Source organism: Odontesthes bonariensis, chromosome 18 (assembly GCF_027942865.1).
Source record: "Odontesthes bonariensis isolate fOdoBon6 chromosome 18, fOdoBon6.hap1, whole genome shotgun sequence".
NCBI lineage: Eukaryota > Metazoa > Chordata > Actinopteri > Atheriniformes > Atherinopsidae > Odontesthes > Odontesthes bonariensis.
In genome coordinates this window covers 34,134,091-34,206,179 of record NC_134523.1, presented here as the reverse complement: position 1 = coordinate 34,206,179, position 72,089 = coordinate 34,134,091, and the positions used below count along the sequence as shown (strand labels likewise).

At 41.4% G+C, this 72,089-nt stretch overlaps 1 protein-coding gene across 1 annotated transcript; it reads left to right on the top strand.

The window, feature by feature from the left end:
* The first annotated feature begins 15,177 nt into the window (after positions 1–15,177).
* Positions 15,178–65,906, top strand: eepd1 (endonuclease/exonuclease/phosphatase family domain containing 1). Its single transcript, XM_075449505.1, has 7 exons — positions 15,178–16,320; positions 33,680–33,731; positions 54,869–54,979; positions 56,912–57,046; positions 60,601–60,739; positions 60,899–61,093; positions 65,448–65,906. The coding sequence occupies exons 1-7, from the start codon at positions 15,473–15,475 to the stop codon at positions 65,636–65,638; spliced, it is 1,671 nt and encodes a 556-aa protein (XP_075305620.1). The 5' UTR covers positions 15,178–15,472; the 3' UTR covers positions 65,639–65,906.
* The last annotated feature ends 6,183 nt before the right edge of the window (positions 65,907–72,089 follow it).

The window sequence follows — 72,089 nt, the reverse complement described above, 5'->3', positions numbered from 1 at the left end:
GAACCAGCCCAGGCAGACCAGAAGGTGTGGTGCCAGAAGACCCCCCTCATGGACCACCCCATCAAAGTGCCATCATGATGAGGCAACAGCTGATTGCACGGCTTTAGTTGCAGTCATCGAGTGCCTGGCGATACGTTTCTAAAAAAACAACAACTCGTAGTTGCTTCCCATTTCTTCGCTTTAGCAGGTCCCGTAATTCAACTGCTGACACTGCTAAAAATGACAGATTTTCCTTTTTGGATCTCTGAAAGCAGAACTTCAATCTCAGAGCCCGTAAAGTTGTTCTTTTTGCGCCTTAATGCCATTCTCATGACTCAACACTCAACTTCTCTGGCACAGGAGAGAGGAAGCACAGCCTTATATGGTAATATTTTGGGCATGGAGTATGCAAATCTACTATCCTCGTGCACGTGCACTTAAATACGCACAGGTGGCATTCATCATTTACGCAGGTCATTTACACACTTTTTCTTAGTCTAAGTTAAGAGCGTTTGTTGAATCTGACGTGGCGTGTTTGTACGAGACCTTCGTACGAAAAAAGTGAGAGAAATTTAGAATAAAAATACGAAAATGTTCTTGCATGAGGCCCATTGTGTGGTCTCAACATTGGGATGAACTTGCTGGGATGTTCATTCCTCGGAAAAAAATTGCCTACTGTCTTGAACGATTTCCACTTGTGAATCTTTATCACTGAAGAATGATGGACTTCAAATTGTTGAAAATTGCCAGATAAACATTCCCAGACTTATAGGCAGCAACAGTTGCCTCTCTAAGATCATTGCTGATGTCTTTCCTCCTTGGCTTTGTGTCAATCATCTTGCTGCAATATACCCTCTTAATTCCTGTGGAAGCAGTAAGGCTTGACTTTGCTTTTAACAGACTTACACTAACAGTCTGGACACACATTCTTATTTAACTTTTTTTTCTTTATTTTCATACTGTTTTCATATTGTTTACGTTGTAGATTCTCACTAAAGCATCAAACTATGAATGAACACATGAATTGTGTAGTAAACAAAAAAGTGTGAAATAACTCAAAACATATTTTATAGTTTAGATTCTTCAAAATAGCCACCCTTTGCTTTGGTTACTGCTTTGTTACCCTTGGCCTTCTCTCTGCTTTGGTTACCCTTGGCATTCTCTCAATGAGCATCATGATGTAGTCACCTGAAATGGTTTTCACTTCACAGGTGTGCCTTGTCAGGGTTCATATGTGGAATTTCTTAATAGGGTTGGGACCATCAGTTGTGTTGTGCAGAAATCAGGTTGGTACAAAGTTCACAATCCTAAATTACAACTGTTAGAATTCATATTATGGCAAGAACCAATCAGCTAAGTAAAGAGAAACAACAGTCCATAATTACTTTAGGAACTGAAGGTCAGTCAGTCTGGAAAATTGCAAAATCTGTGTCCTCAAGTGTAGTCGGAAAAACCATCAAGCGCTACGATGAAACTGGCTCACAGAAGAACCGCCCCAGGAAAGGAAGACTAAGAGTCACCTCTGCTGCTGAGGATAAGTTCGTCTGAGTCACCAGCCTCAGAAATTGTAAGTTAACAGTTAAAATAGTGAAGGAAATGTCAGATGAGGCAGTAAAGTCCAGTCAGTGGATTTGGATTAGAAGAAGCAATAGTAGCAGGGGGAGCACTTAGGGCAAACAGACTCTTGGAAGAAGCAAGGAAGAAATCTAGGATATATATTTAAGTGGAGGGTGTGGCCCATGTCAGCCTTTTGAAACCAGGCGGCCATTTTAGGCGAGTTGGCCTTCATGGCCTTGTTTTTGCTGGCATTGTTAGTGACTATAGGACTGTTTAGGTGAGTTTGTCTGCTGAATCTGCTCGTGTGTCTTGTCCTGCCTCCACCTCTGGCACCCTCTATACTTTCATTACCCCCTACCCAAACCAGGGTTTGAGTTCCCACCCTGCTATGACTGGTGTGCAGTTGGTGAGAGGCTGAGGTAGCTTGTGGTTGTGAAAAAAAAAGAAAAAAGATGGTTGTTGTGGTGTGAGGAGCAGTGATGGCTGGCATTGGGGGAGTGACTCCGGGACACCAGTGATCACTGTCTAGCCTCCTGGAGGAGTCGTGGGCCCAACTAGACGAAACACTGATGAAAGGAGGTTCCCACCTGATGACCCCAATGACATGTTGGTCAGCACTGCTCACTGATCTACATAGGGATCATAGGCAATTAGTCACTGAGTCTGGTCCATTTTTTCTTTAGCACAAGTTAATATTGATCATATAGGACAATAACATTTTGGTGGCTGGGGTTCCTTTTAATTCTTTGTGTTCGCCCTGTCATGGCTCTGTGTCAGAGAGGCCTACATAGATCTGATTACATGAACCCTGCTTTGTGTCTCCAGGAGTCCTTTAGCACAGATGGAGGAGGAGCGACGAGAGCACGTGGCAAAGATGAAGAAGATGGAATGGGAAATGGAGCAAGTGTTTGAAATGAAGGTGAAAGAGAAGCTTCAGAAGCTGAAAGACTCCGAGACTGAGGTATATTAATGCAGCAGGATTTTATTAAATGTTTTGTATCTTTGAACCTCCTCTGCTGACATTTAACTGTATTTCTGTCTTTGCAGCTCCAGAGGCGTCACAAGCAGATGAAAAAGAACCTGGAGGCTCAGCACAAAGAACTGGAAGAGAAATGCCGTCAGCACGAGGAGTAGAAGGCCAGCTGGGAAGTCCAGCAGAAGATTCTTGAGCTGCAGAAATTAGATACCTCTAAGTAAACACCAACACACCTGACAATCAGCAATACTTTACAAAGTTAAAGCAAAGGGTTTGAATGATTTGTAGAATGAAGAATCCTTATTTTCAGCTTGAGCCTAAAAGCTGACACAAACCATGTTTTGTTTTGTCTGTCGGTAAATCTAATTTTCAAAATTTAAAAAGGTATCCAAAGCGATTTAAAGAAGAGGCAGAGACATGTCGATTTAACAACATACATAAAGTTTTTTTTGATAACTATTATCACATTTCTTTTGTTTCCTGAATCACAGACAACTCTCTCCTCTTGTTTTTCTAGAACCTTGGAAAAGAACAAGAATTCAATTCAATTCAATTCATTTTTATTTATATAGTGCCAAATACAACAAATGTCATCTCAAGGCACTTAGATAGTAAGTCCAATTCAAGCCAATTGGAATTCAATTAATTAATAATAATCATAATTCATAAAATAATCCAATTCGTTCATATAGAGCCAATTCAAAAACAATTTCCTAGCTAAGAAAACCAACAGATTGCACTGAAAACTTTTTGTTTTTCGGTCCAATCTCCCGGCCTGAGCGTGCCTGAGGCGACTGTGGAGAGAAACGACTCCCTTTTAACAGGAAGAAACCTCTGGCTGAACCAGACTCAGGAAGGGTGGCCATCCGCCTCCACCAGCTGGGGTTTGAGAAGACAGAAAGGGGGGGAGGGGGCCGCGGCGGCGGCGGCACTGTAACACCATTCAAAGGATATCTGTTGGAACAGGGAAACACGAGTTAATGACCACAATAATATCACATATACATAAAGAGAGTAAAGTGAGGAAAGGTGTGACAGATGAGGCCCCCCAGCAGTCTAGGCCTATAGCAGCTTAACTATGGGATGTTTCAGGATTACCTGAGCCATCCCTATTCAAGGTAAACACAAGAAACTTGTGCTAACGAAAAAATAAATAATAAAATAAAGGACCAGACTCAGTGAGTAATTCCCTATGCTCCCTATATAGATCTGCTCCTCACACCACAACAACCATCTTTTTACAGCCACAAGCTACCTCAGCCTCTCACCAACTGCACACCAGTCACAGCGGGGTGGGGATGCAAACCCTGGTTCGGGTAGGGGGAGAAATAAAAGAGGTAAGATAAGCGGGAATGGGATTCAAACCCTGGTTCGGGTAGGGGGTAATGAAAGTATAGAAGGTGCCAGAGGTGGAGGCAGGACAAGACACACTAGCAGACACACTAGCAGATTCAACAGACCTAACTATAAGCTTTATAAAAAAGGAAAGTTTTAAGCCTGGTCTTAAAAGTGGAAAGGGTGTCTGCTTCCCGGACATTTACTGGCAGCTTATTCCACAAGAGAGGGGCCTGATAACTGAAGGCTCTGTCTCCCATTCTACTTTTAGAAACTCTGGGAACCTCAAGTAAACCTGCAGTTTGGGAACGAAGTGCTCTGTTAGGAAAATATCTTACAATGAGATCTTTAAGATATGATGGAGCTCGGTCATTAAGAGCTTTATATGTAAGGAGAAGAATCTTAAATTCTATTCTGAATTTAACAGGGAGCCAATGAAGAGAAGCTAAAACTGGAGAAATATGATCTCTCCTGTTAGTTCTCATCAGAACTCTGGCTGCAGCATTTTGGATCAACTGAAGGCTTTTCAGAGAATATGTGGGACAGCCCAATAATAAAGAATTACAGTAGTCCAATCTTGAAGTAACAAATGCATGAATTAGTTTTTCTGCATCACTCTGAGACAAGATGTTCCTGATTTTAACAATATTACGAAGGTGAAAGAAGGCAGTCCTAGAAACCTGTTTTATATGCGAGTCAAATGATAAGTTCTGGTCAAAAATAACTCCAAGGTTCCTCACTGTAGAACTAGAAGCCAAGGAAATACCATCTAGAGTAACTATATAGCTAGACAATTTCTCCCTGAAACGCTCAGGTCCAAAGATAACGACTTCAGTTTTGTCTGAATTTAGAAGCAGACAGTTCTGAGTCATCCAGGTCTTTATGTCTTTAAGACATGCTTGTAGTCTGACCAACCTATTGGGTTCATCTGGTTTTATAGATAAGTACAGCTGAGTATCATCAGCATAGCAATGGAAATTTATGCCATGCTGTCTAATAATGTTACCCAATGGAAGCATGTATAAAGTGAAAAGAATCGGTCCAAGCACAGAACCCTGGGGAACTCCATGACTTACTCTGGTGTGTGAGGAAGATTCTTCATTTACAAGAACAAACTGAAATCTATCAGATAAATATGACTTAAACCAGCCTAATGCAGTTCCTTTAATCCCAATAACATGTTCAAGTCTGTGTAATAAGATACTGTGATCGACCGTATCAAATGCAGCACTGAGATCCAACAGGACAAGCACAGATACAAGTCCGCTATCAGAGGCTAAGAGGAGATCATTGGTAACTTTCAGCAGTGCTGTTTCTGTGCTATGATGCACTCTGAATCCTGACTGAAACTCTTCAAACAGATTATTTCTGTGGAAATGATCACAAAGCTGAGCTGCAACTATTTTTTCAAGAACTTTAGACATAAAAGGGAGATTGGATATAGGTCTATAATGAGCCAACACTTCTGAATCAAGAGTAGGTTTTTTAAGTAAAGGTTTAATTACAGCAACCTTAAAAGTCTGAGGTACATATCCTGTCAACAAAGACAGATTGATCAAATCCAATATGGAAGTGTCAATTAATGGGAAAACCTCCTTGAACAGTCTGGTTGGGATTGGGTCTAAAACACAAGTTGATGGTTTAGAAGAGACTATTGCTGTTGTTAGCTCAGAGAGATCAACTGGGCAGAAGCCGTCTAAATACAAATCAGGTTCTAAAGATACTTCTAAAGCTGCTGTACTTGATGATACATCACTGATAATAGTGGGAAGGACTCCAGAAGAAGAAGATATTTTAATAACTCGAGGACCACGTCGACGTTACAGTGTATTATTTTCTGCTCACCTGCCAGCATTGATTATCAGGACATCTCTCAATCAACCAAATCCACTGTTTGACCATATTACTGTGTAATAACCAAGTGAAAGCCAGGGAGCAGAACTGTCTTGATTCTTATTTCTGCCTCCTCGGGTAACACCTATTGTTTCCATACTATCTCAGTGGGCCGCCCTATTTATGGGTGATTGCTAATCTAAAGAATTATGTTCTCAAAGTATCACAACTGGCATTCTTCTTTCTTGATAGAAATAAAAACAAAGTTCAGAGTTGAGTTGTTCTTTCCTCTTTTGTCCTTCTATTTTAGGAACGTTTGATGCTGCACTCCTCTGTTTTACATCATTTTAATGCCAAAAACAAACAAAGAGATCAGCCTTTTACTTCTTGTCCATTCACATAGGGTCTGAGGTTGATGCGCAAATCAGGCACAGTTTTATTATACTCTCCAATTCGTAATGTAAACTGTATAAGCAGAAACTGCAGTTTTAGTCCTCAGTTGTTATTAGTATTTTCTTCCTTTCTGTTCCTGTCTATTTGTTTCTTTTATATTGGCCTTGATATAGAAGTTGTATTCCCTTTTGTTTTGCATTGCCGGCATTTATTTTTATTTTTTTTCAGTACTGACTTCAGTCATTTAGAGTGTAACAAATCAAAAGAACTGATTGTGAAGTTATGACGTGTTTCTATGAGCATTTTGTCTTCCAACATAAACAGATATTTCAATGGATGATGCAGACACTAGTGTTGGTGGATGGGAAAGCTGGAGCTGAGATCCTTAAGTCAAACAGCTATCAATGCTGCTCCTTTTTTTGTAATGTCATGTTTTTAATCATACAAAGTCACATAATAAAATCGTGATGGGAAAAACAAATTATGTTGACTGTACATGACAATATTGCAACTTACTAGCTTGTGATAACCACTGGGATTAATCTACTGCAGTCAGTGACTGCTCTCTTGATGTCAGGCACCCTTTTAGACGTTTGAACCTGACTTGGAATTACTATTGCAGTATTATTTAAGTCAACATCTATAAAGCCGTCTGTGTTTCAGTTCATTTGAAATGTGCTCCATGGGGTTGAAGTTAGGGCTCTGTGTGTGCTAGTTGAGTAGCTGTAAAATTAACAAGGGCCTTTACAGAAACTTGGGATTCAAATACTCTATTCTAATGATAAGCTTGTAATGAGACCATATTGGAATAATTGCCAAAAGTATCTGCAAAGTACCCTTAAAGCTATTTGAATGATCTAAAATCTTTTATTTTTATAAGCCTTTGAACTCACTTAATGCTTAAAATGAATTAAACTCGTCGTTCACAAACTGAGAAAAAAAAAAAGTGGATGTTGGTGAGATGGCTTCAGAAACTAATCAACAACCCCAAAGTAATTGTTTTTTTGAATAACATATTACAGTCATCAGTTTTAACTGCTTCTTTCTTTTATGTCCAGTTTGAATGGCGTTTGGCAGTGCACAAGTTTTGCTAGATCAAATACATTTACTATTTTATTTATCTTTTTCTATACATAAGTTTTTTTTTATATTGAACAAGGATACATCATAACAAACAGCCCAATGCAGACGTATGTGAACTAGGCTGGCAGTATTCTTGTGGTCTTATCATTTTGTCTTAAGATTCCATAAATAACTAAATTAACAAGAAGTTTGTCAACATGAAACTGTGAGGGAATAGTTGGGCTTCAAAGCAAAGAATTCAGAATTTTGGACTGTAGCCTACAGATGACAGTGCAACATTGCAACTGCCTGTCTCCTGGAAGTAAAGGACTTTTCCATTCCTTCGATCACCCTTATCAGTTTAAACTTTAACCATAGACTTGCTGTTGTTGACTTGATGTACTTAAAAGCAAAAAGACACTGCATCATCTTCTGTTGTCATAGCCTTTGAACAGTTGAACAAAAAAAGAGGAAATCATTTTTGGTCAAAAGTGAATCATAAAGATTTCAAGATATCAAAAGAGGGAACTACATATGAAGTGCATTTATGAAGTCCTCTCCAAACATTGCTGTACATTTAAAAAAGGGTTGGATCTACAGATTGATGGTGTTCCGATTCTTTTAATGGGTTCTTACTATCAGGAGGATATGTTTATTCTACGGATTATAAAACACATGAAGAAAGAGTACCTTATACAGTCAGGGCAGCGTCCTATTGGAGCTTTAGGCCATGTTAGATTTGTATCCACCTCTTGATTTATCAAGTGGGGTGATCACCCATAATTACATGAACACATTTCTCTTTGGCTGAGTCTGTCTTCACTTGGTTGACCTGAGAGGGAGGCTGACCAATCAACAAGAGGAGATTCCAAAGTAGACTAAATGTCAATCTGATTAGGCTGTGGTATGATACTGCAGTACAGCAGTCTGTGAATGTTTTGCTTACAGCAGCTTTGAGTCCAAAGAGTCCAAATTGTGTGCAAACAAGCAAGAGGGAAATGTAAAGGTCCACCAAAAAATGCCTCCCACACATTTTTCTCTGAAGATCTGTTGTCTATATGTAATATGGATATGACATTGACATGGGATGCTCCAGTAGTATTCAGAGGAAAAATCATTTAAACCAGAATAGGACAATTATGTCCTCTGGCCTTGGCCCACGAGGTAACAGGAGTCAAGTGCAGCCAAGACATGTGCCTGACAAGACCCAAAGGATTAGTATTATCAGACGATACCATGAGATAACATGAATCCTAAGTGGTCATAATGTTCTTTGCAGTAAAGTCTAAATATCAATCTATCCATTTTAATCCAACTCAAGGTCACGGGTGGGGGGGAGGTCATATTCCAGCTGACGTTAGGCAAGAGGCCAGGTAAACCCTGGACAGGTCACAGGGCCACATAGAGACACATGAAAGTGTAAATATGCTTAACTGATTCAGATTACGCCCGATCATCCCTCCTTTTCATCCGTCCTTTTTAGATCCGTCCCTCATGAATTCTGTTTGTTACTATTTCATTGCATCTTACTTGCTATTAGGGTTTTTCTGCTTAATCCACATTGCGTAAGAGGCGAGGTCAGGCGAAGGTGTCTATGTGCAATATGTGTGCCATGGCCCATCCCTTCTGTAAATAGAGCTGTAACGTGAACACATCCTTTCACTACCAGAGAATTATGTTGCACAGCTGATTGACTGCACCAAATACCTGCGTTACTGTCACTGTCAGAGTTACTGCTTCAGAGTTGTACGTTGCACTCATTTGATGGAGTAAACAAAGTGCCATGCAGGGAAGTTTGCATTTTTCAGATTGACTATCATACATCACATAACTGTGGAATAGGAAATTATGTAAACCATGAAATCTTTAATAAAGGAATATCCTGTGATCAGTGGTGGGCACAGAGCTGGACTCTCTGGTGACAGTGGCAGAAAGAAGGACCCTGGACAAACTGCTGTCCATACTGGACTACGCCCACCACCCTCTGCACAACACCTCCACCAGGCAGAGGAGTGTGTTCAGTGGCAGGCTGCTGTCTCCATGCTGCTCCACCAACAGACTCAAAAACTCTTATGTCCCTCTGGCCATCAGGCTGTACAACAGCTCTCAGTGATGGCACTTCTGTATTTCCTTAATATCTGTGCGGTCATTTTATATTTTTTAATTGTTTATAATTGTATAAACATTTTTATTGCTTTATTATGTCTTGCTACTGGATGCTTGAATTTCCTTTGGCATCAATAAAGTATCTATCTATCCATCCATGAATGAATGAATGAATGAATGAATGATCCTTCCATTATGCACAAGACCTCATAGCCCTGGAAATGATGAAGCTTAACCTCTAAAGACCCCAGCAATCACTTTAAAGGCTCATGTCATATTCGGAGAAAAAAAAATCATATGCAAGGAACCCTGTCAGCAACCAAAGTATTTTTAAAAGATATCATACTGGCCAAAGGTGGGAAACTATTTTTAATCAAATTAAATAATTAATAAATAATTAATTAATAAATTAAAGCATATTATTGTTCAAAATTCACAAATTCCATTGCCCACTATACCATCTGTCATCATGGAAATTCATCTACAGTTTGATTTATTTGATTTTAGAATGACACTGTTGATAAGTAATGTCATTACACCATCTTCTTTCCCAGTTTTTTTGGAGATAACACCACCTGGTAATAAACCATACATTAATAATCTCATTACCACAGTAAGTGGAAACAGAAACATTTGCACTTTTTTTGCCAAATCTTTGAAATTCTTGTTACATTTGCAATATATTTGCTTGGAAACCAAATGCTAAACTTTTTTTACTCTGAAATTTTCCAGCAATGTTCTTGAGGGTTGGCATGTGAGAATGCAAATATTCGCAAAATTTGCTCTTGACTTCCTGCAGATGTTTTTCAACCAGTTGTCCTGACATATCACCATTGATATAAAAAACTGTCAAAATAGAGCCTCATCCACCTCTCAGCATGCTGGTAATAAAACAAAATAGTTTTCACAGTGTATTCTTTGCATTGTGTCCTGCCTCCTGGGTGCTCTAACCAAAATGCTCATTTGAAACATTTTCAGCTGTGAGAGTGCACCTCGAGCAGAGAATCTCCCGTTGTGAAATGAATCTGTAAACAGCCACTGTGGAGAAAGGTCGGATCAAACTGCAAAGTCTTTAAAAGTCTTTGAGAAATGCTGTTCATGTGTGAAAAAAAAAAACGCTTTAAAGTCTTTTCTAGGAATTATAGGCCTATTATACGGAGGGAATACCCCAAAATCTCAGGGACCCTTTCAAAGACTCTGGAATATTGTACTGGAATACACTCAAAAGGACTGCTGGATGACCTTCACATCTTAGATAGAATACATATTCTGAACCCTTCAGGGAAAAAAAAAGAAAAAAACGCCCGTGGATGCCTTTAATCTGTGCTTGGTTAACATCAAGCATAATACTAAAGAATTAGTGGGACCTAGAGGCAAACCCCACTAAACCTGTTCAGATTATCTGAACCTGTTGACACCCTGCAAACCCTCCAAAACCAAAGTGCTGAATCATTCAATCTTATCATGACCTTCAAGAGTTATGTCCAGTAGCTTGATGAGGATGAGCTTCTGGTGCACTTTCACACCATCTTGAGAAAATTATTTCCACATGACTACATCCTGTCAGGTATGGGTGGGGTGGCAGGACACGATGCGGACTCAGAGGATGTAGAAAAGCAAAACTGGGTTTATTAATAACTTCAGACGAAACAAAAGGCGCGGCTGAGCCAGATAACAAGACAAAACTGTGGAATAAATACATGAACAGGACAAAGAAAAAAACAAAGAACTTTACTTAACATGAAATACTAACATTGGCATGAAGGGTATTGGCGGGTAGGATCTGGCGATAACAATGAGGAAACCTGGAAACTAAATGCTCAAGGGCGTAACTTTGGGTCTACCATTGGGGGGGTTAAACTCGCAGCATATTTATGTATTTATTTAATCATTTTCTTGCTCGCTAATTTGCCATTCCTGTGTTAGAAATACATTGTGATACTTTTACTGATTTAGGCTACTTAACGTAAATGCAGCAGTTCACTTGACTATTTATGCCATAATGACACAGTAGTTAAATTCAGTGTTTAAGCACTAGCCAACAGTGGCAGATGACAAGAACTTAAAGATTAATCAATTTCATCACTGTATTGGCACCTACATGCAGCAAATGTATTATGCACAATGCAACTCTCGATACATCACACAATACAGGGTGGCACACTGGAGAGCAGCTTGCACCTTTATTAGGAACTGATTTCACATATTGCCCACTTACTATCACATTAAGATTGCTATAAATTAATAATAATATTATTAAAGGCAGGGCTCTCAAGTCTCACGCATTGAGCGTGAGACACACGCATTTCAACAAGTTCACACGCTCACACGCCACACATGCCATTTCTCACGCTGAGAAATGATCAACTTCGTCGCACAGAAATTCTAATGGCCGATACTATAAACGAGTCAATGGCAGGTTACTGTGCGCTCGAACAGCTCAGAACTATAGCTCTGGTACAGCTGTCTTGATTTAGCAACCCATCGGCAAATCACAAAATAGAATTTCTCAGCCAATCAGAAAAGAGAATTTCTTGTTGCCGGGTGAGGTCTGAAATAGCTTTCAGCTGCAAGCAGTACCGTGCTTGCAGCTGAAGCTCGTTGTAGACAAGCTGGAGGTGGAAGAGAACCGTCAGGATCATCAGCAGGATATCTTCATTTATTTTAATCTTTTATTAGTTACTATAGTTTTCCTACTCTCTTTAAAAGATCAAAGTGTTCGTTGGAGTAGTAGACCTAAATATTCAGTACACACACTTTGACATGAGCAACTTAATGAAAAATGAAAAATATGTAGGAGTGTAATTAGGCTTCCATGGTTAATTTTTTTCAAAGGTGACTGGTATGAGCAGATTCCCAATAAGGCTATCTACAATTGCCAAACTGGTATTAGTTCTGCCACACTGAAATGCTGATGCAGAGAGGGTTTTTTCCATGGTGGGGCTCAATAAAACCAAGACCAGGAACACTTTGTTTCTGAATGGAACTCTGTCATCCATCATGACTGTGAAAATGGCTGACATTGAGCCACAGTGCTTTAAATGGGAGCCCCCAATATCAGTCATCAAGCATCAAAATCTGCCATAAACACTTACAACAAGACATACATTTTTTTTTTTTTTTTTTTTGTTAAGACTTTGCATAGGCCTACCTAAAACAATTTATTTTCAAATATAGCAGAATTTAGTGTAAAAGTGAAGATTTGTGATTTTGGTATAAATAAAACAATTTCTTTGTTCTTTAAGTAGCTAGTTTATGGCGATGGGATACTGCAAGGGACCAGCCCCCTCCCCCCCCAAAAAAACCGAAAGAAACCCCGCCGCGCACACGGCCCGGCCCCTGCCCCACCCGAATCTCACTCCAAGCAAACTTGAAAACTTGAGAGCCCTGTTAAAGGAGTCAGACCTGTTACTGATGGTGAACTTGTCTTTAATGTCGGGTGTGTTTCCAGAGCCACTAAAAAAAAAGCTGTAATCAAACCTCTGCTGAAAAAGGACAATCTTGACAAGACACAAATGAACAACTACAAGCCTATCTCAAATCTCCCATTTTTAAGTAAGATCATTGAAAAAGCGGTTTTTCAACCACTTAATTACTTTTTAAAACAAAACAACTGCTATGACACCTTCCAGTCAACTTTTAGACAGAACCACAGCACTGAGACTGCTCTGACAAAGAGTTTAACAACATATGTCTGAATACAGACGGTGGAAAAATGCCAGTCTTAGTTTTACTAGATCTCAGTGCTGCATTTGATACAGTTGACCACAATATATTACTGAAACGACTGGAAAACTGGGCGGGTTGAACAAATTTCACGGAAAAACATATGTTTTGACTGTTAAGCCCGGTGAAGATTTAACACATTAGCAGTCATTCCAGTTGTCAACGCCGCTTAAAAAGGTGATTTTCTCCTCTTCTAGCATTATCGTGACAGGAGAACCATGCCAACTTTGGATGCAGTTATCTTAGCGATAGCAATAGCCTCAATATACATATCGTTGGAAAGCTTAGTTTATGGCCGTTCATGTGAGCACAATAACTTAGTTTTGTAAATTTTACCAAAGCGCCTGGTTTGCCTTGCAGGATCACATATAAGGAACACATGAGGTGAACGTCTTGGTATGTGCAAGACAACATTCAAGATTTTCGCGCTAGCTTTGTGAACTTTCTGAGCAGCCGTCACAGCCCTTTTCCATCCATTTAACTCTCGTTAATCCACCTCTTAGCACAACAAACCCCAAAAAAGTGTGACTGTTTTGGAGCAAACAGCAACTTAAGAGACAGTTCAGTGACATTGGTTCCACACAGTGATCCCTGGCACCCTCTGGCACCACTCACCAGGTCCAGCGGCTGCGCATAAACAAACTTTCGGTAGAGAAATTGGGTTGGGTAATACCAAGTAGTCGGTTTGGGGGGGGGGTTACATTACAGATTATTTAAAACATGATACTATCTTGAAATGAAATGAATGAATAAAGAAAACAAACAAAAGTTATTCATTCAGAATATTATGATATTTTTTGATGATTTGATTTGATGATATTGGGGGGGTTATATTAGCTGGATCTGATTTTTGAGGGGGTCATGACCCCCGTAACCCCCGTGCAAATTACGCGCATGTAAATACTGAATGAGTGATGGGTGAGTGAGTGCAGCTGAGAGGGAAAACAGGTGAAGTGAATGAAGGTGATGGCAAAGCAACAGAAACTGTGGGGGAAACATGGCTAAACTAAAAAAACTGGACTAGAAAACTAAGGCATGAGGGAAAACTAAAAGATGGCAAAAGTAAAAACTAAACATGGACTTAAAAACTAAGACATGATTAACACATAAAACACCAAACTAAAAACATGGGGAGAAATCCCATGGGCGTGACACATCCATTTTCTATCTGAAAGTCCATAAAACATCACACAAATCTTTGGTGTTGCCGGGGTAGACATGTAGGAGGCGGGACTCACTGATAAAATTCTCCACACCACTACCTGCTGTATTCACATATCGGCTCAATTGCTTATTTCCCAGATTCTGCACTTGGGAGCTGGCAGGAAAAAGTGTGTTCAGTCTCTGGAAACTGACATACAGTTCCATTCATCCATTTTCTACACCCTTAATCCAGCTCAGGGTCGCAGCTGTCATTGGACAGGTCGCCAGCCCATCACAGGGCACGTACAGTTCCTCTAAATAATAATTAGAAAAGTTAAATACTACGGTGCAGGCATGGAAGCTATACATGACGAGCCCTCAGGAGCCCTTTCAGAGCCTCTGGAATCCAATCCCTAAGATACTCTTGAGAAAAACCATCTCCATATACCTAGAATTATTACATACCATGCAATTTTACAAGATAGGAATTACACAGTTAGGACTCCTGAAAATAGAGAACTATTCCTCAATATTGCAATAAAGTCCGGCTGATGGGAAGCAGAAATGAAAGACACGACGAGCAGCTCAAGAATTTTGCACTTTAGGCTACTGTATGAAAACAGGCACCAATACAGAGTCATCGATTAGTGACCTAAACTAAAACCATCAAAAAAATTGGAATATGATCTAAAAATAAATGTACACGAGTGTTATTCCCCTGTCCTCATGAGAGAAGCTGTCAAGCCTGAAAGCATGCTCCCTCTTTTCCCTGTTAGAGGAAGCGGGCCAAATGGAAATCATTGTATTTCAAAATAAAATACCTCTTACATATGACATGCTTTTAATGCGCTGTAGCTTTACCTGTACACGCACAGATTCAAAGGCATTCAAATTGTTTTAAAAGAAAAGAGAAATAAATAACGAAGGGATCATATTTGTGTTCTATAACTCTCTCTATAACACCAGTTCTTACTGAGGCTGATCTTATTTTGAAGAGAAACACTAATGTCTCAGTGTGCTGGTGTGTGAACCTGTCAGTTTGACCACCTTTGGAATATATCTGTCAGTCAGATGGGTGTGTGTGGAGGCCGACCTGCGACCACTCACAGAGCGCGTTCCGGGAGGGCAAAGTGTACGGCCGAGTCCACATAGTCTTATCTTCCTGTCGCGCACGCGCTTCAGAGAGCAGGGAGACGCCGATCTGTATGCAGCTGGTGATGGCAGCCCCGCTTCACCTTTGATGAATCACTTTGGAACAACAGTAAGTGTTTGAATGAGCGTCATTTTTCTGCTCCATAGTTGCTGCTCGTGGCCCTCACCGCGCACTACGCTGACCCGAACCCCCGGTGACCCGCAGGTGCTATGGGTGGGAGTCTGGGCTGCCACCGCTCCATTCCCAAGGACCCCACCGACTTCAGCGGCAACAAGCGCAAATTTAGCGCCGCCTGCAACTTCGGCAACATCACGGTGAACCAGGAGCGGCTCAACATCAACACGGCCACCGAGGAGGAGCTCATGACCCTGCCGGGAGTCAGCCGCGCCGTTGCGCAACACATCGTGGAATACCGGGACTGCATCGGCGGGTTCAAAAAAGTGGAGGACCTCGCTCTGGTGAGCGGGATCGGAGCCACCAAACTGGAGGTGATCAAACTGGAAATCTGCGTCTTCAGCCGGACCAGCTCGTCCCAGCACTCCCCGTCCTCGCTGCGCAAAGATCCGGATCACCAGTCCTCCACCGGGATCAACATCAACACCGCCACCCCGGCGCAGCTTATGAGCATTCGAGGCATGACAGAGAAAATAGTCAAGAACATAGTGGCCTATAGGACGGAGCACGGCCCGTTTAAAAGCATCGAAGACCTGGTGAGGGTCAACTCCATCAACAGCTCCCTGCTGGACAAAATCCGCTTTCAGGTGTACGTTGAGCGCTCCAGGGCGCCCTCAACCAACACCAACGGAGGGCAGACCAGCACCACCAAGTCTCACCCGAGCCCCACTTCATTCAGTCTCAGAAGTGACGAGTTGGATCTTCCGCCGGGTGGGCCGACTCAGATCATCTCTCTGCGGCCGAGCGTGGAGCCCCCGCACGGGCTGCGGGACGGGAAGCCCGTGGTGCGCCTGGCCACCTGGAGCCTGCAGGGCTGCTCCTGTGATAAGGCCAACAACCCGGGGGTCAAGGAGGTGGTGTGCATGACCATGCTGGAGAATGGGTGAGTGCAACTTATCTCAGTTCACATAATTACAGAATCATATGGATTTCAGAAATGCACCTATGAATGGATAGTAGTTCAGATCTGGTTGGTGGGGCTGCATGGTGGTGTGGTGCTGCTCCTTTCTGCGTGGAGTTTGCGAGTTTTCCCCATGTATGCGTGGGTTCTCTACGGCTTCCTCCAAAAACATGTATGTTAGGCTAACTGGTGATTCTAAATAGTCCCTAGGAGTGAGTGTGCATGTTGGCTTGTGTCCTTTGTCTTTGTGTGGACCTGTGATGGACTGGCGACTAGTCTAGGCTGTACCCTACATCTCACCCAAAGGCAGCTTGGATTAAATGGGTATTGGTAGGGTCTTGTGGAAGTGGCTTCAACATCTATTGATCCATTTTGACAGTATGTTATGCTAGTGTATGACAAGCTGTGTCATAAAGAACCCAAATCTTTGTTTTTGGATCTTTGTGTCGCCGTTACATATTCATTTTAAGCTTATTTAAGAATTAGACCTTCTAATGAAGCTTTCATTATAACAAATGGACAAATATTCTGAAACCTGCACCAGTGAAAGTCAATATATTAATCAGATTGCACAAAAGCTAAGATAGGATGACATTAGGATCCAACAACAACAACTTTCCTTTTTGACCAGATGGCCAAAATATGCATTTATTCTGTTATCTGTCGTTATGAAATGAGTTGACGCGTCGCTCACGGCGTGGACAGAGCGTGACGCCATGAAAAGGCGGCGCGTTGTCGTGCACCAGTCGAAATTTGTAACTTGGCGCGCGCGGAGAATGACAAACCGGATGGACCAACTGGAAAACAGGCTCACGGCTGACGGTTGTGTCATATAAAATACTTTGTGCAATTATTTGTAAATAAAGGATGGGAATAAAATAGGAATTTGCTGTTGTTTCATTCACTGGTATTCACTGGAAGTGGCTTTCAGTATTAGCGCTATATAAAACCGATCTATTATTATTATTTTTACTGTTGCATCCTGAAAGGTAACGATAATTCCCAAGTGTGTCCATTGAAGCAGACTATTTCATACCAAACAAACAAAGAAATGTTAGCTTTTTACAAAGAAAAGCCATGTGTGTTCAACCAGACTTTGCGTAGAACGAGGGAGAGTTATTTTTCTGAAATCATCAGAAACTGCAGTAACGACTCTCGTGTCCTGTTTGCTACAGTAAACAGATGAACAAACCCTCCAGTTTCACTGCCTTTAGAACTCATTTCTACATCCAAGTGTAATGAGTTTGCAACATTCTTTTATTGCCTTCTTGTGATTTTATGTAGCACTTTGAATTACCTTGTGTATCTTGTGCTCTATAAATAAAATAGTCTTGCCTTGCCTTAACACAATACACTTAAAAGTCCTATAACAATATTCTAACTACTATCTCAGACTATAATGGTGAGAACACACCTATTGAAATTTCAACTTCTGCAGGCTCATCAGCTCATCGCCTTTTCGCCGGCAAGGTTCTAAGCAGCATTTCATCTTCCAGATACTGCAGCCGTATCATTGATGACATTGCTGCAGTGTCATTGTTTTCTTCTCCACTTTAGTTGTTGTAGAGTATTTAGCGGTAACCTTGACGTAGCAGCGACACCTCTGTGACGGAGAAAATTGCAACTGCTGGCGCATCGACTCGTGCCAATAGAAATGGCCGGCACGAAACCGTGACGTCCAACTGGATTGAATTGGACTTTATTATCTAAGTGCCATGAGATGACATTTGTTGTATTTGGCGCTATATAAATAAAAATGAATTGAATTGAATCAACACCACTCGCGCGAGCAGCAACCATGCTGGCCCCCTTTACTCTGGCCAGTTGAACACTTCCCAATTTTTGGGATCTGTCGCTTTGTAAGAGGTGGATTTGAACAACAGGAAAAGCTGCAAGGAATTGTGTGTGAAAACGGGTTAGTTTCCACAGGCATCTGTTGATCCATCAAAACTCAAGAAGACGGAACTAGTAGAATAATTACAAGAACATCAATACTTTTTAAAAACGAAATTGAAAAATATAAATTGGGTTGTTACATTTGTGTATAGTGCTGAGCGGTATGACCAAAAATACATATCACGGTATTTTTTCACGGTTTCACGGTATAGCACGGTATTTTTTGTTTTCATGCATAATTAGGTGTTCACAGCATTTTCTACAGATTGAGAACAGAATTAAAAATTAAAATATTCGTTAATAATTGGTCACACAGAACTTTATTGTATTAATATTCACATCTTCATTGTAAACAAATTAATAACATAGCTAATTACACTGGTCGGACTGTTCAGCTCTGTTGCAGACTGATACCTCCGGTTCAGGCTGGTCCTCATCATCAACACGCACGTCTCTTTTTCAATCGCGGAAAATATTTTTCAATACTCATCTGGATTGAAGCAGCAAACATTCAGTGTAAGAGTTTAAAAAACCTACTTTATTTGATTCACAGCTGCTAGTGTTTAGACCTCAACAAGCCAACTACATTTATTTTATTTTTTTTTGCGGCAAACTTGCGACTAGTTAACTTTATAAAGAAAGCGTAATCGCTTGTTTGCTATGGGTCGGGTCGGGACGGGACAACATTGTATTAAAAATATAAAATATTTTTATAGGACTTTTTAATGTGTGATTTTCTAAAGTTGCACGTGATGCCAACCTTTTGTGAATTTCGCCAGCCGTCTTCTTTCGGTTGAGCTAATCTAACGCGACGCTGAAGCTAGCAAGCTTCCACGCCTCCAGGCATGAGATCGCTGATGGAGACACACGCGGTGTGCACGGAGGGGAGGGGCTGTGTGGCTGTGTGTGTGTGTGTGTAGGCTATGTGAGAGAGACGCGTGACTGACAGAGACGGAGGGAGAGCAGGGAAAGGAAATGCAGCTTAACGAATACGAGTATTTTTTAAATAGCGTTAAAAATAGACAGTAAACATGCGTGTTTAGAAGCGCAACACTGAAAAGGGTCCCGTCTCAAACAATGTCGCGCGACACAGCGTTCCCCCCGTTGTGTAATCAAATACACCGGTATGGCGGTATATTAAAAATTCATATCACAATGAAATTATAAACCGGTATTCGGTGTGAACCGGTATACCGCCCAGCACTATTTGTGTATACATAATCTACTTCCTGTACGACTGCTTCCATTGCCTCAGTGTTGAGGGGTCTTACACTGAACAGTGACGCCTAGTGTTTAAAATGCTGAATGCAGGAGGTTGGAATTCTCTGTGGTGTTTGTTCTAAAAAGAGCATTTCCTTTCAGCATCACACTGTATACCTGTTCTGTCTTATATAACACATCTTTGATATGCTTTTGTGATGTTGTTGTAGTTTCAGTGGAACACTTTTGTATGTAACCATGATTTCTTATTCAACATGATGATTTAAGATACTTTTGATCCAACAAGCACTTTGTTTGAAGCATACAGGGCCCTCTAGCTGGGTTCAGTCTTGCCAACAATGTATGAATATCTGCTACTCCCATTGTAAACTGTGGGAGGTCTGCATTGCATGACAAATCAACATCTTCCTCTCCTTTCTTCCTAAATCCAAGACGATCACCTTGTTATAAAATTTCCTCCACTTTTTATACTATCTCCCTCATTTGGAACTGTCAGCAGCATGAAGAGAAGGATCCTGTAGGGCAGTGTTTTTCAATCCTGGTCCTCTGGGACCACTGCCCTGCATGTTTTAGAGGTTTCCTGCTCCAACACACCTGTTTCAAATGATCAGCTCGTCATCAAGCTCTGCAGTAGCCTACAGTGTATTTGCACAGTACTTGGGCTCTCCTCTGTGAGCAATCACAAGATCAAGGCAGGCTTTACACACTTCCTGGATTTCCTTCAGGCAAAAGCAGAGAGCTACTAGAGTTCAATGAACTCACGCTTTCCAAAGGTCGGACTGTAAACTGACTCAGCCACCAAAGTCTGCCAGGCCTGCTGATGTAAGTAATCAGTTGGATGTTAGTCATTTTCACATCCTGGGCAAGTGAAAAAAAGCCACCATTAGATCCTGGTAGCTAGTTTAAGATGGATCGAGTAGTAGATGTGAACTGACAGGGACTCAGCTAACTTGGAACAAATGTGGGCTTAGCTATACTGCTGTTGAATTCCCTCTGGAATTAATTTACATTCATTTTCAAAACATTAACATAACAACTTGTCGCGCAGCTGGGCAGAATGTACAGTACCTAATGTACCCCTCTACTTGATTCTTAATGAAGGGCGGCAAGAGAGAAAAACATCCCTGTTCTTACATCCCACCTTCAACTGATGTTCTCTAGCACACAGAAAGTCAAGAATTAAGATAGAATTGAGTTGGAGAACGGTAAAGAGGAAACGATTGGGGCAAAGAGCGTTGGGCTCACCATTACTGCTTTTGTCAAGTAAGCATAATTGTGGATGAACCAGGCTGGGACAGAGTTTGTAGTTTACAGACTTGTATTATACCCCAAAAATGTATGTCTCCCTAATAATGGATGAAAAAAATAAAAATGTATTTTAGAAATGAAACGGCATCTTGGCTCAGCTTGAAGACTGGTAGCAGGGGATACAGGCCTTCTGTGTGTTTGTTCTGTGGGTTTAAAGGAGGTGCAAGTTGTTTTACGCTTTCTTTTATCAATTTCAATGATAGATTTTTTTAATTTTTTTTTTATTTAAAAGAAAAGAATAGTTTAAGGGACCCCTTAGTGGAACCAGTTGATGTTACATGTACATTTCATCATGAAGTATCTTTATTGAAAATGTCATTGGACTGTTAAATTGCAGCCCCTCAAAGTCAAATGCTCACTAGTACCAAATTAGATAAGACACACTTTTGGTGATTTGACAACTAGCATCTCTACAATCAGTACAGTGGCTATCCTTTGTTAATCGCTGGAACTCTCTCTAAGACATGATCGCAGCAAAAAATAACATTTATGATTTTCGATTTAAACTCATTGTGGGGTATTTTGACAAGTTAAGAGGTACGTTCACATGCATGGCAATATTCCAGCATTAACTCAAATTAAGAAACTGTCATGGAGACAGCATTTTCTGACCTTTACCAAAATATGGTCATATTCAGTGAAAAATACATTCAACTTGAGCTATGTTTAGTCTCAGTATGGACTCGTCAACAATATAGTCTTATTTAGAACAAGTTTATTCGTATGAATGTAGCAAAAAAGAATTGAGCTTTGTATTTGGTTCATGAAGTGTATCTGGAATAGTTTCACTTTTGTGTCCTCAGCATGTTGAACTATACACAGTTCTACTATACCTGCTGCCATCGCTCTATTAGTGATCATAGAGCAGACATACAACACAAGACATTCAACATCAAATAAAATAAGAATAATTAAGATAAAATAAGTAGTAAGGAATGTGCAATAACAAGGTGCAAATGGGCAATAAGGTAGGTAAGTCCGTCAGTGGGGTTATATGGCACTGACGGAATCGGATTAATGGTTAAGTTCCAAGATGACTGAGTTATGAAGTGCACGTATACACTTTAGTTTGACTAAAAATTGGACCAGATCGGGTTACTCACAGTCGGATTAAGACCCCGAGATAACGCGGTTGAAAGTCACACTAAACCTGCTTGTAGACGCTGAAGCACGTGGTGAATTGGACTTTGCGTTCTGCGCATGCTCGAGACTTTTTCCCGGGGTCGTGACTTGGAAGTCAAAGGAGACGATATTCCTGTTGTTGTCGCCGTCGGAAAGAAACAAACAACGCGATGGAGAATGATCCGTTGGGCATCGTTTGTGCAACAAGCAACTCATCACAGACCAAATGTAGAGGGACGTAGCTTCATCTTGCTCTGCGTTCTCCATCTTTCTACAATGCCTGAGTTTGTTGTTGTTGTTGTTGGTGAAGAGGTCAACAGAAAGTGGCTCTATTAGCAGTAGTTGAAATGGATACAGCGCCACCTATCGTACTGGGGTATGACATGCTTTGTGCCTATGATTCCATTTACTCACCGCCATATATACTTGGATAATTGCCCTTGCTCAAATAAGGAGCATAATCCAACAATAGCTATAATGAAATTAATCTCATCATGTCGACCCACTGACTATGTGCAAATAAAAGTCATGTTATGGAGAAGGTGATGATGCTCTCGATGAAGGAGTAGTAAAATGTCCGGAGAACGATCTTAATTACTCCAAAGGAGTTGAGCTTCCTAAGGAGATACTGCCACTGGTGACATTTTCTAAGGATCTCCTCCGTGTTGGTGGAGAATTTCAACAGACTGTCAAAGATAATACTTATATATTTGTACTCCTCCACAAGCTCAACAGGCTTTCCATGGATAATGGAGACAATTTCTTCTACAGAAGTGGAAATTGAACTAAATAGAACTGTTTTGTTGAAAAACACACAGGCCCTCATTTATCAAACTTGCGTAAGACGAAAAACGTGCGTAGGTCGTGTGTACGTTCTTTTCTGCGCAAAGGTTGGCATTTATCAAATCCATCGTGAGCGCAGGAAAGATGAAATCGCCACGACAGGTCTGAGGCCGTGTAGGCTATACGCATACATACGCATACATAAACAGCAGCGTCACTAGTGCGTGCCTCATGAGTCGCAACAAATCCCTTGGTTAAAATTACAGACTTATCACTTCAAAGAAGGCCCATGTTTTATTTGACTTCAACATAAATATAAACATAAACGCAAATTAAATAAATTAAACAAGTACAACTCCGTAATTGGAAGAGTGATGGCTCATTATTCAACCGCGCACCCTCACACCGAACGCATACGCGCACGCGTGCCACTGTGGAGAGGTTAGGGCTCCTAAAGGGCAGGTGGATCTGTCTCTCGGCTGCGGGGGGAACCCTTCTATATAGCCCGAAAAGGTATGCAATATTATTATTGCATGCGGGGTTCTCCATACATTGCCCAAAAAAAGGGAGTGCCATTTCCAGATGTACATCCAGAGGACCCCGTACCCAGAGATCCCTACCACCAGCCTGCACAGCCAAGAGCGCTCAGGAGGAGAGAGGAACTTATTCAGCGATTCTGACTTTTGGTAAGCATTCTGTTATTCAAGGAAAAAAGACGTAGCTCCGATCAGGCCAGCCACCCTCTCCTCCAAGGCACTCAAATCCAAACCTGGATCGGAGCTCCCCCCCCCCCCCCCCGCTGTTGACAGCCGTCCCAGCTGTCAACAGCGTTGACAGCGTTTCTTTGCCGCCTTTCGTCTATCCATGTCGCAAATTCTAGAGGTGCAGCCTTTTTTAGAAGGCGTGGTTAGGATCATTACGATGGATTTCAGCCGCCGGATTTATCAACAGCCGCTCGGTCTTACGATGGGATTGGTGTGGTACGCATGTTCTGTAAATCTCACTTGAGCCTCTGCGTACGACGAGTTCTCCGCTCATATCAACGATGCTTTCTACGACGGCTTGATAAATGAGGGCCACAGTGTCTACCGTAATTTTGTATCACTAAATGAGTATGTTTAAAGTGAAACTGGTAACTAGTGTGACTGGGTTATCTTCCTGTCTCCCCCTGGGAAAATGGCAGGTGACCGGGTTCTATTCGGGCATGGTGCTTGAAAGATGCAGAAATTGCTTCATCGAATCAGCCATTGGGTGTGGCCCCCTCCCTGACATGGTCGATTATCGACTATCTGACAGTCAGACCACAGTATGTCAGGATGGGAGATGTTTTTCTGGAACACTGGAATGCAGTACTGGGGCTCCGCAGGGTACTATTTTGGCTCCTTTTCTTTTCACCCTGTACACATCGGACTTCAGGTACAACTGGACAGGAGAGGGAGTACAGGGACCTTGTGGTGTCCTACAATGGCTGGACCAAAAATAACTGTCTGCTCTTGAACACTACCAAGACCAAAGCGCTGGTGGTGGACTTCAGGAGATCTAAAACTCCATACCAGTCAGTCTGCATTGATAGAGGGGAGATAGAGACTGTTCAGACCTGCAAATACCTGGGGGTGATGCTGGATAATATTTATGTTTATGAATTTAGCAGACGCTTTTATCCAAGGCAACTTACAAATGAGGATATAACATTACAGATAACATCAAGCTAACAATAACCTACATGGAAGGAAACCACTAGTCAGACTCTGTCACAGGTGACAGTGTTTGTAACTGGATTGTCTTAAAGGGATATGCCACCCCCAGGCCAAATTAAGTGTATCCCCGCATTCCCGAGACATAAATAAGTGTGTGGGAGCGTTTTCCTGGCGACCCAGGCATTGTCCGAATCTCACAGCACTGACCACTGCTTGGTTGCGTGTAATACATACATGCTAGCGTCGCCAGCGTCGCCAATCAAAATATTTCGCCCAACGTGAATTAATTTACTTGATTTACCTTCTAATTACTGTGTGAGTGGTGTACTTTCACATCGAGTGCAAATGACTGTGTAAATCTGCACGGAAGGCTTGGTTTGCTCATGTCGGTTTGGGAACTAGTTTCCAGTGCGGAAAACACAGCCGAAGCACACTCCCCGCTACGTCATTGGGAATCCCCCCCCCCTGGCTGCTTCACGCTGGTTTGTTTGAGGAAGTCGGGGGTGGGGACGTGGGGACAAACCGACATGAGCAAACAAAGCCTTCCGTGTAGATTTACACAGTCATTTGCACTCGATGTGAAAGTACACCACTCACACAGTAATTAGAAGGTAAATCAAGTAAATTAATTCACGTTGGGCGAAATATTTCGACTGGCGACGCTAGCATGTATGTATTATGCGCAACCAAGCAGTGGTCAGTGCTGTGAGATTCGGACAATGCCTGGGTCACCAGGAAAACGCTCCCACACACTTATTTATGTTTCGGGAATGCGGGGATACACTTAATTTGGCCTGGGGGTGGCATATCCCTTTAAGCGTATGTGTGTGTGTATATATATATATTCTAAGCCCAAAATGAAAACCTGAATACCAATTAAATATGTCCATAGCTTGTTCATTACAGTAACAGTACAAATGTGTGTCAATATGAGTCCTAACTAGGGCTAAAGCCACTGTCATTCATTGATGGACTCAGAAGCTGCTAAATTCCCAAAGAACTTGAATCCTAAAAATATTTTTACTGACTGTGAAGTCATACAAACTACATCATGGAGATTTTGCAGTAAGGCTTCTGTGATACCAGTCAGTGCTGATCAGGACTTTCAGAAATAAAAAGCTGTTGGTTTGTGAATCATAAAGCCATAAAAGACGGGAGTGTAGGTGCAGCTGCAAAAACAAAAGATAGCATGCCAATAACATTTGTACAAGGCACATACTGTTCTCTTGTTCTTTTGCACAGTTAAGTGTTTTATTTTAATGCATACTTCATAAATGATTAAAATGTGATTTTAATCAAGTGTCCTAACTATGTTGTGACTAAGCTGAAAACACATGAGATTAATATTGATATTCTCCTGTAACTATTATTATTTATTTATTTAGTGCTTAATCTTAGCAGGTATTTGTTAAAAATGTCATGATTTGTTTTCAGTAATTACCAGTACATGATTTGCCATTTCCAGCCTTGGTACATGCCAGATTGTGTACATCTATGCTGATATGCATGGAGAAGCAGACCTGCCTGTTGATTACTGCAAACACAAGTCTGCTGTAGCTGAGACGACGCGTCTAATATCTGCGTTGGAGACGGAGGGCCTAGATTTTGAGATAGGCAGGCACAGCATTTGATAGCAACAACACTCATTTCTTTAATCCTTTCACAGACTTACTGGGCTATCAAAAACCCACAGAGTGTGCATCAACATTTTCAGTGATCTCACTGCTTGGAAATCACTGATGTTCATGAGAATCTGGAGAGGTTATGGCCAGCTAGTTGTTAAAGTCAGGAGGACGGGTTGCTGCTGATATTGAGTGTTGGGTGCTCATGTGGAAATTTCCATTGGCGCAGCATTTCATTGTCAGTGATGAGTTGGGTGCATTACCCAGCAAGCTCTGCCAGCCGACAGTCACTCGGGCCAATAAAAAGTGCTCCCAGCCACTTTTTTTTCCTGCCAAACAAAGCTAATGTGCACTTCTGCACAAGAACTTTAACATTAAGGGGCAACTGACTTACAATGATCAGTGTTCTTAAAGAAACTCTTTTACAGATCACCGCAGCTGGACAGTTAATGACATCCAATAACTTGTGTTTTCTTTGAAAGGCTCAGAGTAATTGCTTACTTGCTGCTTTGGATTAAAGCAGACTTTAATAGGATCTTATGGAGATTTTGACGTAAAAAATTCCCGCTTGAAGATAGGGGTGCAACGGATCAAAAATCTCACGGTTCGGATCGTTCCTCGGATCAGAGTCACGGATCGGATCATTTTTCGGATCAGCAAAAAAAAAAAAAAAAAAAAAGACAAATAAACATGTTTTGTCTTTTTGTTTATTAACACTTTTAAATTATTAAATTGAAATATATAAAATCAACTTAAAGTGCACAATTAACATCTTCTTTTCAACATAATCAAAGAAAAACAACTTAAAGTGCAGCATAAAAACACACCGATAGCGTTTGTGATCGCTTTAGCCCTGTCAGATTGTGAAGGAAGGGGCTGCCTAAATGCCGCGGTGATGAGCGGTTGTTCACCCGCTTTCGGTTTCACTCCTGTCAGTGAAACACCGGGGTGATGTTGCTGCAAAGTCTGCACCGAAGTCTAGCCTACTTTTATTTTCCATGCCCACTGTTCTACATGTTTTACGCTGAGGACAATAAATCACAAACGAGCCATAGGACTGTTTGCTTATTGAAGAGGGAACTGTTGCAGACTTTTACCCAGAGCGTGGAAAGTAGCTCTGTCCCTGGAAACTAGCAGGAATGGTAACGGCTGTGTGAGGACTGAACATGCGCACAATTTTTTTTTTTCATAAAGCAATCCGCGGATCATGTGTGTGCCGAACCGAAATAATTGATCCGAACGGATCACGGATCAATGATGATCCGTTGCACCACTACTTGAAGAACATGGTTCCTATGTTATTCACATTTCAACGTGACAAAAAGACAAATCTCAAGTTTGTTAGTTGCATATTTAGTTTTGAGCATTAGTAACCAATGGAATCATCACAGTCACATTTTTATCTAAATTAGTCTTTGTCATTCAAAACTACATGGCCTTAATAAAAAATAACCTTATGGTTAAAGCTATTGATGTTTTTCTGACCTATTGATGAGGCAAACAGAAAATAGATGCCAAGTACTAGCATGACAATATGACTAACTGTGATATAGCTTGCGATCATGCTGGATGTAATATTTCTAAGTGAACTAGATGTATAAATTTTAAGCATATGTATTAATGGGTTTTTACTTGCCAAAGTGTGATGGGATAAAACTTAAAAAACATTTGAGCCTCCCAGACTTTCTTGGTTGCCTTTAACAGCCAGCAGACTAATTTTTTTAGCCATGTTAGATAATATTACTGTGGAAATCTGTTGTCTGTTAATGTCAAGAAATGACAAAAATCCCAGCCATCCATAACCATGAGAGAAAAAAAAATTGCCAAGTGAAATCTGTCTGGCCATACAGGAATGTTAACATTACTGGGGTAAAACTAGGGCTAGCAGTGATAGGGAATTTGATTCATGGAAAAACTACTTTTATTTCAGGGTTCAAAACCGACAACAAGCTCAAAAGTCAAAGATAGATTTTAGTCTCAAATATAGTTTATGGTCAAAGTATAATAACAGTTTCATGTATCAACAATAATTGTTATTTGTAATATCAGTGTCATAAAACAAAGCACACCCTCTTTGAATTTTGAAGTTTTTTGTCTCGATATGAGAAAAGATTATCTGGTCTTTGCCAGGTCTTGAAAATATGGTAAATATCACCTTAAATGAACAACACCTCATGACATATCATATCATGTCATTATCTATTTGGAAAAAAGCAGCCAGGTGCTGCTAATCAAATGCAGCAAGTGTGAGCACCTTCGTAAAGGCAGAAGTTTTAGAAGTTTGCTAGTCTGGAGAACTCAAGAGGAAACACATCAGCAAGGATCCTAAAGAGGCAAATTTTTCCATTTTCCAGGATGCTCTTTTGGGCTTTGTTACAAAGTGTGAGTACTCGAGAGTTCCAGCAAAAGAATTCTAGTTGCAGTTCAGTCACCAATTTCAGGTGTTTTAGACATCTCTACTGGATCTTATAAATGGAATTGAAGTCATCATCCTATGAAAATTGTGAAAATAATTATTAAATAAATGCAAATGTGTTTGGTTACAACTTCTTTGCAACTAATTTCAAGGTGTTTTGTCTGTCTGTCTGTGTGTGTGGTATCTCCTTAAATCCTGAAATTTTTCACAGTGTTTCAGATCCTCGAGGATCTACAAAATGGGGATATTCTTTTTTTATCAAGCTGAAGGTTAAAACAGGAAACCTCTCAACATAACAGTGATGCGTGCTGTGAAATGTACTGGGATTATTAACACTGCCAGCACCTCATCAGACAGTGTGGTTTCTGAATGCATATTGTGCAGAAAGGCGGCTTGGAGTTCCTCTTCTCATTCAGGGCTAGAAAATGAGAATAGGTGTTATTAATAGTTAAGTTTATCTCCACTGCTGCTGCTCATCTCCTCTGATCTCCATCTCCTCAGCCTTCCGTTTGACCTCGGATTAACTTTAATCTGTCGAATGTTGAAGCAGAGCTTTTCTTTTTCCTTATTGCACTGTGTTTATGTCTGCATAGCACCACTAGATATGTGGCCTTGCTTGACATTAACAATGGTCTCTTTTGTTACCGTGGCAATGAAGCTGTAGACTTGTTGCCTGAGTTGCTATGCAACCATTTTTATTAATTTATTTCTTTATTTTGTGTGTGTATGTACATTTTGTGCTCATGTTAAATTTACTCAAGTATTTCTGTATTCTGTTGACAGTTATTGCTCTGAAAGTATGAAGGTACAACTAAAGCACTAACTGGATCATGGACTCAATGAAATTGCTCCCAGGTCAGCTCAGGGTGTGCTGGATTTGTTTCCATGCCAGTGGTAATGGGAAGATCTTAACCAGCAGGAGTGCAGCAGGGTCATAGACTGATCAGAGCCACAGGGGAGGATGGGGTTATTGTCTGTGGAAATCCAGGCCTGTTTGCTCTGATAACATAATCTGTGAAGTTACACAATACTGAAGCTTTTCAGCAGTCCTGGGTGAGCACAATGGCTGTGCAGGGGGATTTATACTGATTTGATTTTCAGTATAATTAAAATGGGGATTATTGATGATGATGGTAAGTTTTGTTACAGTCATGTGAAAAAGCAGGTAGACCATCTTTAAATTATAAGGTTTCAGAACATAATACAAAAAAAAATATTTGGTCCCTACAAGATCTTAGAAAGAGGTAAATACAACCTCAGACAAACAATAATACATGTCATGACCAAAACCTACGCCAAAACGCAGAAGCAGTGTTTGGAAAAAGACAGTTGCCAATATTTCCAGGAGTGAATGTCCCAGCAAGTTAGCACCAAGGTCAGACTGTGCAATGGTCAGAGAAACGTAAAGAAACGCAAGAGTTCCATCTTAGGGCCTCAGTTGGCATGTTAAAGTTCACAGCATCACAATTAGAAAAAGACTGAACAAGGATGGCTAGTGTAGAAGTGTTGCAGGAGAAAAAACTCTTCTCTGGAACAGAAACATGGCAGCACAGCGTAGGTTTGTAAAGTTGCATCTGAACAATCTACAAGACTTCTTAGCATGTATGAGCTCTAGAATTGGAACAGTTATCCAAGGAATGGTAGAGTGATCAAAGGAACCATAAGTGATTTAATCAGATCAGATTTGAATAATATTTTTTTATAACGAGTATGACAACAATTAAATAAAAAACTTTGGGATATATTTCAATGTTTCTCTTGTGTGCCAGCCACTGTGAAGTACTGTCAGACTGTCTCTAAAAATGATTACATAACAAAGATTTGAAGCCCTTAGTTAGTTTTATGCTGGTAACAGCAAAAGCTCTGTGCTGCGTCCCTATGTTCAGCTGCTCGTGAGTGAAAAGGCTGTGTGCCTGTCTGCAACAGTGCTATGGAATAAGTTGTCTGTCCTAGGAGTTTGCAAAGGCGGTGAAACTGGTAATAATGCCGCTGCAAATGAATGTCTATTTATATACAAAATTTTAGTATTGACCTTTGTCTAAACATAACCGCATGGACCAATATTTTTGCACTAACAAAGCAATTCCCAAAGCGGTATTAGTCAAAAGTTGGCATGTACAGCATGGTGTGCAGTATGTCCTCAAAAACTGTGAGGAAACTAGACAAGTGGAGGACAAAAGTAGCTGAAAAGTGACGTTCTAAAGACAAATCCTGACCCAGCAACTGAGAGATGCATATGGACCTCCAGTTGATCCATCAACTGTTCATTGAGGCCTAATCAGAAATGGTCTCCATGGTGGATTTTAAGAAGCCATGTCAAGAAGAAAGAACAGGGAGAAATTCAAAGAAACACAAGAAACTGTGCTACAAAAGAAAATGTGATTTACAAGGAACAGTCGGCTCTATGAAATAAACGCTCATTCTTTTTCAAGACCACGACTATACCAGGCCTTAGATTTGTAGAGGCTATTTCCTGGGGAACAACAAGCTTTCCTTCTAAATCTACCTTCAACTCCCAATCACAAGCATCCTCTGAACTGCCTTGCCTTCTTATTGTCTTATTAACTTTCTCCCCCTCTCGAACAAACTGAATTGCCACTCTCTTCACCTTAGACCCTCCTAGGTTTACCTGCCTTCGTTTATCTTGAATACCTGCAACTAAGCTTCTTAATAAATGGCTATGTTGCCTTGTGACAGACTAACCTTACACCTGACAAAATATGCCCTAGAGTTGCAGTACCTGAACATAACGAACATAACGGGTCTCCATTTACCCAGAGTTCTAGGTTCTGGGGAGTTGGCAATACATCATATGTTGCCCCTATCAAAAATCTAATACTCCTTTCCTCCATATTCCACGGCTCTTTTCAACTAAGCTTTTTCTTCTCTACATCTTCCCAATTCAACCACTGTCCCTGCTTAGTGTGGAATCATCTTGACAGAGAACGGAACAAAATTTCCATAGAAGCGCTTTGGAATGTCCTTCAAGAAGCCTTGAAAAGACTACTGAAAGAAATGACAAGAAAGCTTGTTTAAGTGGGTTCAGACTCTGTTGAAGAATAAAGGTGGTCATACTAAATATTGACTTTCAAGCTCATTATAATTGGACAAACTCTGTTTTGTTTACCGTACATTTTCATTTAAAGCCCCGTTATTCATTTCCATTGGCATGATACTGACTATTTTTAGACTCTCACAGTAATACGGGACAAAGTGCGTCCCTTTTCAGCTCAATATGGGATGGGTGCTGTTGTTTCTAAATACAGGACGATTCCGTTTTTCAAGGAACGGTTGGCAACCCTAATTACAGCTAACATCAAAGCTAACAATAAGCTACATAGAAGGAAACCACTAGTCAGACTCTGTCAGAGGTGACAGGGGTGACAGTGTAGTCTAGAGTGCAGAAAGATAAAGTGCAGTAGAGAGGGGGGGGGGGGGGGGAGTACAGGGTAAGTGCTAGAATAGGGGATGCTCTCTGAAGAGCTGGGTCTTCAAGAGTTTCTTGAAGATATTCAGGGACGCTCCTGTTCTGGTAGCGCTCGGTAGGTCATTCCACCATCGTGGAACGACACATGAAAAGAGTCTGGATTGTCTTAAGCGTGGTGTAGGCACTGCTAGACGACAATCCTGTGACGACCGGAGTGACCGAGTTGTGACATAAGCCTTTGGAAGAGCATTCAAGTAGATGGGAGCCGTTCCATTAAGGACTCTGTAGGCTAACATCAGTGACTTGAATTTGATGCGGGCGGCTAAGGGTAGCCAGTGGAGTTCAATGAACAGAGGGGTGACGTGTGCTTTTTTCGGCTGATAGAAGACTGGACCATCTGCAGAGGTTTCACGGCACAGGCTGGGAGACCAGTTAGGAGACCAGTTAGGAGAGCGTTGCAGTAGTCAAGGCGGGAGATGACCATAGCCTGTACCAGGACCTGGGTGGCGTGTTGGGTTAGGTATGGCCTGATCTTACTTATGTTTAGCAATGCAAAGCGGCATGATCGAGCAACAGACGCAACAGGATATTTAAAGGTTAGTTGGTCATCAATCATGACACTTATTTCTTGCTTGCCTTCAAGTAAAAATAGGGGATGGTGTTGAGAGCTTCTTCCACTCGCCCAGTTCTCGACTGTTCCTGATGACCTGCAACAGTACAGATGTGTCTGCTCAGTCTGACCACACTCCACAATGCAATAAAGTATGCAAACGTTGGGGTTTTGATGTGAAACGCACAATATGGCATTGACCAGGACAGCGGCCTCTTACAGTTTCCTAACAGCTGCCTTAGCTACCAGCAACCACCGATGCTTTGAGCTGAAGGTCGCCATTTAATGTTGACGCAGGTTCTGTAACACTGGCTGTCCCACAATGATATACGGACGTGTTCAGATTATGAGCCACTTCTTCCAAACTTTGGAACACCAAATGGTCAACTTCTGTGTCTGTGTGCAGCTAACACAATCATTCTGTCAGTCACAGTATTAACAATACAATACTACAAACAATATATAGTCATCACTGACATATTATTATTCTGAGCCAAGTCAGCAATTTGCCTTCGTTTACCAGCAATCTCCTGACGGAAAGCCATTACCTCAGTCAGGCAGAATCAGTTGATTTCCTGTGAATTTATTGAGAGCTGATTGGTTGACACTGCTTCTCTTAGATGACCATTTATGGTTTAAACCATTGAACTGCTGTGCAATACAATGTACAGCAGCTCATCGTCACAGCCAGATGAAGGCAGAGGAAAGGTGCTGGTGCTTCTCAGATATATACTGCTTTTTATTGTGCTGACTGTTGGTCTAGCTTTTTTTTTCTTTTTCTGAAAAATAGATAAAGGTTTATTGGGAAGCAAAGGCCCCTCCTTGGCAGTGTAATAAAGTGTTTGCACATAAGATTCAAAACGACGATCCAAAGTGCCTCAGTAAGAGTTTGACAGATTTTATCAGCACTGTGCCACTTTGCCTGAGAAAACTTGTTGTTTATGATATTGAGAATCCAGTTTGAATACTTACTACCTGATACTTAGTGCTATGTAATATAGTACATCATTGGTGTGCCCGATGAAACAATAAACATTTACAAAAGTATGTAGATTTTACACCTTCTAACGGTCACATCAACCAAAAAACTGGGCCTGTGAGCCATGGGTGACTTTATATGTGCCTTAAAGCAATTTCTGAAGCAAAGCTTGTGGATCTCAGGTGTCTGGTGTTGATATGATGGTACACGTAAAGTCATAATGTCAATGTAAAACTCATCTCTTCTCTCTCTGATTGCAGCATCAAGTTATTGGCAGTACAGGACCTCCTGGAGCGGGAAGCTCTTGATAAGGTAGAGTAAAGCCCACCTCATACTGATCGACTGGGAGAAACTACTGCTGATGCTGATAGTTGCTTTGATTTACAGCAATATACTGTAAATACAATTACTCGTCACTCAGGGAAATACACTCAGAAATGTCCTATTCATTTATTGCGTGTGTGCGTGTGTCTCACATGTGTAAATGTCTTTTATTTCCTGACCCACATTTTGGTTTTAACTGTCCTCTTCTGTACTTTCACTCTATAAATGTATCAGTACCAGCTGTAGGTGGATGGTGGGAAGTACTGGGGAACCTTTTAGGAATCTTACCTTGTATAAAATATTGTATATAATGTACATACATATTTGATTCAGTTTTCTTTTAAATGTAATATTATTGTATTTGAATTCTACAACTTTTGTAAACTTTACAAATGTTATTGAGCTGAATGGTTGTTGACTCTCAGACCTGACTATTCTTTTTGGCTTACACTTACACTTTGTGCACAGTCTAATGCTAGGGCTGATCAGCCACAATGAAATTGCTTTTAAAAGTGCCATTTATTCTCTTTAGATCTTCATTTCAATCACTATACAGAATTCAAATTCAATTCAATTCAATTCAATTCAAAAATACTTTATTTATCCCAGAGGGAAATTAAATGTTGATGTAGCTCAATTAAATCAAGGAGTTATTATAGATGCTGATGGCTGTGGGCAGGAAAGATTTCCTGTAGCGGTCCGTTTTGCATCCAAACTGAAGAAGCCTTTGACTGAAGAGACTCTGTTTTCCGATAACAGTCTCATGGAGAGGATGTTCAGGGTTGTCCATAATTCTCTTGATTTTATGCAAAATCCTTCTTTGCATTATTGTCTCCAGAGGTTCCACAGTCGTCCCCAGAACAGAACCAGCCTTCCTTATCAGGTTGTTGAGTCTTTTTAGGTCCCTGGTTCTGATGCTGCTGCCCCAACAGATGACGCAAGAGGAAATGACGCTCTCAGCAACAGACTTGTAGAAGATCTGCAACATCTTGTTGCAAACCTTGAAGGACCTTAGCTTCCTCAAGAAGTACAGTCTGCTCTGTCCTTTCTTGTAGATTGCTTCACTGTTGTGTCTCCAGTCCAGTCTGTTGTCCACATGAACACCAAGGTATTTATATTCCTCAACCAGCTCCACTTCTTCTCCCATGATGGAAACAGGGTTTGATCTGACCCTGTTTCTCCTGAAATCTACAATCATCTCCTTTGTTTTGTTAACATTCAAGATGAGATGATTGTTCCCACACCATGCCACAAAGCGGTCCACCAGCTCTCTGTACTCAGCTTCTTGTCCATCTCTGATACACCCGACAACTGCAGAGTCATCTGAATATTTCTGTAGATGACAGGAGTCTGACTTGTACTGGAAGTCTGAAGTGTACAGAGTGAAAAGGAATGGTGAGAGTACAGTCCCCTGTGGTGCTCCTGTGCTGCTGATCACCTGGTTAGACACACAATTCTTCAGTCTGACAAACTTTGGTCTGTTTGTCAGGTAGTCATTAATCCAGGTGATTGTTGAGGCCTCCACCTGAGTCTTCTGGAGTTTCAGACGAAGCAGATCAGGCTGGATTGTGTTAAATGCACTGGATAAATCAAAGAACATGATCCTCACAGTGCTGCCTGCTTTGTCCAGATGACAGTGGGTTTGTTGAAGCAGGTGTATGATAGCGTCTTCAACTCCAACTCCATGGCGATGAGCAAACTGCAGGGGTCCTGATATGTGCTGGTTTGCTTACACAGGTGGGTCAACAGGAGTCTCTCCAGGACCTTCATGATGTGGGATGTCAGGGCAACAGGTCTGTAGTCATTGATGTCTGAAGGGTGAGTTTTCTTTGGTACCGGAACCAGACAGGATGTCTTCCACAACAGTGGTACCTTCTCTTGGGTCAAGCTAAGGTTGAAAAGGTGTTGCAGAATCCCACAGAGCTGCTCTGCACAGGCCTTCAGGACTCGGGGGCTGACACCATCTGGACCTGCAGCCTTGTTCCGGTTCAGTCTCTCCAACTGCCTCTTCACCTGACTTCTAGAAACAGAAAAGTGGGAGGGGGAGGCAAAGGGGACAGCAGCATCTCCTGATTGGGTTGAAGACAAACTAGTGGAAGCAGAAGAATCCATGACTGAGGTGGAGGTGGAGATGTTACAGGAAAGCTGTGGGTCAGAGGAGAGTGGGATGTCTCTTTGGCTGGGAACAGGAGGGGAGGATGGTGAGCTTGTTCCTGAACTGAACCTGTTGAAGAATGTGTTCAGCTCATTTGCTCTGTCCAGACTTCCATCCATCCGATCCTCCCTCTTCTTGAGGCCTGTGATCTTCTTCATTCCTGACCACACATCTCTGATATTGTTCCTCTGCAGTTTACTCTCAAGCTTCTTTCTATACACCTCCTTGCTCTCTCTGATCTTGACTTTGAGCTGCTTCTGTATACTCCTCAGTAACTCCCTGTCTCGCTCCCTAAAGGCTCTTTTTTTCTTGTTCAATAGTTCCTTTAGCTCACTGGTGATCCAGGGTTTGTTATTAGGGAAGCATCTCACTGTTCTGGTGGGGATGGTGTTGTCCACACAGAAGTTTATATAGTCAGTCACACACTCAGTCATGGCATTAATGTCCTCTCCATGTGGCTTACAAAGAGAAATCCAATCGGTTGCATCAAAACAACACTGTAAGGCTTCTTCAGCTTCATGTGACCACTTTCTAACAGTCTTTTTTGTGACAGGTAGTCTCTGGACAAGGGGTTTATATGCTGAACAGAGAAAAACAAGGTTGTGATCTGATTTACCCAGGGGAGGTCTTGATTTGGAAATGTATGAATCCTTGACATTTGTGTAAAACAAATCCAATGTCTTGTTTTCTCTGGTAGAGCAGCTGACAAACTGTTGAAAAGTTGGCAGTGTAGCAGAGAGTGAGGCATGATTAAAATCACCAGATATTGCCACAAAAGAATTGGGGTGTTGTGTCTGTATCTTAGCAACAACGGAACTGATGACATCACATGCAGTGTCGGCAACAGCTGAGGGTGGAATGTAAACAGCCACCAAAACAACACTGGTGAACTCTCTTGGCAAATAATATGGACAAAAACTTACTGCCAATAGTTCAATGTCAGGACTGCAGAGACGACTCTTCACAGTAACATGTCCTGGGTGACACCATCTGTTGTTGACAAGCACGGCCAATCCACCTCCTTTCCTTTTCCTGCTACTCTTTAAATCTCGATCTGCTCGTACAGTCAGGAAGCCCGGCAGAGAGACGCTGGAGTCGGGGATATGATCCTGTAGCCATGTCTCAGTAAAACACATAATGCTACATTCCCGATATTCTTGCTGAGTCCTTGTCAAGGCTAGAAGTTCATCCAACTTGTTAGCTAATGATCTTACATTGCCCATGATGACGGATGGCAGAGATGGTTTGAACTTCTTCTTTCTTTCTCTCCTCTTTGCTCCTGCTCTGCATCCACGACGCCTCCTTTTCAATTCCAGTGAGATTTCTGGCTTCAGTTGTCGAATTATTTCTGCTTTTCCAATGTTAATCAGCTGCTCCCTGTTGTAAACCACCTTGTTGCTATGGTTATGCATCATAACAAAAGAGCAAAATATACAAAAGTATTGGGAAAAATTAATCCAGCTGCACAGCATCCAAGGCAGGAAGGAACAGTTGTCCAAAAAATGCAATTTATTCCAAGAAATAACAGGACTGAAATTTAGAAAAAAAGAAAAATCTCAATGTGAGGTACAGAGCTACTCCAACGTGCTGCCACCCTCAGCAGCGCATTCTAGAACAGCACTAAGACCACTGAGAAGCTATTAGAGACCATATATTTGCCATAGATGGCTGACAATGACAAGCCACTGCTGATAACTGATAGGCAGGCCCTGGTAAATTAAATTAAAGAAATATTTTATTCATCCCAAAGGGAGATTATTTTGTTATTTTTGTATGTATTATTTTTGCATCAATCCCACCAATCCACTGCATTAACTAACACATTATGCAGATAATATACTTGCTTCTTTTGGGGATTTATTTGTTTTTATTATTTATTATCTTTTTTTTAAGCGGGGTTGTCTGAAGTACGTAGGATTAGTGGTACATGTCTAAGCTTCTATAGACGGCAGTCAGTGCACTGTCAGTGTGGAGAATTAGGGAAGACTTCTTTCAGTGGAAAAAAGCGAGTTGGAGCGGTGCCACAAAGGTGTGAATTCTCACCATCTAAAAGCTCAACTCAAAGCTGAAAAATGTCATAGTGGTTCAAGACAAGTGAATGCTATATGTAATGAATTATACACTTGATTACTGTTGCATTAAACACTTTTCTTTTTTCAAATTGTTTCTCGACCGAGCAAGGTCCATGTTGTGACATGTGATGACACGCATGGTGGCCGTTGGATGTATCCAGCAACATCCCTCCTCTTGTCTTCGGGTCAGTTTGACCCGTTTTCAAAAGTTAATCTGTCAAAACTTCCATGTAATTGCCTTAAAATTATATGGATGGTTCCATACTATGCTCTTTGCAAGTACAATTACAAGTACAATCATGACTTTTTTTTTTCTTTTTTTTAATTATGTCTGTTTTATTCAAATAACATCTGTGGTCTTCCCGGGTCAGTTGGACCTGGCCACATTTAATGGTGCAGGGGTTCACACTATTGAGCTTTCCAGTTCCTGACTAAACTTTGACATATACCAGACTGTGGTATTCCATCTACTTGTGTGCCTCTGATCATAACCATAGTGAAAATGATTTAGAATTTCTGCTTCTTTTTAACTAAAACAAATTAGGTATAATTTTATGTAAATTAGGTATATCACAACATGTAGTATATTACAGAAAATAAGTGTAAAATAGATGTTAATATGTTGGAAATAAGTTCACTAAAAGGGTGAAACAAAAACATTTGATTATTTTATGCCTCATACTTTATAAGCAGTCAAAACAGACCGGGTCATTTTGACTCGGGAGAACAAATCAAATCGCTATAAAATGTTTTGGTTTGAGTTGTTTTTGATGGTGAAAATTGACATCTGTGACCCTACTCTGAGTAACTGCTATCTTAATGAGGATCCTCTGTCAGAATTCCTGCCTGATTCTCCAAACTGAGACCACCTGCTGCAGGAAAGACAACTTAAGCTCCGTTTCCACTATGCAGTCCGGTACGGGTCAGTTCAGAACGGTTCGCTTATTACCGGTACCGGCCCAATGGAACCCGTTACCATGTCTGTAACCCTTCTGCTTGGGGTACCTGGCACACAGGACCGGTTCCAGGCTCTACTCTCCGGTGTTGGTGAGGAGGCTGTGCAGCGGGAGCTCGATGGCGCTGTGCCAAACCAAAAAGCTTTCCAGCCAATTGCCGCAAAAATGTCAGAGAGTGGTTTCAACCGGACCGCAAGCCAGTGTGGCATTAAGCTGAAGAAGCTTGGAGGTGGTTCCAAATTATGGATGTTATTTGCTATTTACGCTTCGGCACGCACTCCGCCCACCCCTGAGGGTCCCCTGTGTACAGTGGGAACGCAAAGCTGACCCCAAAGCGACCCGACCCGAACCGTACTGACAGTGGAAACGAGGCTTTAAGTACTTTACACAATTTCACTTGAAGACCATAGATTTTAAAAATGCATTGTCCTTAAATACTGATGCAGTTGAGCTTGAAGACATGGAATTTTGGGACTTTGGTCTCTCAATATGGTTGAACAGTCAGTAGTAAGCAAACAATAAGCAAACAAATAGAATCCCTCATATTTGAAGAATGCAGTACACTCAGATCATCCTCTTACTGAGGATAAATGTAGGGCAACTCCTTTAATGCAAACATGCTGGCATAATTAGGGATGGGAATTGAAAACCGGTTCTTGTTGAGAACCGGTTCCCAGTGTTTCAATTCCTTGGAATCGTTTGGCGATTTTGCAAACAATTCCCTTATCGATTCCAGTGGGCACGAATGATGTCACCACACAACGTTGCGTGGCGAGTCCAGTGCAGTCAACAGTAAACATGGCGCCCAAGCGGTACAAACGCTCGAAAGTTTGGTTAAACATCCCTAAAAAAGACGACAACAGGGCAACTTGCAAAGTGAATATTTCACCAAAGGGAGGAAATACTACCAACATGCAATAACTATGAATGAATGATTAACGTTGGTGAATCTGAACCCAGCAACGTTAGCAACGTTAGCATGTCCTCCGCTAACACTGCAGGTAACTAACTAACTAACAAACACTGCCTATTATGTTAGCACCATTTGCCTCATTGTAAAACCTGCTGTTAGTAACGGTTAAGGTTAAATGAATGCCTTCTCAGGCATTACATTTAGATGAAATCATGAGAGACAGAGCCTGACTGGCTCAGAGCCAGAGGCTGGTGGTACTACCCCCAGTTCACGTCTACCTCCAGCTTCTCCTTTCACCAGAGCAGGGAAGAGTTCAATTACCCAGGCCATGATAGACCAATGTGGACCTCACCGTTGTTGGGTTTGTGAGGTCATGACTCGTGTTACTTCTAAACTAAACAAAGTTGATGCTAATCGACCGGTTTGTTGTCCTTTTTCTCCAAATGAGAATCGATAAGGGAACCGACAAAGAACCGAATCGTTAAGCAGAACCGAAAATGGAATTGTAATCGTAAAAATCTTATCAATTCCCATCCCTAGGCATAATGCATAAAATCTCAGAGTTGAAAAGGCCAGCTTTATCAGTATTGTGTGCTCCTGCTCTGCCTCCATACATCTTGTATCTTACATCTTGCATGCTGGTAATGTCACTTTCTGTATTGTCTGCCAGTTGGATTCATGGAGGAGAAATGAGAGCTCAGTGGAAAGAGAAATAGGTTAGCAGCAGTGTATTTTGGACTGAGAGGGGGAAGTGGTGAAAGCACGAGTTACCTCTGAACAAGTGGAAGCCCACATTGAAGCTTTTTTCTGCCTGTTTTCCATCTCCTCTGCCTTGTTATTAGCACCCTTTCTTTTCTTCCTCTACCCCTGCAGTGCTTCTTCCCACAGTGTGAATGAAAAAGTTTTTTTTTCTCTCCGTTTCTCTACTTCACACAATGCCAGACAGAAAATATTTTCTGCAAAACTCAGAAGATTTATCTTTAGGCTGAAAAAGTACATTACAGCCTATCCAAGCTGTCATTGGGCGAGAGGCGGGGTACACCCTGGACAGGTTGCCAGTCCATCACAGGGTCACACAGAGCCAAACGCTCACACTCACTCCTAGGGTCAATTTAAAGACGCCAATTAACATAAAATGCATGTTTTTGGGCGGTGGGAGGAAGCTGGAGTACCCAGAGAGAACCCACACATACATGGGGAGAACGCAGTGAGGCCCCAGCCGGCATTCTGGACACTCACTCCTAGGGACAATTTAGAGTCACCAATTGACCCCTGGAGGGTATGGGGATCAACACCCAACCTTTTGATTGGTGGATGACCACTTCAACACCTGACCTATGGTCACCCTCATTGAGCAGTCTTTTTGAATAAAGTTCCTATCCCAGCAACAAAACTTGGTGCTCTGACAGTTGAGCCAACTGACAGAGCAGCAGCTCTACTCTGTTCGTATGTCATTTCCCTCTGTTGTCTTGACCTCTTTAAAAAAAGGATTTCAAACTTACTCCGTGTTTGGATCAAAAATTAGTTCTTAAAAGCCAATCCAGAGCAGAGACACTCAGGTGGTAGTGTTTGTCTTTTGATTGGAGGGTCAATGGTTCGATTCCCAACTGTGTTGTCCTGCCATGTCCTGCACCTCGTCTTCAAGTCCAATACTTTCAGATCTAACCTGACACTGAGGCCCTTTGGCTGGCATTTGACCCAGTGCCAATACCTGTTCCTATACCTAGGACCTTGCTAAGCCCACATTGCTTCCATGTCACTTGTTTGGGTTGTGCTCATTTGGACCCATGTTTCAAGGCGTGTCCAGCAGATGTTGCAGATACTTATCACTCACGGGACTGACTCTAGGTCAGGGCCCCAATCTCAAATCCAGGCATGGTAGTGCATGTCCACTGAGTGGCTTTTGTAACTGTTAGATAAATTACAAAGTTTGACCTTTACATTATACCATTGCCTTTGTTTTACTATCGTCTAAAAGGCTAAAGAGTCATCTTAAGGAACTTTCTTCCATCTATTGAAAAAAAAAAACTCTCTGACAAACCTTCACTTTGACTCTTGGGGAGTCAGTGTGTTTTAAAGCTTTGAAATTAGCCTCACCTAGCTGTTACTAGCAATGATGTGAAAAAGCTATACCCCTATCAAACTATGAGGTTTGACACAGAAGTAAAAGTTATTAAAGTTTTAATTTTTACTTAATTATGCTGATGTACATTGTGATGTCTACTTTTGTTGGTTCTCTGAAGCAGGTGTTGCCTTTACAGTAGCTGACCACAATGACTTGGGTCTAGTAGCTGGCTTATGCCACATGCATCGCTTTGACAAAATATTCATCATGTTTTATGTCATCTTAAAAATGCTGTTTAACTACGTTGAATGGATATGTTTTCCTCCCAGTCAGTTAGGGAAATGTCCATTTGAGATACATTTCTCAATGTTTTAGACTGTTTTTAGACTGCATTTAGCCCCAACTCTGTTTTGTTTCTCGGGAACCCTCCATCTGTGGTTAGGTTTCATTGTCATTAGTTCTCATACTGTTAAATGTGTCAGAGATCACTGTTGTAATAGCCTTTGTCAAGGCATAATAATCAATTTAACAACAGGACAAACAGGCTTTCTGCTTTATAAATAGTAAATTGAATGTACTTGTACTTTTTCACACAGCACGTATAAGTTTAAAGTCCTACACAGTACTTTCTTCTTCTATGCATTCACACACATTCATACAGCTGCCAATAAGTTAAGGGAGAAGTTACGTTTGAAACAGCTAAAACAGAAACATCTATTTTTTTTATCATTCTCTACATAGCTGTAGAACTCCAATTGGAGTTCAATTCAATGTAATCATAATCCAATCAAATCCAATTAATTCATTTCAAATGAATGAAAGAAAGGGGAGAGACCCAAAATCTCAATAACAAAGTACAACAATGACATGTTTAGTTTCTACTAAATCCCCATAAATCCTTTTATCAGATAATTACATTGTTGGCGGTAAGAAATGAGACTGGGCTTCAGTGTTGTGTCCTGTACCTGGTTTTGTCCACGTTGGCCAGTAAAACTCTGCCAAGTGATTCCTGGGCTTTCTGCCAGGACCTTGACTGTGTGCTGTGCCTGCAGTTTGGTCCTCACAGGCTGAATTATGAGGGTGTTTTGGCCTAGTAATAATTGTTATCAATTCATCCTTGTATGCACACACTCTATAGACTATGGTGATTATGACTATGAGGGGGTTTCTGACCACATGACAGTTTAAAATTGCTTTATCATTAATGCTGTAACTTCCTCTGTGATGGCTGAGTGAATGCAGAGAGCAGCTCACTGTGGCTGTAGTATTGTGTGTCTTACTGTTGTTTGACAGAGCTGTGGTAGTGATGTGCGATGACTTTGTAACAAGGCCTCAGTGGTAGTTATATTGTAGCTGTTAGTCCCATGTTGTTACTTTGTGGATGTCAGAAATTTTTAAAAGATCTATTATTTCATGATGCCATAAAGAAATTTGTCAACTCTACCAGTCAGACAATCAAGTCTACAAAATGGTGAAAAATAACGCTGAAACATGACATTTTGTCACTTTCATCCAATTGTTTTCAAAAAATCGAAAGAAGACAATTCAATTGAATTCAGTTTTATTTTATATCAAATCAAAATCAAATCAAATTTATTTGTATAGCACATTTCATGTACAAAACAATTCAAAGTGCTTCACATCAAATAAAAGCATTGCAGCAGGGACTGGAAGAAGCATTAAAAATACATAAAAGAATATAAAGAGAAACAAATAAAATGAATTTAAAAACAAGCAACCATCTAGATAAGTTCAAAGATACTGTGCAGATTTCATGCATAGACACATGAGAAAAGAAATGTTTTTAACCTGGATTTAAAAATGTCTACATTTGGTGAAAGTTTAATCTCCACTGGCAGTTTGTTCCACTTATTTGCAGCATAACAGCTAAATGCTGCTTCTCCATGTTTAGTCTGGACTCTGGACTGGACCAGCTGACCTGAGTCCTTGGATCTAAGAGCTCTGCTGGCTTTATATTCTCTGAACATATCACAGATGTATTTTGGGCCTAAACCGTTCTGGGATTTGTAAACCATCAGCAGGCTTTTAAAATCTATTCTGTGACTGACTGGAAGCCAGAGTAAAGATTTTAAAACTGCTGTGATGTGTTCAGATCTCTTAGTCCGGGTTAAAACTCCAGCAGCAGCGTTCTGGATGAGCTGCAGATGTTTAATGCTCTTTTTGGGAAGTCCAGTTTAAACGACATTAGGTTGAATACTGATTCTGGTAATGTTTCAGTCCTGGTTCTGTTGGACCTCAGCGCTGCGTTTGATACTGTAGATCACAGAATCCTGTTGCACAGGCTGGAAACCTGGGTTGGACTTTCTGGAGCGGTCCTTAACTGGTTCAGGTCCTACTTAGAAGGCCGGAGTTATTTTGTCACAATTGGCAGCTATGAATCTGAGCGAGTGGCCATGACTTGTGGAGTCCCCCAGGGGTCAATTCTTGGACCTCTTCTGTTTAACTTGTATATGCTCCCTTTGGGTCAGATATTACAGAACTTTAACATCAATTATCACAGTTATGCAGACGATACACAACTTTATGTGTCTCTGTCACCAGACGACTGCAGCCCAGCAGACGGACTGTGTCAGTGTCTGGAGGAAATACCTGGATGAGAGAGAATTTTCTACAATTAAATGAAGACAAAACTGAGATCATTCTGTTTGGTAGCAAAGAGAAGAGGGTCAGCGTTGGTAAATATCTTGAGACTAGGGACCTTACAATCACTGACCAAGTTGGTGACCTGAGTGTTGATAGACTCAGATCTGACTTTCAGCAGCGACATCAAAGCTGTCACCAAGGCAGCTTTTTACCACCTCAGAAACATCAACAGAATTAAAGGTTTCCTCTCCCAAAAAGACCAGGAGAAACTCATCCATGCATTCATCTCCAGTAGACTCCATTACTGTAATGCTCTTTAACACTTTGACCAGAGCTGTTTCAGTGCTGTGATGACGTCTGAAGCCTGATTGAAAGTTATCAAGACTTCCACTTTCATTCAGAAAGTCGTTGAGCTGGTTAAATACAACTTTCTCAATAATCTTAGATATAAAAGAGAGATTAGAGACAGGTCTGTAGTTGTTCATCATAGAGGCGTCTAGAGTTCTCTTCTTTAGGAGGGGCTTAATGGCAGCTGTCTTTAGTGACTTGGGAAAAATGCCTGATGCCAGTGAGCTGTTAACTATTTGTAGGAGATCACTTTCTACTGAGGTAAAAACAGTTTTTAAAAAGTTGGATGGTATTATGTCCAGAGAACAAGTTGTTGATTTCAGATTTCAGATGCCGAACTGTTTCCTCTAGGATTTTTAAAGCAACAATATTAAATTGTGACATAACGTCAGAGTTATATCTAGGTTTTAGACACAGATTAGTTTTCTTGTTTGTCTGTGTTACGTGAATGTTTTGTCTAATTGTTTTGATTTTTTTATAGGCTAAAAAAGTTGGCAAATTTGTTGCATTTATCTGTGGAGAGGAGGTCTGGGTTTGACTGTTTAGGAGGATTTGTGAGTTTTTCAACCATAGCAAACAGAGTTCAAGAATTGTTGACAAAATAAATCAAAACAAATGTCATCTCAAGGCACTTCAATTATACAATCCTATTCAAGGCAATTGTAGTTCAATTCATTGTAATCACAATCCAATCAAATCCAGTTAATTACATTCAAAATTTGTTCAATTCATACATACAGAGCCATTTAAAAAACAATTTCCTAGATAAGGAAACCAATGGATTGCACCGAAACTTCCCTTCAGTCCAATTTCCCGTCCTGAGCTTGCCTGAGGCGACTGTGGAGAGAAACGACTCCCTTTGAACAGGAAGAAACCTCTGGCAGAACCAGACTCAGGAAGGGTGGCCATCCGCCTCCACCAGCTGGGGTTTGAGAGGACAGAAAAGAGGGGACAACAAACACTGTAACACCATTCAAAGGATACCTGTTGGAACAGGGAATAAATACAACAGTAATGCCAAATGTACATAATTTCATATGAGAAATTATATATAATCATCCTCCTCAGTACTTAGTCTCCAAGTCTGTTCATACCTATTGTCAGATCCTCACTGTCACTTATGTGGAAAGTCAAGTTTGTGCTTGTTGTCGTGTCCATGTCAGGTTTTTCACCGTCACCGTCATAGTCAGGTTTTGTTTTCTTAATTTCATAGCCATAGTTAGGTTTTTGTATACCGGCTCAGCCACACCTTTTGTTGGTTTGAATTTAAATAAATCAAGTTTTTTCATTGGGAATATATGCATCCTGGTCCTCCTACACCACCATGCCACACACCACCATTCTGACAACAAATGCATGGACTAGTTTTTCTGCATCACTCTGAGACAAGATGTTCCTGATTTTAACAATATTACGAAGGTGAAAGAAGGCAGTCCTAGAAACCTGTTTTATATGTGCGTCAAATGATCAATTCTGGTCAAAAATAACTCCAAGGTTCCTCACTGTAGTACTAGAAGCCAAGGAAATACCATCTAGAGTAATTGTATAGCTAGACAATTTCTTCCAGAAGCGCTCGGGTCCAAAGATAACTTCAGTTTTGTCTGAATTTGTCTAAAGCAGTCTGACCAACCTATTGGTTTCATCTGGTTTCATAGATAAGTACAGCTGACTATCATCAGCATAGCAATGGAAATGTATGCCATGCTGTCTAAATGGTGATTATCTCATTACGGTCATTTTGCAGACGCTTTTATCCAAAGCGCACACACACACACACACACACACACATATATGTGTGTGTGTGTGTGTGTGTGCTGCCAAACATTGGGGTTGGATCTGCTTTGAGGAAGCATAACTCTGTGTTGTAAGGTTTAATGTACAGAATGTCTTTCTCCACACTATTTTGTCATTTTGGAGGCTGCTGATCTTCTTGGGATGTTTGAAAACAAATTCTTACGTGTTATCTTGCCACATATTTGTAAGTGCATTCCAGCTTCAAACAGCTGTTAGCACTATTCTTCAATAGGACTTCTGTATGTTTCCATCCCAGACCCCCCAGATGTTAATTCAGCAATGAACGGCAATGAGTTGTTTTCTAAGAAAGAAACCTTCTTAATGCACACATTACATCAGGCTGAAGATCGTAATTCAATATAGAAACAAACAGTGTCTGTTTCAAGACAGATCATGTCTGTTTTCTATTTTGCATATTTAGGTATTTGTAATAATATAAATAATGTAAAAACTTGAGCTGTACTGTAGTATACATTTATTATTAAAATTCCTCAATTTGAATATTAATTGATGTCATTTCAGCTTGGATCTCTCACAGGTCATACATGTATATATGCACATGTAAGTGGGGTCTTTCTGAATTTTCTGCTGCACTACCAGGAACCTGTCAGGTTACATTTAGAGTTAAAATTAGCCTCACATGTCAATCAAACCTGGGATGTAAGACTTTTTTAGAGAATATTCTTCTTTGCTGCTATTTTCTTTTCCTTGAAAATCCTTAGTTTATTCTCCAGAGTATTACACTGGTTAAATCCGCTTTAGTGATGTCGACATAAGAGGCTTCCTCTTTCTCAAGCAAAAAGAGGCTATTTGAGTTCACTGAACTCGTTTTTTTTCACATCTGCCGAACAGTTACTAAGAAAAAACATGCTTATGACCAGTTAATCTGCCCTCAATTGTTAAAATGAAGTACCACATTCCCTGTGATCTGCACATTGCTAGTCTGGAAACCAATCAAAAGCAGACATAAAGTGGTGATGTCAAATAATTGTCAGAATTGCCAAACATTGATCTAGATTAACCTGCATGCATTTCAAATACTAGTTGTAGCTGTGCTGAAGGATCCCTAGCTTTTTGTTTTTTGTTGTTTTTTAACCCTCTGGAGTCTAAGGCCTTTTCAGAGACTTTGAGGCAGTTGTCACCACCTTGACATTTTCAAGTATTTCAACTAACTGTAAACATCTATGCAAAAGTGACACATATGGTTGTATTCGGAAAAGCCTAACAAAAACAATATGAGAGTGAAGTGAATGTAATACAAACAAGTTTTATTTAAATTGAGGGGAAACACAACTGTACAAAAAAAAAAAAACAGGTTTTAGAGGTCTTCAAACAGTGCAAGAAAACACACTATAAATATATCTAGCCAAGACTTTTGAAGGTTGAACCTTGTAAACAAAGGTTTTGGCTGCATAAAAGTAAAAAGTGCAGTCAGAAATGTTTTTTTGTTTTAATACAAACTGTAAAAAAGTAATTGTAACTCCAGTCAGTGTCTCTGAGCGTTGAATACTAATTAGATGGGTGTGTAACACCCCTGATTCCCCCCACCCCCCTGTCACTCTCCATGTGATAATTGTCTGTCACTGGCAGGACATTGCTGCCTCTCCCCACATGCTGGCTGAATGGGGCGTGTTCTCACCTGTGAATAGCCACTCAATCACCTGGTACTTTACATGTGAATAGCGATAGGTGTGGCCTAGGAGGCTGCTGCAGTCTGAGACTACAGAAAATCCAAAGATTTCTGTTCACTCTCTTTAAAAAGGGCCAGCTATATAATTTATTTTAAAATATATATATTTGAAAACTAGAAGTTTCAAGGTTTTTAATGGTGTCACTTATATGTTTGAATGACAAAAACTCAGAGTTACAGATGTGTTTTTGGAGATGTGTCAAAAATGCCCACCGGTGGGCATTAGATCTTTTTGTCAGAACAGTAGTCAATTTAAGATTTTAGTAACATGTTGCTGACTAATTTATCATAAGTGTAGCTCCATGTTACATTTCAGGCATTTATGCATCTAAAATTTTGTTTTTGTGTGTTTACTGTATTATACCACATAACACCAACACCTGGCATTGAGTTGATGATTCATTGTTTTTTAATGCATAGGTCTAAGTTTAGTTGTAAGGCTAATAACTGTGTATTAAAAGTGTATCTATCTGAAAACATTAACTTACAATAACTATCTTAGATTTACAGTTGTTGGACTTTTTGCAGTGATCAGGGCTGTTACATGTTTTTTGATAAAGAATTTCACCTACTAGCTACTGTTTGGTATGTTTGGGATGTTTTTTTCACCATATACATTTACACTGTAGTGTAACTTGATAAAATGTAAGGATTTACAAGAAGTTCCCACTATCTGAATTAACCTGGTTTGACCGACACAACGTAAAGATAACATACAACACAACCTGTTAATTATATATATGTATATATATATATATGAACTATTTATGAAAATGATATGACCAAAGACATGAACCTTAAAACAAACAGGAGAAATGCGTTGAATATGGGTGATTATATAGGACACACTTAGTGGTTTAAAATACTACGGGGAATGGTGAGATATTTACTCCATATTATATATTTGCTATTATATTTGATTTACTCAAATAGTCGAGGCTCTTTTTTTTACTATTTGCAGTTAAAGACTAACATCTTGAAGTCATTTATCATTTTAACAGTGAATTCTGTCGACACCCATCGTAACCGTCTGAAATGTAAAAGAGGGCAGACCTTACTTGGGTTGACACTTATGCTCTGAACACACCAGGTGATAGCCAGCTGGGTCCAAGTGGGTTTCTCTCGGTTCCGCGTCCCAAGGCCTTCCTTAGTTATGGGTGACTTTCGTGGACTTTGCCTGGAGTTGAAGTTGCCTGGACAGGTTGCCCTTCTGAACCGGAGGGGCGGGGGGCTTCTGCCCAGGAGACGTAACTGGATGGCACCGAGGACTTGACCGTAAAGAATGACAAAATTGTCCAAGTGTTGGAGTTGGTTTGGTTGCTGACCAACTCTGATGAGGTGAACTTAAATTCACAAAATATTAACAAAAAGTTGATGAGCTTTTTTTTTTTTTTTTCACATATTTTTTTTTTTTATATATACCCCTTGTCCTGTCCAGCATCATGGCAGCAGAATTGTAATATGAATACCGTTTATGCCAAACACATTTGCTATGCCAAGGGAAGCTTTATTAATGTAAAGCTCCCCTTGATACCCATCAATTGCTTATTTCTTTATTTTTGTTACAATACTTAACATGTGATAGTGCAGAACCGAATCGGGGGACAGGGAAAGAGGGAGAGCAAAGAAAAAGAAATGGAACAGAAATGGGAAGAAACAATCAGAGAAAACAATGAAAAACCAGACAACCAGCTGCTACACCTGTAAAAACAAAACGGAAGACAATCCACGGTCTTTGTGGGGAATCCAGCCTTAGAGCCACCAGGAGCACCTGGAAGCAGACAAGCAGAGAACAAACACACAAATGAACGAACAAAAAAGCAAAAGTAGCAGCAATCACATATAACACAACTGTGGATACAGATGACCTCAAACCACAGGACAGTGGTATCCCAACGGTCATCAGGCAAGTGGCAGGGTACACCCTGGACAGGCCGCCAGTCCATCACAGGGCCACACAGAGACAAACCAGACAAACAACCACACACACACGCTCACACTCACTCCTAAGGACAATTTTAGAGACACCAATGAACCTAACATGCATGTTTTTGGACAGTGGGAGGAAGCCAGAGTACCCAGAGAGAACCCACGCATACACAGGGAGAACATGCAAACTCCACACAGAAAGGCTCCAGCTGGGAGTTGAACCTGGAACTCTCTTGCTGTGAGGCAACGGTGCTAACCACCACACCACCGTGCAGCCCAATAATGAACCAAACAATGTTATTTTCCTGTGTTAACCGTGGAATACAAAAAGAAACAGCAGGAAACATAGGTTCATAGTTGCATTACTTCATATAAATGTCCAGTTTACTGACTTCATTTGGAATCAACTATTCAATACTACAGACCACTAGGGGGTCAGTGTGGTTCCATGGGCAGGTTAGTCATTTTCCAAAATAATGTTTTCTTCGTTATTCTTCCAAGTATGATCGTGAAAAGGGTCTTAAAATGCAGCTTGTGATTTCACTGAGAACCTGAAAGAACCTGTACAAAGATATGAGGCACATTTAATATAGTTTCAAGATTCGACTGAAAGTGAATCTGAGTAAAGTCATTTTGAGAGTTCCATGAGGTTCAAGATAAGGTAGGAAGTGGGTTAGTCTCCAATGTTCTCCTAAGAGGGTCCTTTGTTCAGCTTAGTTGGCATTAAGTTGTTAATGCATCCCATGTAAGTTTATGGCGCAGGTCTCTGACAGAGGCAGTCCCAAATACTTTCAGGGCAAAGGTTTTTGTAGATATTAGACGATCTCAGTCTCTTCCTTTGTGTAGGACTCCCCATCTGGTTCCTACACAGAAAAATTTGTCTTCCAAAGGTTTAAGTTTGTATTAATTCCACACTTGAGTTCACTGCAACACCATATTCACTACTACATTTACTCTTCATAGAACCCCACAAAAACTGTGGTTCTTCTTTCCTTTCAGTTTGCAGAACTATACCATTATTACCAAAATGTAAAGTGTATCAATACTTGAACGCTGGCGCGATTTGCTGCCGCTGCTCGCCGGTAGGCCTACTTGCTGCCCTACTGCCGCTGCTCGCCGGTAACTTTTAAAGTTTTAAAACTCACCTGGAGCCTTTTTTCTGGCCATCTACGCTACCCGAGCCCTCGTCAATAATGTGGACCGGTAGGACATACATCCTGCTTGTCTGCGTCTGGCTCCTTCTACTGCCTGTTAACCTGCAAGTGGCTGGTTTGCTACAGTACTCGGCCACTGAGCTGCTCCAGCTGCGCTGTCACTCGCCTGGACCCGCGCCAGAGGCACTCCACCTTCACCCAATCATCATCTTCCAGCCTCGCCGGAGATACATCCACCAAGGGTCCCGCCGGGATTTCCAACACAACAGCTCAACAGCAATAAAATCCATCTGGTCCAGCTCTTGACGTCGCCCTCCACGCTCCACCAGCCGGGCTGTCGACCACAGCGTGTTAGCCCGCCTAGCTCGGTCGGCTAACACCACCATCAGCTGCGACAACACCTCACTCAACTTTGGACTACTCAACAGCTGCTCACTGACACGCAAGGGACATCTCATCCAGGACTTCATCACCGACCGTAAGCTAGACTTTCTTTGCTTAACCGAGACATGGCAACAGCCCCAAGACTATTTACAGCTGACTGAATCCACTCCAAGTGGGTTTGTTTACACCTGTCAACCCTGTGTCTCTGGCCGGGGAGGAGGCCTCGCGATAATCTATCGCGAGAACTGTAAAGTCTCGCCGGTGCCCGTGCCAGTCTCTAGCTCGTTTGAGTCCATTGTCTGTCAGTTGTCTGGTCCCACTCCAACCATTATTGCCACTGTCTACCGCCCCCCAAAACCGAATAGTGACTTTTTAAATGATTTTACTGCTTTTCTCACACATTTATCCTCTCTCTCACCAAACATAATACTGCTGGGTGATTTTAACATCCACATGGACAATACCAATCTGCCTCTCACCAAAGACTTCACTTCCTGTTTAGATGGTTCTGGATTTCAGCAACATACCACTATTCCCACACACTCCAAAGGACATATTCTGGACTTAATCTGCTGCTCTGGTGTCACCCCTCTCAACATAACAGCTGATGAACTCCCCATAACTGACCACTTTCTCCTCTCATTTACAGTGAAGCTCACTCTCTCAATCGCTAAAACACCACGCCTCATTTCTTTCCGAAACATAAAGAACATTAACCCCTCCACTCTCACTGCAAGTATCCACTCTTCATGCCTCCTCGATATCAACAATCTGTCCACCCCCGATGACCTGGTCTCTCACTATAACACTGGTCTCCATAATATTCTTGATTCTCTGGCTCCACTGAAAAACCGATCTGTCTCCTTCACCATCTCCGCCCCCTGGTTTACCCCCGATCTCCGACTCATGAAAGCCAAAGGACGACAACTGGAACGACCTTACAGAAAAACTGGTCTCACTATTCACAAAGAAATATACAATAACCACATCTTACAGTATAAGGACTTCATTGCCAGCACCAAATCACACTACTACTCCAGCCTAATCACTGCCAATCAAAGCAACTCTAAGTCACTTTTCTCCCTACTCAACAATACCACCAAACCCCAGGACTCTCTCCCCCCTCACCTCTACACAACCTCATTCTGCAATGCCATCATGTCATTTTTCACAGAAAAAATCAAGAACATCCACCAGAACCTCGGATCAATACCTCACCTCAGCACCCCAGTCGACCTTCCCCCACCTACACACTCCCTCTCCTCCTTCCATCTGCCTACTCTCTCAGAAATCACAGAGCTCATCCAGAAATCCAAACCATCCACCTGTCAATTAGACCCCCTCCCAGCCCAGCTTGTCAAAACCTGCTTCCCTTCTCTGGTCCCTCTCATCTCCGCAATCATCCACACCTCCCTCACTACTGGAACTGTCCCTACACCTTTTAAAACTGCAGCCATTACCCCAATTGTAAAAAAACCTGGTGCTGACCCCTCCAACTTCAACAACCTCCGTCCTATCTCCAATCTACCCTTCATTTCCAAAATCCTCGAAAAAACAGTGGCCTCCCAGCTCCATTCTCACCTATGCCACAACAATCTGTATGAACAGTTCCAGTCCGGTTTCCGCCCACTCCATAGCACTGAAACAGCACTCATCAAATTCACCAATGACCTCCTCATGGCATCTGACTCTGGACTACTTACCATCCTCATCCTCCTCGACCTAAGTGCAGCCTTTGACACCATCTGCCACACCACCCTCCTCAGCAGGCTATCTTCCATTGGCATCACCCACACTCTCCTGGACTGGTTTACCTCCTACTTCTCTGGCTGCACTCAATTCATTCAACTCAAGACCCTCAAATCAACTCCCTCCCCCGTCACCTCAGGTGTGCCCCAGGGCTCTGTCCTGGGGCCCCTCCTCTTCATCATCTACCTCCTTCCCCTTGGCAATATCCTCCGCAAATTCAACATCCACTTCCACTGCTATGCTGATGACACCCAGCTCTACCTCACCACTAAACCTTCGTCCTTCGTCCCACTAATTGCATATCTGAAATAAAAGCTTGGTTCACCCAAAACTTCCTCAAATTAAACAGTAGCAAAACGGAGGTTCTCCTCATGGGCACAAAATCCACTCTATCCAAAACCAACAGCTTCCCACTCACTGTTGACAACTCCTCCGTCTCACCCCTCCCCCAGGTTAAGAGTCTGGGCGTCATCCTGGACAGTACACTATCCTTTCAATCCCATATCAATAACATTACCCGGTCAGCCTACTTCCACTTACGAAGCATCAACCGCCTCCGCCCCTCCCTTACCCCCCACACTGCTGCCATCCTTGTCCACAGCCTCGTCACCTCCCGCCTGGACAACTGTAACTCTCTCCTCTTTGGCCTCCCTCAAAAATCACTCCATAAACTTCAACTGGTCCAGAACTCAGCTGCCCGCATTATTACAAGAACCCCCTCTATCCACCACATCACCCCTGTCCTCAAACAGCTCCACTGGCTCCCTGTTCAGTTCCGTATTCAATACAAAGTTCTCCTAGTAACATTCAAGGCCCTTCACAATCTCGCCCCCCCATATCTGTCAGATCTCCTCCATGTTTCCACCCCCTCCCGCTCTCTCAGATCCTCTTCTTCCACACACCTGTCTATCCCCTCCGCCCGTCTCACCACCATGGGCAGCAGAGCATTCAGCCGCTCTGCCCCCCGCCTCTGGAACTCTCTACCACCCCTGCTCAGAAACACAGAGACACTCCCCCATTTCAAATCACAACTCAAAACTCATCTGTTTAAAACTGCCTATTCCATCTGATACAATTCCCTGCCCCCTTTTTTGTTGTAAATGATTTTCTGTGTTTTATTAATTTTACTGATTACTGGTGTTTTACTTCTTTTAATATTGATGTGTTTTATTTTGATGTTTTTTATCCACTTTGTAAGGTGACCTTGAGTGTCCAGAAAGGCGCCTCTTTAAAAATAAAATTTATTATTATTATTATTATTATCATGTGTATAGCGGAAAAAACATTCTCTCTCTCTTATCTTGTGTTTCAGTTCTGCATGGAGTTAAACCAGGGGACACTTCCCAGTATACGGAAGTGGAAATGGCCCAGAGGGGTGTGGAAAAGTATTGTGTCTGAAAAACCCACTGGACATTCCAGCAAGGTATGGCAGCCATCTTTAATAGCATTAATGTTATGCTATGATTGAAAATCAAACAGTGGCTGTATTCGAAACCGCATACTACATACTTTCAAACTGCATACTTCCATACTGCATACTGCATACTCATCGATCAGACAGTATGCAGAGCGTTTACCCACAATGCATTTCACTCCTGCCCGAGCCGAAATCAGCCGGCCTGAAGCTGATTTCGCTTAAGCTCTAAACTCTGTAAACTTTAGCAACATTTGAAACATTTTCAGGCGAGAAAGTAGTCGTTTAGATCCCCAACGTGTTGAAAATCTGACAAAATACCGGCTATTTACAATATTTTTCCGAAGAAATCGGTACTACTAAAGCTAGCCGTAGTGAGCAACGCACTTCCGGTTATTTTCACAAAATAAAATACCCGTTGCCTTTTATCACAGGGAAAGCCATTACGATACAATTGGTGCTTTTGTTTTGAAAACGGGAAGTGAACCTACCCTTGTTGTAGCTACCTTGAAACTGCCGTTTTGACAGGAAATGACGATCGGCGGCGTCACGTTACGTTGCATCTTGGATAGTTTGAGTATGAGTAGTAACCTCATGATGCATACCCAACATTTCGGCGAATCTAGTATGCATCCGGGAACTTCTCGCTTACTCAAACTCGCATACTAACTCAAAAAGTTAGTATGAGTAGTAGGAGAAGTAGGAGAAGAATGCGGTTTCGAACACAGCCAGTGACTGTTCTGCAAGCAGCTCTTTGACACCACAGCACGTACCATCCATCCATTTTCTATACCCACTTAATCCAACTCAGAGTCGCTGGTGAAAGGCCGGGTACCTGAACAGCTCACTAGTCCATCACAGAGCCACACAGAGACACCAATTAACATAATATGCATGTTTTTGGGCGGTGGGAGGAAGCTGGAGTACCCGGAGAGAACCCACACATACATGGGTAGAACACTGTAAAGCCCCAGCCGAGATTCAAACAAGGAACCCTCCTGCTGTGAAGCGACGGTGCTAACCACCACACCACCGGGCAGTCCCCAGCACTTACTGGGTTTTCTTTTTGTTGTTGTTTTTTTTTAATCTAGCAACAACCGATATTGTGGAAACAATGAATATAACTAAATTTCCCCGCTGTCAAAAAAACAGAAACCTATTTACTGATTGCCTAAATTCAATAAACATGTTTTATAGACTCCATAAATACTGCCCGTGAATTACAATAACAGGCAAATCACCACCTTTAACCCCTCTGCAGATTGAGTTCTCATAGTGAGAAATAGAGAGAAATGGCACATATTTAGTTGTTTTTTTTACAGATGTTAATTTCATGATTTAAGTGCATTTTTTGTGTTTGTATCTTTGCTTTTACTTTGTTTTATTTTGAACACATACACATGGTGTTCATGTTTTTTATCCACCCACACTTTTTATTTATGCAATTGCTTCTTCACTTTGCAAACACATAATTTCCTGACAGCACATAATAGTTAATTTTCATTTCATGGATACTTCAAGCTGATTTTAAAATAAGGAGAAAATCTAGTAGTTTTATAACTATGACAAAGTCTTCACTGACCTTTTATATTTAATAACTCTGTGTAAAAAAAACGAGGTCTTATATCACAGTATACTGCTGTTACACAACAGCAGATTTCCCCAATGTTTGTGCAGCACTGATGAAAAAAATCAAATCAAGTTAAGCTCAGGAAATCAAAGAAGCATTTTTATGTCAAGTGTTTCTATGAAAGACCTATCCATGATTCAATCTCACATTCAAAAAGTCATATGCAAGTTGTATAATGCGGTAGAAAGTAAACAATGACCCCATATATTCATTTACATACAATAAACTATTGTTAGTAGTCATTGCATTGTTTTATTAATGAATGTATTGAACAATATCTAATGCTATTTCCTATGATCCTCTGTTCACAGGTAGAGAGTTACTCTGGATTTTTATGGGACAGCTCATCAGGTATTGCTCTGAAGGATGCTATAGTCCTGGAGTCTCCTATTGTCAACGGTAACGGGAATCATGCATATCCCCGACCATACTTGGCACACTTTTTAGTAAGTCATGGTAAAAAAAACACAGATTGCAGTGTTCAGAAAAATCATGTGTTACTAAAACTGGCAGATGATTGTAGTTATAGAACTTTTTATAAAAAAGCTGAGAGTATGTATTTTTGTCATTACCTCTGAATTAATGATTACACAGTCATTTAAAATGGCAAACAGGATATTTATTTTTTAAATTTTTTATTCTATATAGACATTAATATTTCCAAAAGTACTCACTCACCCATCCAAATTATTAAATTCAGGTGTTCCAATCACTTCCATGGCCACAAGTGTATAAATTCAAGCACCTAGGCTTGCTTGAATTTTACAAACATTTGTGTAAAAATGGATCACTCTCTGGAGCTCAGTGAATTCCAGCGTGGTAGTTGTGAAATTTCCTCGCCACTACACTATATTGCATTATTTTCCACTACACTATATTCCATAGTGTCAGTGGTATTATAATAAAGTAGAAGCGATTGGGAACGACAGAAACTCAGCCACGAAGTGGTAGACCACGTAAAATGACAGATGTTGAGGCGCAGAGTGCGCACAACTTCAATCGCTACAGACCTCCAAACTTCATGTGGCCTTCAGATTAGCTCAAGAACAGTGCGTAGAGAGCTTCATGTAATGGGTTTCCATGGCCAAGCAGCTGCATTCAAGCCATACATCACCAAGTATAATGCAAAGCATGCCGCCTCTGGACTCCAGAGCAGTGGAGACACATTCTTTGGAGCGATGAATCACGCCTCTCCATCTGGCAATCTAATGGATTAGTCTGGGTTTGGCGGTTGCCAGTAGAATGGTACTGGTCTGACTGCATTGTGCCAAGTGTAAAGTTTGGTGGAGGGGGGATTATGGTGTGGGGTTGTTTTTCAGGAGCTAGGCTTGGCCCTTTAGTTCCAGTGAAAGGAACTCTGAATGCTTCAGCATACCAAGAGATTTTGGACAATTTCATGCTCCCAATTTTGTGGAAACAGTTTGGAGGATGGCCCCTTCCTGTTCCAACATGACTGTGCACCAGTGCACAAAGCAAGGCCCATAAAGACATGGATGAACAGGTTTGGTGTGGTAGAACTTGACCTCAGCGAGAACACCTTTGGGATGAATTAGAGTGGAGCCAACATCAGTGTCTGACCTCACAAATGTGCTTCTGGAAGAATGGCCAAAAATTCCCATAAACACTCCTAAATCTTGTGGAAAGCTTGCCCAGAAGTGTCGAAGCTGTTATAGCTGCAAAGGGTGGGCAGACGTCATATTAAACCCTATGGATTAAGAATGGGATGTTACTGAAGTTCATATGCGTTTAAAGGCAGATGAGCCAATACTTTTGGCAGTATAGCGTATATATATTGTTAGATCTCCACTTTTAACCCCTGTACAGGTGGTCTGCTCCAGCTCTCTGTAAAAGGGTTAGAGCTCTCAGCTACACAGGGGACTGCCTATTGTAGAATCTGGGACTGCTTAAGCTGGTGACTAACTACCTACGCCTGGCAACTAACTACCTACGTCCGGGTGCCTACCCTGCTTACTCTGATAATACATCTAACTGAATGACCTTAGAGTAAGAAGTGGATGTAGATATTGATGCTGCCTCTGGAGAAGATTAACATAGACTTGTTTTTTTGTATTGTAAAGGTTGACAAAGGTTTGAGTTTGAGTTTATTTAAAGCAGGGACAATACATATTAATAAACATATACATGTAAATATGCAAGATTATAGCCAATGGCTAATTTCCATCTTTAGTCCCTTCGGCAGATTGATGTCAACAACATAGGATAGTAAAATCACTAAAACAACAGTAACAACAATTAGAATAGTTAGCCTTCATGGCCAGTGTGAAAAGAGGGAATAATTACAGAGAGAAAACACAATAGGACAGAAAATAAAAAATAAAAGCAAGAACAATGAAGAGTTTAGTGGATCATAAAACACATATACATTTTAGGCAGGATTGTGGCAACAGTGCCGTTCCTCCAATAGCCAAGCTTTAAGATGTTTGGTAAAAGAGGTCAGAGTCGGCAGTTCACGTATTGTGTGTGGTATTGAATTCCAAGTGTGAGAAGCACGAACAGAAAATGTGGTTTGACTAAAGACACTCTTTTTGAAAGGAACTACACAGTCACCTCTAGAGCCAGCTCTTGTTGATCTGTTTGAGGTTTTTTTCACAAATTCTTGTAATGGAGGAGCTGCTTTGCCGTGGAAGATTTTGTAAATCAAGATAGCATCGGTGTGTTTAACAGTGTTGTCCCAGTTTAAGCGCTCATGTTTTTTTAGTATCTGACAATGATGGTACGTTTTTGTTTTTTTATCTAGTACTTTCAGAGCTTGTTTATAAACTATTTCAATCGGTTTTAATGTTGTCTTACAGGCCGATGCCCAACTTGTTAAACAATAGGACATGTGTGACATGATCATAGTGTCAAAGTACAGTTTTGCTGACTCAAGAGTTAGATTGTTTCTAATAAACCTAAAGTTGGACAAGTTGAACTTAATTTTATTTACAATGTTTTTTATCTGTCGTTTGAAAATAAGTTGTGAGTCAAGAGTGATTCCTAAGTATTTAAACTCTTGTACCACCTCAATTGTTTTTCCTTGCACTAAGACGTTAGGATCACCGTCGGTATTTGCTCTTTTTGATAAGTACATACAAACAGTCTTGGATATGTTCAAGTATAGTTGGGATTTCTCAAGCCAGTTAAACACATTTTTCATAGCATCTGTCAATTCTTGCGCAGCGTGTTTTTTATCCTTTGCATGGTTTCCCAAAGTAATCCCTTGCCCATGTGTTTGGATCAGCTATTGAATGACAGTTGATGCATAGGTGTCTAGTTCATGCCCTGTCCCTAATGCCTTGGAATTTTTCCTTTACTGATTTAATAATATTCTTCAACTAGGGGGAGAAATATGTAAATCATATCCAATCTTTCTTTGAGGAACATGTTTTTTAAACATTTCAATTGTTTTTCAGGCATTTGTTGACAAACGAGAGATCATCTGCCCATCTTTGCCCCTCAAATACTCTCCTTGCATGGATACTGTTTTTATACAAAATAGTGAATACTGTCACCTGTTAAATGTCAATCCATTTTATTTACGTGTTGAACACCTAAAATGCAGGAACGGTTGTATTTTAACAAATTAACTTAAATTTGTTGTTTTCTTTTTTTTTTGGTATTCTTCATGAGGTCCCAACCTTTTCCGATTTGTGGTGACCAAACTGATACATTTTTAAGTAAAACATTAGAAGGCAATATTCATTCCTGTTCATTGTAATAAATGTAGTTACAGTAATTAGGCAGTTTGGAAAAAAACAAACAAACAAAACTCTTTCTTAGGATTTTCAAACTTTGACATGTGGGTCCAATTCAGGAAAAATGTATGGGTTATGTTGTGTGTGGGTTGTGTAGAAGCCAGTCAAGGGGCAAATAAAAAATAAAAGCTGAAACAGCTCAAGCAGTGTAAGGGCCAACAAGAAAAAAACATTTTTCTCCAATAAGTAGCAATGCTAACAAAACCAGCATATATTTATGCATTGTGACTGACTTTTCCCACCAGGTTGGTTCAAATGAGCTGACGGTGGTAAACATTCACATTCAGCCAACAGCCCCTGCAGGAGAGTCCATCTGCAAAAACAACAATTCGGATGACGCCAAGTGTCGGCACCTTTCGCCCACCATCCAGGAAACACTCAAAGGTCAGTCTGTCTTGACAGACTAATCCATATGAGCTCTTCCACACATCAAAGCACATATCTTAAACGGAGCAAGCAGATTCACGTAATGGGTTCAATAAAACCTGAAACAACCTCCGACAGATTACATTTCTTCACTGTTTTTCATTTTTTCCTCTGCAGGTGAAAAGGAGTTATTGGTCCTGGGAAACTTTGGCTCCCCTTCTCAGAGCCCTGAACTTGACATTCTGAGAAAAGAGAAGCTCTTTGCTCTGGTACCATCCACCCAGTTCACCAATATTAGCACCTGCTCCCCACAGGGCACGTGCTGTCTGGATAATATCTGGGTCAGCCGCTCCCTGAAGAAGATCTACTCAGGTGGGTACACACTGGACTAAAAGCGTAAAGATACGGTACTATCCGATGCAGTGATATGCCCGTATACGTCATATATACGGACAATAAACGGGAAAATCCGCACCGCATACCTGACGGATTCTGTTTTCAGATATAGAATAGAATACAATAGAAAAATACTTTATTCATCCCCCAAATTCAAATTAGTCAAATAGCTAAAAAAAAAAAATAATAAATTTGAGAAGAACATGTCAGCAGTCCCTGTTAAAAAGCCTTTTGGCTGTGGGGACAAAGGACCTCCTGAAGCTCTCAGTCCTGCAGCCTCTCACTGCAGCTGCTCGTCTGTCCTGCAGGATGCGGTGGAGAGGATGTTTATTATTCTCCATCACAGAATCTAACTTCCTCCTCATCCGTTGCTCCACCACAGCACCGAGAGGGTCCAGCCTTCTGCCTACAACAGAACCAGCCTTTTTCAGCAGTTTGTCCAGGCGCCTACAGTTTCTGTCTGTAGTGCAACTCCCCCAGCAGACAGCAGCATAGAACAGTGCACTCTCAATGATAGTGTGATAAAACATGCACATCATATCACTGCAGACACTGAAGGACCTGAGCCGTCTCAGGAAGAAGAGACACTGCATCTATGTTGGCAGACCACTCCAGTTTATTATCCAGCAGTGGTGAGAGTGGGAATTGAACCTGCCAACATTCCGGTTATTGGACGACCCACTCTAACTACTGAGCCATGGGGTCAGCGCTAGGGGCCATGGCTTGATTTCTGTACCATCATCATGTTGTACAAATCACCAGCTGGACCAATAAACACATTACCATTTCAATAAGCATTTATGAAATATCAGTATTTAATGAACATTTTATAAAGTAGTCTAGTAAATCAGGTGTTTCACATCTACAGAACTACACATATGAATGAAAATATATCAGACGGAAAAAAAACAGACCAAAAATTTTAAAGAAATTCTTTTTTTTAAATTCAATTTTTTTACAATTTTAAAGAAAATTTAAATTTAAATTTTAAAGAAAATTTTTATGAACACAAAAAAATCTACAGTTTCATTTCAAAATAAATGTTGATGCCTCTTGGAGGCTGCGTCATGCTGCATACACCACTCTCTGTGTTGTACTGTGCAGGACTTTCTCTGTAGCTCGGAAAGCTGGCACCCATCTAAAATGTCTGTGAGATTTGTTGGCCTCCATTCAGGTGGATACACTTTCCATGTTTCCTTGTGTTCAGTGTCCGTCTCCTCGTCACTCATCAGGCATGCAGGCACCCTGCAGGCACCCTATCTGTACTCCTCATCAGTTAAAATGGAGCGAGCAACAGATCGCTGCAAACTTAAAAGCTTAAACAGAAAACATTTGTTAGGTATTACCACAGATTCTATAATACTACCAGATTCGCAACTCACGGTGCATTTCCGGTTTCCAACGAGGCGATTTTGGTTGCAGTTCCACCCTCTTTCCACGTGGGGCGCTCAATTTTTGGAGACCAGAATGAATGGAGTCCTATGGAGCTATATGCCCTAGCGTGCCCTTATCTCAAGATATAATTTTTTCTCTAGTAATTCGAATGTTGTGTTCGAAAGAGGATGTTTAGAAAATACCCATGGCTGAGTTTTAGATTTTTAGAGCCACTCATTTGCTTAAAAAAAGGATTTTAAGTGTATATGACGTCATACATGGCTTACGACCGGAGATGCCGCTTTACGGCAACAATCCTGCTTGTTGTTGGTCTCAAAGGCAGCAGCGTTTTCAAGGAAGAGCTGTAGTAAGAGAGAATCTGTGGTAACATAAGCGGAAAAAGTCCATCTTAATTCTGTTGTCGCTTGTTATGGAGCCAGCCGTCAAGCGGTGCCTCTGGTCGTAATTCATTCTTTCGCCGGTCGACCAGCTGTCATTAGCACAATGCTAGCGCGTTGTGGACAACAAGAAGCCAACCTGTAAGAAATCAAAGGGATATATGTACTCGTTCAGTAGATTTTTGACTTGAAACCCATGTTGAGCTCTCAGAAACTACATTAAAATCTGAGCGCTCTTGAGGGACTTAGGTGAAACTGACCACTTGTAGCATCTAGCTCTATTGGGCCCCATTCATTCTGGTCTCCACCGACGCCCCCAGTGGAATTCTGGTGGAACTGCAGCCAAAAAGCCGGTACAATGGGGCTTAATAGTAAGTGGCAAGGCTGTTAGATAGATAGGCTGTGGTATTACTCTTGATAATGATGACAGCTATAGGTCAATGAGGACACTTTTTTTAGTCAAATATGAATGTTTAATCATCCATCATAGCAAATAAAGGCGTGAGCAAAATGAAAAACAAATAGGTTGTGTTCAAGGTTGCACATGCAAGTTTGATCATCTGTCAAGATTTGGTAATGATAAAGTCAGGGCTGCTTAAATGTTTTTACATTTTTAAGTTAGTTTTTCTGTTTTTATTAACACCTTTAAGTTTTTATGTCCTGCCGGCGGCAAACTTTCAGAATATCCGTCAGAAGCATATTTTTCTGCACATTCTTGAGCATAACTTCAGTTAGCACGCATGTATTAGCCCCAAGTGATACCGAAATAGCTCCGGTCTTTTAACTTTTGAATGACATCTTACTTGTTCCAATGGATGACTGTTTACCCTGTCTACTGGGGCACAATAGTGAATTACTCACTGATGCGTCAAAAGTATCTGGACCTTTTCTCATGCGTACGGCTCAAACCAGGTGCGACGGATTTTACTTTGGAGTGGCGCATTGAATATATTACCACTATAACATTTGTAACAAAAACCAGGCTGGCATTTGACAATGGCATAAGACAAATTGTGTTACCTGAGAAATAGTCTCTTTAAAGATGACTACGTGGGTTTGATCATAGCTGATGTGCCCTTTTGTAAGACTCAATGGGCATCATACAATTTAGATTCGAAAGAGGAAGGGAGAGGAAGGGAGTGTCGTAAAAGGTGTGAATGTTGTGGACGAGAAACAACCATAAATAGGGAATGGCTGGCACACAGACCCACACTTCACAATGTCACAACCAAGGCAACCAAGAAGGATCAGTGCTCAGGAGGCTTTAGCAATTCTACAGAGCATGTCGGACTGTGAATCTGATTGTGGAGATGTGGACCTCGCATTTCAGAATGGAAACGTTGTCACAGATTCGTGACAACGTCACACGGAAGCGCAAGTCTTTGTCTGCACTGAAAATATATTCCTTTGACCTTACGGGAACAGAAATGCAAGGACTATTTCAATCCTATGTCACTAAGCTAAACTGAACTTATGATTTTTTATTTATTTTTTAACCCTTCGATATTAAACTGGGATTCTGGACCTTGATCCAAATACTCAAGCGTTTCAGAAGAGGAGGACAGGGCAGCCGTTATCTCTTCTCCATCACTGGCACAGGCAAAATGTCAGTTCTTCTCCACACAAGTCATCTCCATCACACAACCAGCAAGTGGCTTAAGGTTACTGGTTGTAGAAATGTGGCAACAAGCTTGTACACGTTCACTCTGGTGCAGCTATGAGACAGATTGATATTAATATTATTTCTTATGTTGAATGCGGTGCCCTTTTTATCAAGGTATTTTCCCTCATTTAATGGTGCGAATGCTACAAAGGACCTCTAGCAGACAAACAGGTCTACAATTGTTGACACCAGGTCAGCAAAACTAATTTTTTATTTGCATCTTTGGTTTCAAACTTTGGTTTCCTTTTGAGTCAATTGCATTTAACGTCTTTTGTTTTGTGCAAGTCAAGTTCAATTCTTGAGTCACTCGACATATCCAGGTTTTGTCTGAAGTCATTACAGAGAAGTTCAAATTTAATATTGAGTCTGGCAAAGCCGATCTCAATTGAGTGAATGGGTAAATAAAAAACACATTGTAAAGCACTTTGTAAAACCAACCCAGAGTTGTTGGTTTTTTTATCTGTGTACATGTATATCAAGTATCTACGGAAAAGTATTAGGGCCAGGCATAAGAAAAAATATTTATATTTTGCCTGTCGAGAATAAAGTCGACATGTTGAGATTAAAGTCGAAATGTCGAGAATAAAATTGACATGTCGAGATTAAAGTCGAAATGTTGAAACGACTTTATTCTCGACATTTCGACTTTATTCTCGACATTTCGACTTTATTCTCGACATGTGGACTTTATTGTCGACATGTTGACTTTAATCTCGACAGGCAAAATATTAATATTTTTTCTTATGCCTGGCCCTAATACTCTTCCGTAAGTATCACAATATTCTGATGTCCTAATTTTTGTGGTTTAAATCCTCACTGAGTAAATCCTTTGGTACATTGTGCTACATTCAGTCCCACGTGTCTGTTAACTTTTGGTCTCCTTTGTTTTTTATAGGCCACTGCATGGTAGTGCGGGAGGGCTTGACTAATCCCTGGATCCCAGATAACTGGTCATGGGGTGGTGTAGCGTCAGATCACTGCCCTGTGGTGGCTGAATTTTACGCAGAACCATCTTCTAAGGAGCTGAACAGACCAGGTATGGCAGTGGTGGACAGAGAAGACATTATGCCCAAGCATGAGCGGTGACAGCAGTCACAGTAAAGATTATTCTGGATGACATCAGAGGGACATTGACCCACGTGTATCGTACTATGTCATTGTTTTCTGTGGAGCACAGTTTCCCAATGAATGTGAAAAAGTGAGAAGATTGCCTTCTGCGTTTCAGTATGTATAATATTAAATGATAAGTAATTAAGCCATATAAATGCTAAATATATATACATATGGTGTACTTTAAAAAGAAATGTGCCAAACATTTTCTATATGTATATAAAATAAAGAGAAGTTAATAGCTCTGCTGTGTCTGACCTCTCATAATTGCAAATACATCGTTTATTTAGCTGGTTATCTGAGTGACCCAGAGGTGCTGTAATAAGCCTCTTACTTTCGTGATGATGATAAGTTGTTAAATGTAGTAATTGGAAGCTTTGCTCTTGAATTATGAAAGCCATTCTTGTGCACGTTTGAGCTGTTGTCTTCCTGTGGTGGAAGTGAGGTGCTAGGAAACGCTGTCATCTGAGGTTTCTACTCACCCTTGAACTCACTGACCAACTCCATACTGCTTTTAAATGAAGCAAAAATCATTTATAATTTGTTTAGTATTTTATTATTGATCACAAATTAATAAAAAACTATAAAAGTAAACACAATATTGGTATTACATTACAGCACAGGAAATTAATATATATTTTAAAACACAAAAGATGTGCAGGTATGGAGTTGATTTTTGTTTGACATTTGATATTTATATATTTTGTGTATATGTGTGACTGTTGTAAACTCCAAAATTAGCTGCCACAAGGTGAGAGCCAGGGTACACCCTTCAACGGTTGGCCACTCCATCATAGGACAAACACAGAGACGAAACAACCCTGCACAAACACACTGACTCCTAGGGTAAATTTAGAATCACTATTTAACCTACCATGCATGTTTTTGTGGTTGCAACGCTTGTACTGAATCTTTCCACTGAAGTGCATAGAAACAGTTGAAACTTAAAAATTTTTTGCAAGGACAATAGCCGCTTTCGGACAGACCGTTCTAAGAAAGTAGTTATCAGAACTACCCTCCTCGAATTTCGTTCTGATAACTATCCTTCCCCAGCGGAACTGTTTCAGTCTGCATTCGCACATGAGTCGGGACCTGATAGGGACTGATGCGCCGCGCGCAGCCGTCTGCTTCAGTGACGTGTTAGCTGTTAGCCGTTTAGCGCTACATTCAAACACAAAACAAAACGGTAAAAGTAAGGAGAGTTGAAAAAACACCACCAAGAAGCTAATATGGAGAGCGGGGAGGCCACCGTGTTCATGGTCTGCATGATGGTGATATTAATCATGGACAATCACATCAGGCGTCTAATATCGAGGCTGGAAGAGCTCACAGAGAGAGTCAGGAGATACTTTTTTATTTCATGAAGGAAGAAAGGAGAGCAGAGCGCTGCAGACAAATGAGACCAGTGTAAGTTTAACTTATCATACACCCACCGGTTGTGTCTGTGTCATATGAGGAAACATTTCAGCCGTGATAGCATGACATGGGGCGTAGCTACCAACCACCACACACCTCCGTTAGATTAGTTCTATAGAACTATGAAAAGACCCGACCTCGGAGAAGGAGCTAAATAGTTATAGGAACTAAGGGAGAAAGCCCCGAGTTCCTGTGTGTCCGAACACGGGAGAAAACGGCCCCGCGGATTAAAAGGTTATTAGAACTGCCAAAGGCTCCTACAGTCCGAAAGCGGCTATTAAGGCTTGAAACACCTTCTTTGGGACCAGAGCACAACAAAATGCACCCATTCTGGAACTGGCCTGAATCTCCTGTCTGTGTGGAGTCAAGCCATGTTTAGAAAAATAACCTGAAGTGCTTTCATTTCTGAAAGTTCCGAGCATGAGGTGAGCATGAGGTGGGGAGGGGATAATGGCCCAATAGTTTATATTTTAATGGAAGAAAAAGGAAACCGAAAACCGACAACGCCACCCCAGGGTGTAACCCAGGAAAAGAAACGGAAATCTATGAATAAAGTAAATTACTAAATCTAAACAAAGGACAACACAAGTTCGTTACACTGAGCAGGCAAGAGATGCGTTTCCAAAAAATATACAAAAGTTTATTTGGATCACTATTAAAAACAGTTAAAATCTACTAGCTAAAAAGGTTACCTTATTTGCACAGAATACTGTATCTTCCAGGGCTGGGGCCTTCGTGGTCAAGGTGAGTGAGGGGAGGAGTGAAGATATCAACTTAACATGAGAACACCCCAATCCACATTTAACACACACACACACACACACACATACACACACACAGACGGGCAAAGCAAAAAGAAAAGGGAGTGAATGGGGCGCTACACACGAAGGGACACCATCACCAAAAAAACTTTTTTTTACAAGTTTTATGTACATTATGTACAGGAGTCCCTTCACAAATAGTCAAAGAGGTTATTGCTGCTCATCACACAAACAATACACAAAACTGAAAATGAAGCTTCTCTTCAGAGTGAACCAAGGCCAAAATGATTAAACGAAATAAACTAGATTTTAAAGGTTTGGGGCTAGTGGTGGTCAAGGTGTGGTACACACTATTTTGTAGGAAATATTTCATTTCTTTGTAAAAGCTCTCCATAGTCGCTGCCGATCACCGAAACACTGCGAAGAAACTCTCCGACGTACAGCGCCTAGTTACAGTTACTATGGCTACTACAGCCAATCACAACTGTCCGACGTACAGCCAATCACAATGTACTCCCATTCAAGCGTACAGCCATATTGTGTGACGTTATCAGCAGACGACGGAACCCGAGCCAATCTGGAAGCTGAGCCGATCTGGAAGCCAAGCCTATCTGGTACCTATGTAGCAGTGAAGATAAAGCCTGCATATATATTTCTATTTTCTTATTTTCATGTCATGTAAGATGCCACATTTTCTTTTATGTTGGTGTTTATTTCACCAAAATCCTATCCCTTGTATGTAGTTTTGTTCATTTGCTGGTATTGGGAGTTTTGCTGTCTTTTTTTTGTTATAGCGCCCTCTGGTGGCGTGCGTGACCTATGTCTTGTTTTACTCGCGTCCCCTCTCCAGTCACTAGCAAGCTGAGCTGGGAGAGGTACGTATTTCACGGAGCTCCAAAGTGTATTAATTAATCCGTGTGTTGCAATGCCACTTCAATTGCATTTTTCGTTTCTCAATGTAATATAATGATAAGTTGTATGGAAAAACTGTTGTCATGAGTGTTTTGTTTTGCTTGGAAAGTGAACTTTGAGAGCACAAGTTAGCTATCAAGCTAACCACCTCGTTTTAGGCACTGACTAGCCTTTTGTCCTCGGACTTGGCGCCTGTATATTTACCGTGCTGTGTTTTTATGTTAGGCGGGTTGCACAACGTGTGACACGTGCCTTATCTCCCATGTGTGCTCTCTCCTTTCTTTTTGAAGGTATGTGTACTCCCAATGCCGGTGAACTGTTTTGAGTATGTTTATATGTTTATGTTGGAATGAAAGGCTGCATTTTGGTTATTATTATGAAGTAGCTTTACTATAGGAGTTTTGTTATAAGGCATGTTTCAGCCTATGAATATATATATTGTGATCGAAGTGCATTATTTTAATGCAGGAGTTTTATTTTTCTGTATACAGTAGTTTTACACTGTTGTATTTTGTTTTATTGAGTGACTAGCAAGCTGAGCTGGGAGAGGCGGGTTGGACAACGTGTGACACGTGCCTTATCTCCCATGTGTGCTCTCTCCTTTCTTTTTGAAGGAAAATAAAGAAAATTGCTGAGGAATAGTACAGCATTAGTGTCTCTTCTTTGGCACTGGAACACAACGCAGGGGATAGCCGGGACAGCAGTGCATTCCGGCTACAGTGGTGCCGTGACCCGGATGACTTCGCTTTCAGATCATCGCCAGAGTGATCGCCGGTGGTTGCTGCAGAACATTTCGGAGACGCTGATGTTGTTTCAAGTAATAGTATCATTGCAAACATAATGTGGGTTATGAACATTTAGTTTCGACTTCAGTCATTCTTGCCTTTTTGTTTCGAGTGTTTGAACACATAACACTGATTGAGAAGTACAACACAACATTACATATACACTCAACACTGATTGTTCACATAGCTGAAGACCATTTTAACATGGCTGAGGGTAATGACATGGATGTGCCTTTTAACTGTGATGATGGTGGTAATGCGGTAGTGGGTGTAGGCAGGGGTAAGCTATTTGGAAACATGGAACCGACTCCAGTTAGGGGTGTTCATGAAATAGGAAACCCTGTATCATCGTCTACATACCTGGTTACTGATTCACACACGCCCACACCACACAGGCCTAGTCTGAGGAATTTTCCTGGCATAGGGAGGGGTGTTAGTGCAGTACGCCACCCTGTATCGTCATTCACACACATGCACACTGATGAGCCCCCTAGTCCAGGTGTGAACACTACAGATATAGGACATCTCATTACACAGTTAGCCCACCAGATAGGTGAGAACATCGCAAGTCAACTGAATAAATCTGCCCATAGTCAACACAGCCAGCCCACTCCCACACCTAGTTTGAACATGGGCCAGGGACATCCTGACTTAAACATGACTGGAGTGAAGTTAGTGATGAAGACAGATGTCCGAGAGCCACCATACTTCAGGGGTGATGGGACTGACAAGCACACGGTGCATGAGTGGGAAGAGATCATGGATGTCTACCTGAAAAAGAGGGGTGTTCCACCACAAGAGTACTCCCAGGAAATCATGTCCAGACTGATGGGAAAGGCCAGAGACATTGTTAAAGTTACACTGCGTAGCATTCCATCTTTAAAGCCTGCTGAGAATTCCAAGCTCGTCTTTGATATACTCAAGCAGCATTTCAGTGAAGTAACTTACTCTTCAATGCCTCTAGCAGATTTTTATAACACACTCCCTCTGAATGGAGAAAGCCCAATGGACTACTGGATCCGCTTGAACAAAGCTGTGGACGCCGCGGATGAGTGTCTGAGGAGACAGGGGCGAAACATTGAAGATCCCTCTCATGAGGTCACAATGATGCTGGTGAAACACTGTCCCGACCCAGCCCTTGCAAGTGTCCTGAAGTGTAAAACGGCTGAGAAGTGGACAGCAAATGAGATTCAGGAGCACCTTATAGAGCACCAGAGGGAGGCGCGAACAAAGTCCCAGGCCAGGTCAGTCCGAACAAAGCACATTGGCACTCATGTACAGACATCCACGACTGAAGCAACCGCTGCTGAGAATGCCTGTCAACCCACTCCTCTCCAGACTACAGTGGGGCAGCCATCCCCATCTCCAACCGAGAGTGTTTACATTCAGTCTCTGATTAGCCTGTTGGATCGTGTGCTGGACCAGAAGGCTCAGACAGCGGAAGTTGAATCACCATAAAAGGGGCCAGTGAACATTTTCCAGAGGAAATGCAGAGTGTGCCAGTCCACTGAGCATTCAACAACGGTTCACTGTAGGCAGGAGAATCTGTGCATGGGGTGTTACAAGCCAGGTCACTGGAAGAAAGATTGCACACAGCGCAAGCCTAGATTCAGTACCACACCACAGCAGGCACAGGCACAGCCCCAAGGCCAGCAGCATGGCGCGCATTTAAACTAGGTGGCCCGCATTTAGCGAGGGTGTGTGTGGGCGTTGAAACATCAACCCTCGAGAGAAATGAAGAATTAAAGGAGATGTATGTGAACGTTTGTAAAGTTATGCCAGACAATTGTAAAGTAATTGTACAGAACACTCAGACCGTTGAGCCATTCGGCGAATTGTTCCATGCTCCAGTGATGATCAATGTCGCAGCTCAGCTGAGAGGATTGCTGGATACGGGGTCAATGGCCTGCACGATCAGTGAAGAAGCAGAGCGGAGACTCGTATCAGAGAACGTTTTAACTCAGCTGCAAGCACCAACTGAGCGCATCATCCTTGTAGGCTGTGGGGGAGTACAGGTGAGCCCCAAAGGCATGTACGACATGGAACTGAGTCTGTATGGTGTGAAGTGCACAGTCCCGGTCCTGGTAGTGCCTGGCCAGAAAGATGAGATCATCGTGGGGACTAACATGTTAAAGTATGTGCTGCACCAGCTTAAAAATGACAACAACTACTGGACGCTTCTCTCACGTAACACACAGGAGTCTGCTGAGTGTGAGTCGTTTTTGGAGATGATGGCCGGCCTCACGAGGTGGAGGGGTGCAGATGTGCCTGAAAAAGTGGGTACCGTAAAGCTGACCCAAGCTGTGACTCTCCTCCCCAGACAAGAGTACCTTCTGTGGGGCAGGCTGCCCAGTAATGTGCCGATGTCACCCGGGAGCACAGTCATAGTGGAGTCATCTACATCCAGATGTGTACCTCGAGGCATTATGGTCGGCAGAGTGATCACGCCTTTGTGGGGGGATGGCTGGATTCCAATGAAAGTGACCAACATTACCGACAAACCACTTATCCTGAGAAAGAACGCCAAGGTGGCCGATGTCTCCCCATGTGTAG

Excerpts from the sequence above, each read along its gene's own strand:
- eepd1 (XM_075449505.1), top strand. The coding sequence starts at position 15,473 with ATGGGTGGGAGTCTGGGCTGCCACCGCTCCATTCCCAAGGACCCCACC. Across the intron at positions 33,732-54,868 it reads AGCGGGAAGCTCTTGATAAG|TTCTGCATGGAGTTAAACCA; the intron begins GTAGAGTAAAGC and ends CTTGTGTTTCAG. Across the intron at positions 57,047-60,600 it reads CATACTTGGCACACTTTTTA|GTTGGTTCAAATGAGCTGAC; the intron begins GTAAGTCATGGT and ends TTTTCCCACCAG.